This window comes from Magnolia sinica, chromosome 2 (genome assembly GCF_029962835.1).
Source record: "Magnolia sinica isolate HGM2019 chromosome 2, MsV1, whole genome shotgun sequence".
NCBI lineage: Eukaryota > Viridiplantae > Streptophyta > Magnoliopsida > Magnoliales > Magnoliaceae > Magnolia > Magnolia sinica.
Genome location: NC_080574.1, coordinates 116,544,269 through 116,616,357, shown reverse-complemented (window position 1 = coordinate 116,616,357; position 72,089 = coordinate 116,544,269). Strand labels below are relative to the sequence as shown.

At 38.8% G+C, this 72,089-nt stretch overlaps 3 protein-coding genes across 5 annotated transcripts; 1 reads left to right on the top strand and 2 right to left on the bottom strand.

Moving 5' to 3' along the window:
* Positions 1-4,521: 4,521 nt before the first annotated feature.
* On the bottom strand, positions 4,522-8,293 carry LOC131237446 (vacuolar-processing enzyme-like). The gene is made up of 6 exons (XM_058235207.1): positions 8,194-8,293; positions 7,896-8,095; positions 6,483-6,531; positions 6,184-6,396; positions 5,109-5,315; positions 4,522-4,730 (listed from the first exon to the last, which is right to left on the bottom strand). The coding sequence occupies exons 1-6, from the start codon at positions 8,290-8,292 to the stop codon at positions 4,548-4,550; spliced, it is 951 nt and encodes a 316-aa protein (XP_058091190.1). The 5' UTR covers position 8,293; the 3' UTR covers positions 4,522-4,547.
* Positions 8,294-20,137: 11,844 nt separating this feature from the next.
* Positions 20,138-40,707, top strand: LOC131237445 (ubiquitin-like domain-containing CTD phosphatase). Of its 3 annotated transcripts, none has more exons than XR_009167243.1 (7): positions 20,138-20,494; positions 29,288-29,432; positions 30,354-30,468; positions 30,550-30,613; positions 31,124-31,286; positions 32,253-32,573; positions 40,439-40,707. XR_009167243.1 is itself a non-coding variant. In XM_058235205.1 (7 exons), exons 1-6 carry the CDS (start codon positions 20,232-20,234, stop codon positions 32,499-32,501), a joined length of 999 nt encoding a protein of 332 aa, XP_058091188.1. In that variant the 5' UTR covers positions 20,138-20,231; the 3' UTR covers positions 32,502-32,514; positions 40,439-40,707. The 3 variants fall into 3 exon arrangements, 2 of the variants coding, with proteins under 2 accessions (XP_058091188.1, XP_058091187.1); XM_058235205.1 differs by having other exon boundaries at positions 32,253-32,514; XM_058235204.1 differs by lacking the exon at positions 40,439-40,707 and having other exon boundaries at positions 32,253-32,658.
* Positions 40,708-48,831: 8,124 nt separating this feature from the next.
* LOC131230263 (protein DETOXIFICATION 54-like) lies at positions 48,832-51,336 on the bottom strand. Its single transcript, XM_058226097.1, has 2 exons — positions 50,410-51,336; positions 48,832-49,425 (listed from the first exon to the last, which is right to left on the bottom strand). The coding sequence occupies exons 1-2, from the start codon at positions 51,334-51,336 to the stop codon at positions 48,868-48,870; spliced, it is 1,485 nt and encodes a 494-aa protein (XP_058082080.1). The 3' UTR covers positions 48,832-48,867.
* Positions 51,337-72,089: the final 20,753 nt, after the last annotated feature.

Genomic DNA, 72,089 nt, shown 5'->3' with positions numbered 1-72,089 from the left:
TAGACACATCACACTGAGAAAGAGGCTACTTGAGAAACAGAAGCCGCGGTCCGTAAGAACTACCCTCATATTCTCGAGGAGTACGAAAAGGTACTAATTTCGATGATGAAATTTTTCTTTAAGGGGGTAGATTGTAACGTCTCGAAAAAATTCGTACAAAAACCCGAGTTTCACCTCAGGCAGAAACCACTAAGGATCAAATTCTGTGGAAATTAAGCGAAGATTAGTTAAATACTAAACTGAATTAATTGGTGAATTAACTTGAACCACTTTCTATACGAATTGTAAAACCCAAAACCAGTAGAATCGCTAACCCAACGTTACCTAAGAACTTAGGATCAATCTCAAAACCTAGTTGCTCTCGGGAGCACATTGAAACTCCGTATCGGACCTGGACCGCGCGTCGAAAGTTTGATGACTGCGAAACTATAAGGTTATGACCACCTTACTAGGCTTGACAACCATTACGGGAATCAAGTCCAAATAGTATCCAGAAACACACTACTTGAACCTGGAGCGAAGTGTGTGAGAAACGCAAATATCTTTAGAAAATGAACTCAAACTTAAGTGGATTGGGCCATTCGCTTGCAGGCCAAATTTAAGGTTTCAGACCATGAGATTCTGACCCAACTACACCCTTAGATTAGGAAAATTTTCCTACACCCATTGGTATACTTGTGGCCCTAATCGAGTGACAGTGACCGTTGAACTGAAACGGGTCCTCTAAGATTGATCCACAAATTTGATCGGACCAAAACCTTAACCTAGCATAGATCCATTGTCAGGGAACTTTCTACAGACCGTATGTGAGCAATGGACCTCTAGATGAGCTCCATTGGCCCGAAACATATGCCTTTTGGCTATAACCTAAGTATACCATGGCCCTGGGGCCATTTACATCACTTTTGGGCCTATATAAGGGCCTTAACCCACCCCTCTCTCATTCCATACGAATTCTCTAACCCTAGGAGAGAGAACAGAGAAAAGAGGAGAGAAGAGTGAGGAGAAGTGTGAGAGATCTGTGGATTGTTACTGGGATTCACTCCCACTACTCCACGTACCGAATCACCTCTCCTGTGTCGCTACACCGTCGAATCCAACTCCATTTTTGGGTAAGAAATCCTAACCCTAATCTGTTTTAGGAATCCAAATAGAGAAACTGGTGAAATAGCTAACTTATTTCAATATTTAGGTAGTCGTTGTGCTATAGACGGAAGCATAGTGTACGAATCGAGTTCATAACGAGCTCACCGACGAAAGGTGCGGATTGTAAATGTTTAGGTTATGGTTTTCAAGGCTTTCAATGTCAACAATGATTTATGCTTGACTTGATTGCTGCCATATGATATTAGCTACGGCATTTTGTTTGATAAACTATACATGTGTGAATATGTGAGTATAAAATGCATTCTACGTGTTTGTTGAAATGTTTGAATGAAAGTGGAATTATGATTTATGTTGGACATGTCTATTAACCTAGAATACATGTTCGTTGTAAGTGAGACAACTCCTTTATGAAAGGATATGTCATAACATATGCTATAACTAGATTGGTTCATGTATGTGGTATTATGTAGTCTAAGTGTTTGAAAAAAAAGAGTCTAAATGAGATCTTGTTGATGGATTGTACTTAGTAAGTGTATTAAGACATGATTCTTAGTCTCCTTAGTCATATGAATAGTTTCCTTCATGTATTCTAAATTGTCACTATATGATTTATGGGTGAAATACATATGTATGTCAATTTGTCAAATGTGTTTGATAATATACTCAAATGAGATTTATGTTGGTATTATTCGTTAAATGCTGATATGAGTAACATATGTGATTCCTTATGGGATTTAGGTATGTTTGGGACTACCAGCTAGTCCAGGCAATCGGTAATGGCTCCTGATCGAGTGATCGAACTAGTGTCACCACATTAGATACGTTCAGTGAATCCAAATCATATGGTGATTATCGACAGTGGTTAAGCCACGAGGAGTGCATATGCACTCCATGTCGATTAATTTAGCGTGCGCTCGTACCAATCGAACTTGTCATATAACCTGATTGGCCTAATGTGTGTTTACCATGTATAGACACTATTGCTTGAATCTAAGGTACCACTTACCAACGTAAAGTCCGTTTCAACCTTGGTACCACGATCCGCTAAGACTCATAAGCCGGGCATGATGGTATGGGACACCATGGTCGAGCTATCGGCCTATGCTGGGGTGACGAGCCTCCCCGTAGTGACCAATGAGTAACCCAAACTCGTGAGCTGAATATAGTGGTATGGAACACTGTATTTGAGCTGTCAGCTTATAATCAGGTGACGAGCCTCTCGTAGTGACCTCAAATATAAATCAGGCCTACGCTAAGGTGACAAGCCTTCCGTAGTGACCTCGAGTGTAAACTCGCGAACTTGCCTATCCACTGTTTTTCAAATCAGGGATGATGTTGCCCTATAACTTGCTTATCGTATGTGATTAACTAAGAGTGACGACCTTAAATGGATCATTGTTGGGTAAATGATATAAGGGGAGGTACCTTAGCTTCCCGAATCTGATGAATGAATAAGCCTAATCAAGAACTCGGCTAACACGTGCATGCACCGCATTACATGTGTTTTGGCGATGAAGGCACAGTGGGAGTAGCATGTGCGACCGTGAGATGGTGTCGCTGAAGAAATGCAGGTGAGGGCATGCATCATTGCCACATATCATCCTTGCATTAACCAGAGTAGTTAGGAAATGTTTGTTGTATTGCTTTATCATTACTGTTTGATTAAATTAATAACATGTTAACCTTTGCCTTATAGTACCATTGAGTTAATCACTCACTCCCACTCTAGGACGGTGTTTTAAAATACCAATCAGACTTTGTTTTAGCTGTAAATGATGGCGAGGCTTACGAAGTGGAGCCTGACTTCTACGACAATGAGGAGTTCTCCTATATGTAGCTATCATGCGGGTCTATGTAGACCATTTACTGATTGATGGGATTACAGGGATACGAATTAGTTAGACATTACACTTTGTCATTTTGTATATTTTGGAACAAACATATATATATTCAGCCTGGTGACATGATCATACTCTGGGGGTTTATAATCACTTATATACTTTATATATCTATCACAGTCTTCCGCTTACTTAATTTAATCATCTCTGGAGTATGATATGCTGATTTAGTATAATTCCATTTATGTTTAATGTACTAATATGGACAACATTTAATCATCATTATTTATGTTGCATAAGTGATGCGATGGATCTCGGGAGTTGAGCTTTGCTCGACCCTCGAAATTCGAGGCGTTACAAGATGTTATTATCCACATTGTTTTCTATGGTGTGGTCAACTTGAGTTTTAAATATGCTTCAAGTTTAAGTTCATGCCCTAAAATGAGCTGATAAAACAAATGGACAACATGGATAAGATACATCACGGTGGGCCCCACAATTTAGTTAGTATGCTATAGTGTACTGTCCTTGGTACACAATCTACTTCCAAAGTCAAATCACTACAACAACTGGGACTTTTACCGGCGCTCGAAAGCGCCGCTAAAAGCCCCTAAAAGCGCCAGCAATTGTAATCGTGGCGTTAACCAAGCGCCGATAAATGGGTATGTTGGGAAAAGTATTGGTGGTGTTAGACAAGTTTTACCGGCGCTTTTTTGAGCGCCAATAATTGTAGTTTTTCCCGACGCGAATAAGCACCGGTAAAAGTCGCTCCGAGCGCCGGTATAAGTGGTTTCTGAACACTTTTTCTCATGAAAAAGTGCCGTAAAATTTCTACACAAGCGCCACTAAAAGCTTTTGTATAGATTTGAGAGGCCCTAGCATGCCAGTAATTTTTTATTATTATATATAATTCAATCGAAACCTATATTTTTAAAATATTTGAAACATAAAAATGATGCCATACAAATAAAACTGAATATTAAAGAAATTTTATATTACTAGACAATAAAAAAAATATATAGTATTTATTACAATACACATCTTCAATTTGATGAGTTGGCTAAAAAATATTAATGTTAATTGATAACTAATACAGCAAATTTCCTTCACTTGAGGGTTATCTGGGGGCCTTATGCCACATAAATATCCTGCAATATTTTGAGTCCGAAGATCTGTTATGCAAATAAACTTCTTCAAAATGTTCTTGGGCATGATGTATGTGTAGCCTATCTCCTGTAATCAAGAATTACTCACATAAGTTCAGTTTCCAGAACCTTGAAAGTTAAAAAGTGCATACAATGGAAAATAGCCATAATTATTTACCTTAATGTCCTCAGTGTTCACATAAATATGATTAACTCTAAGATATAGATTCGTCACTGAGATTGCTCTCACACGCCAATTAGTTTTAGAACCAAATGCTGCTTGCTCATAGGGGCTTGTTGTGGTGACAATGAGTTCATCGCCGTGCACAATTGTTATCCTTGTTGTGACTGCTATAAGTTGGCTTACTTCTTTCGCCTGCACATGAAGATTTGCTAAAGATTATTAGCCAAGTGAAACCAGCAAAGAGCAAATCAAGGTTTCGGACCAGGGTGGATGTCAAGCACTGAATCCACGGTGAAGTGAACTGTAAGGGCCTGCAGGGATTATGACACATGCCTGCGAAGACACCTCTACCATCATCTCCTTTCCAACGCCTGCATTGCATATGTTCGAGATTGAGCGCATGTGTTTAATGCCATATTGTGATAGAGATCCACAGTGCGTCTCAAAAGTCCGTACCTGCACCAGAGAACATAGCTAAGAGATTAATGCATGCTTGTATAGAGCTGAAACTGAAAGTGGAACGGATGTCTTGCACAAAACAGGCTCTTATCCATTCTGCTCTGCATTTGAGACAGCACAGGAAACAAAACCACATTGGGTGGGATTCCATTTTTCTGCCTTTTCTGCTCCAAAATTAGAACCTGAATGTTTCAGGTTGGAGACTTGTTTTGGATAATGGTTCAGAGGGAGAAGTGAGACGCCTACCGAACGAATTTGGGATGGCCCAAAAGCAGCCGAAAAGCATGGCATATGCATGCAAACAATAAAGGAGAAGCTGGAAAATAAAAGGAAATAATGCAGGGTGGTATGGAATGGCTGAACATTGGCACTTACCATTGTCTTGAGGCAATCCCAATCATCTACTAAAGGTTGCCCAGTGGGCCGGACAGCCTTCAGCACCTCTGGGCCCCTCTTGGATCCAAAAAGAAGCTTCCCAATGAGCTCGATACTGTTGTCTATGTGCAGACGATGAGCCATTGCGTCAATCAACTCCTTATGAGCATTGAGTTTCCTAGGAGAGCCTTCAGGGGATTTACGGAACTGGTAAAAAGAGGATAAACAAATAACATGTGCGTCAGGGAGGGGAAAAAAGTAAACGCTAAAGAAAAATGAAAGTGCGCTATCCTAAAACTCCTGCTAAGGCAGGTGAATGCAAGATACAGGCACTCCTGCTAAGGCAGGTGAATGCAAGATGCAGGCCACTTAGTGGCCTGTAGTGACAAATTACATTCTAAGCGGGGAATTTCTCTAGAGACTTTTAGATTTTAACGTGTTTTTTGCAATATTATCAGGAAAATTTGACTAAAACTAAAATATTAAAAAATAGATTTTATAAATCACTAAATAATATTAAATTTTTGAATATGAAGTATAAACTGAGTTATTTTAACTTCTAAATAACTTTTCCGTTAAAATCACAAAGAATTAAAAACTTTTGAGATTTTGAAAATCTTGCAATATTATTGCAACAATATCATTTAACCAAAATTCCATGATAATATTGTGATATTTTAAGTATCTTAGCAATATTTGTCACAATGGGTGGGCCCACTGTGTACATCTCATGGCATATAAGTAAGTCTGATATGGTCATCATGTGAGACACATGTGTAAGTAGAATGCAACCCACTGGTCATTCCAACTCTGTTATTTCTACAGACTTGTGGCACAACTAACCTGCTTTTCGGGCCATCAAACATACATGGTGGAGCACATCTCATGAATAGAAGGGATGTGGCAGTCACATGCAACATTGGCATACATTTTGCAGGTAGCCTTCATAATTCTTTAGTTTAAAGCATAGGAAAATCTAAGAATTGTCAAAATGTAGGAACACAAACGCACTGTATGCTCTGATGTAGGAAAAGGAACCAGCGATATCACAATTCACACAAGGAAGTTGACCAACCTTATTCCAGAAATAAAGAAGATCTGCATCTCTTTGGTTCACAGACCTCGAAAATGCTGGCAATGTGTTCTCATCAATGTAACTGAAGTTATCATTAGCAGGATTTGTACCAATATACAAGAAGACATACTCCTTGCTAAGCCCAACATCACCATATTGCATAACATGGGAGCTAAAATTGTATGTGTTATGGTTTGTTGTCCTGGTTTTAACCTGTGAAAAATTTCCAAAGAACACTTCCAAATTCATGAAAGCAATTCAAGCAACGAAACAAAGAGAAAGAGGAGTTGAACTTTTACCCGATTATGTTGCTGCTTCAGAGTTACAGTTTGCAAATTATGCATGTCACTGTCCACCACATGAAGCAGTCACCCACCACACCAAAGGCAAAAATGTAACATTAAAGCAACAGAATTTGTAAAACTTCTCCTTTTCAATGAACTACCTAATCAGATGAAATTGATTCCAGCAAATAAATGGTAGACCTTAGGGCCTGTTTGGTAATCCAAATAATAGTTCCGCTTTTCCATTGAACTCTGGAACCAACCCCCCTTGCATTTGGTGCAGAGAAAGGAATGGGAAACTTAATAGGCAGGTTCTCATTTCTCCTCTTTCCCTGATCCAAACAGAAAATCTTCACACATACAATTGGCCAGAGCACATCCAGTCCACCCTCAATCAGGGAACTTCCAAATGGACCCTTACTCATGCAGCCCACAATGTCCACCAGCCACAATACAATTCAATGGTGGGACTAGACTTAAAAAGGGGGGAAACTGAAAGAATTGTTTGGCTAATTTGAAATCTGGTATTTGCACAGAAAAAGAAAAACTAATCTAGAGATGAAGATATGGAGTTACATGCCAAAGATGATGAAACAGCAGGAACATTTAAATTTTGAACATTCCAAAAATTGTAAACTAAAACGGATGAAAACCGATGGTAAAAGTAAAATATTCCCTTGCTGGAAGTGTCACAGAAAGCCAGGAAATGAGGATAGATTGCCATGTTGTAGGAGCAATGGCAGAAGCACTTATTTAACATGGCATACCAAGAAAAAATAAACCAAACTTTTCTTCTTGTGTTTTGTGGGTTCATGATAGAGATCTATATCCTAGATACGAGAGACAAAAGAGCCTACAAGCTCCTATATATGAAGATAAATCTCTTTTCATTACAAATATTTGTTTACTTGTGTTTAAATTACAGTCAACTGAAGTGCTAACATGTATGGATTTCATGAATTATTGTGCTCATAGGGATGGATGCGGAGCCATCTATGATTCAGTATATGTCCAACACTGACACATGTTCAATTCCAAGTCCAATCATAGTTGTCGCAGGCGATGCCTGGGTGCCTAGGCATGCAGTTGGGTTGTAGTGCCTAGGAAAAGGGCAATTGGGCTTCCTAAACCACCATGGCCTCATAGGTTTCATGGCAGCCATTGAGGCAAACACCAAAAAGTAGAGGAATGTAAGCATTGCCCCTGTAATATAGTATTAATTAGTAATAAATAAATAAATTCTATCTGCCAAGGTCATTGGGTGGTCCAATGGCATCTAGGTGACCCCTAGTCAGCCAGTGGATCCACCTGTCTAGATCCACCTATGCAAGTTTACAGCCATGGCTACATAAACGAGCAATTGTATTCTGTCTACATTTTTCATAGTTTAAAATTAACTACTTTCAGCAGTGGAGAGTGAAATCAGACCTGTCTTCCATCCAAGCAACACTGTACAAGTCCCCCAGACAGGCTTCATACTCTGGAGGAGGACTGGGAATCTCTCCAGGACAATAACTTCCCCAACTGCTCTCTATGGCATTCGACGCAGTGGTTGCATAGATATTTAAACCTTCAGGAAGAAGTCCCTCAAATATGCTCCCAGATTCACAAGCTTCAAGATAAAATACCTGTAGCATCATAGGAATACAGGGTCCAAAATCAACATTACACTCCTAGGACAAGGTTATACTACACAATGCAAACAATAGCACCGATATTTGGTTACCAGGCTCTTATAAGACCCAGATGCATGCTTTTTCTTCAACACGTCTACCAGATCATTTGCATAAAGGTAAGGAAATGTGGGCATACCTAACAAGTTCATAAATATGCCTTTAAAGATGCTGCTTGCATGGGTCCACTATCTGCTTCTTCACTGGATCCAAAAAGTAATCCTTGTTCCTTCACATATACAGCTACCAAATCAAAGAAAATGTCATAGACAGCAGTGAATCGTGGGTATTTCTTTAAATATTGATTAATTTAGATTCAATTCGATATTCACTAAATTAAATTAAAAGAATGCATAAATTACTCTTTTTTAATTTCATTTTGTTTGCCCTTATCTTTATTTTTTTTAAGGTAACACTATCAGGGATTGAACCCTGGATCACTCACAGATGCTATACTATCTATTTATTTTAATTTCATTTTGCTTGCCCTTATCTTTATATTCACGTGTTTTATTCATAAATTTTGGAACCACATTCCACCCATACATATCTGAGTCTGATACTCATAGAAACTAGTACAAACTATATTTCCAATTAACACTAATATTATACTTCTCACTAGATTTAGTCTCGTGCAATACAAGGCAAAAGCCACAAGATGCCATCCTTAACAACATATGAACATAGAATCCTGCATCGCATGCTCATGATGTAAATTTGTAACCTTTATTTTGAAGGAATTGATGAATGTCAGTAATCACCTAGTTGAATCCATAAATCTACAAGAAAATAAATCACCTTTTCTAGTCATTATGCTTTGACAAAAACTATTAGCCTTGCCATACAGATTATTCTCCAAGTCCATTTTTTGTTTAGTTTTCATGTAAAATAAAATCGAAGTAATTAATATTTCAAGATTTTTCCAGTGCTAAACGAAGAAAGGCCAATCCTCCAAAATTCTCATCTTTAAAACAAGCCACGCATTCTATAAGAAGAAAAACCCATACTAAAATCAGACCGTAGAATTTTGAGTGGACCTTTATCACCAACTTGAGCAGAGTCAGCTGGTGTCACTGAGCCCATAAAAGTCCAAATTCAAATCAAAGTAAAAACAATGCCTGAAACCAATTTTCATTGGAAGGTGACCTAAATTACCTTCAAACCAACACGAATCTAACCATAACGAAAAAAAGGTCCCATGATATGCCGTCCCAAACACCATTTTGCTTTTTCAAAGAAATGAGGATGTTGAGATGGATGAGTGGCAAGACAAGGAAGGATACAATTAGAAATGAATGAGTGGCAAGGCAAGGAAAGATACAATTAGAAATGAATGCATTCTATGTTAGTGAATCTCAACTTATTGTTTATCATCTGTGAATGGTGATAGGTCTAATACCATCAAGAAAAAGAGGTTTGAGCAAATACTTGATGTTGGTTGGGAATGCATTGAGCAAATACTTCTAGATTAAATATATGACTTTTTAGGCAATATCAAATATTATAAACAAAATGAAGGATGAGCTCCTTGATGTTGGTTGGGAATGCACTGAACTATTCATATGAGAGTCAGGTCCTGAATTGTACAAACAACCGTGGCTTATTTAAAAAGAACGAACATCAAAAGAAAAAATGGACATCAGAAATGGGTGCTTTTATAGAAATAAATTCAAAGTGTGGAACATTTTTTTTTTTTAAAAACACCTGTCTGAAAGTTTTGAGTCCATGGTAACCTTGAAACGAGGCATTTTTTCTAAAACTAGAGATCCCAATCCCCCAGTTAGATGCTTCTGGATGCTCTTCCATATACTCTGTCAAATCAAATGAAACCTATTCAAAAGATAAAACACAACATTTAATCCAAGGGCCAAGATTATAGCTACACATGTACTTACATTCATAGGGAAATAAAACTCCTTGATTTTAATCAAGAAACCTAATAACAACGATTGAGCATAACTCATAGGGAACTTAAGCTGTCATTGGATTCTAGAAATGAGGATCTCATGTCAAATGGACTGAATAGAAAGGCTCCAGAGTAAATATAACCAACCTGCCTACTTGACAACACTGCCTCAAGTCAGAGTCAGTTAATTGCCATCGGCAACATAGGAAAGAAAATCAAGAGGAGAAATTGATCGTTTGGTCCCAACAAATGTAAGAAACAATCACATGAATTCAATTAACAGAATTTAGGGAAATCTCAATCAAATGAATAATTAAAAAAATAATTTTCTGAAATCCAAACCCTAGTTTTAGATCTAGTAAATCCCCACCATAACCAGTCAAAATACGTTACAAAGTGCAGAAAATAGATCCAAAACCCTAGGAAACAAGAGAGTACCTGGGTCCAAATACATCTGCATGCCATGGCTCTAAATACACAGCAAATGCACCTACAAGAAGCATAAAGCAATAAGAGATTACACTGTCAACAGAATTTTGGATCAACCCACTTCTCAACCTATAAAAATACTGAAAATTTCAACATAGTATTGTTGCATTAAAGAAATATGGAAGAAAATGATACAACTCACCTTGACGCTCAAGCCTTTCTCCCTCCTCCTTTACCAGGGCTTGGGACTGGCAATGCAAGTAGTTGCATTGGCAGAGTTAAAAAAGGAAATTTATATGCATGGAAATTTTATTATATTTTGGGCCCAAGTCCCCAGTAATCTTCTTGGTTTCATAGAAAGACCTTGGTAAGGTTTCACCTTCGGGAAGTGCATCCTTTAGCAATTCAAGTAACATCGTGAATGACTTGTCGCTCCATCCACCAAGGCACTTTATGTGATATAGTCGAATAATAAAAGAGAACTTACTAAACTTCTTGCAGCCTAGGTACAATTCCTTATCGGCGTCTTCTACTAATTTGAAAAATTGTTGTGCTTCAGTATTAAGCCCCTGTGTAGGTTTATATGTTGCATCACTCTCTTGATCATCCGGACTTGAAAAATCGAATGCATCATGTAACAATTCGTGCATATCATCGTTTGGATCCAGATTAGGCATAGAAGAAGACGTGGCTTTCCCATGAAAACGCCAATGAGTATAACTCGTATTAAATCCATTACACACGATATGATCGTATGCTTCTTGTCAAGATACCCAAAAGTTGTTATTGCAGTTCTTATATGGACATAGGATCCTCTCTCTATCACTTGTATTTGTAAATGCAAAGTCTAGGAATTCCTTAGCTCCACTTACGTATGCATTGCTTACCCTAAACCATTCAATGCAATTGGAGGATATATCAAACAATGCATCTTAACCATTGAGCCACAACAACTGGAAGGAGAAGTTACTGAGATACCTTGACAAATGAATCCAACTCTTATCCATCACTATGCTCCTCGACTACTTCGACAAGTTAGTTAAAATACAACGTGAGCCCGACAAAGCTTCCTAGAAGAGATAAACTAGAATGGGGATAAGAAAAATTTAAGGAAGAGTACTAAAGAGATAAATTATAATAAAACAAGCACCATTATTGCTCACCCTACAAGCAACGATGATTTAGGCATCTAATAAAATCTCTAATGGTATCTTTAACTAACTAACTAAATCAGTCACCCATCCAAGATTGGATAGATTGTAATACTTTCATGTTCCCATTTAAATGCCCACACTAAAATTCCGGCAGCATCTCCCCATATCTCTCCGAATATGTTGATCTTGCATTTGATTCCCATGTCAAGTATCCACATAATGTGAGGATATTTAACATTAGAAATAAATATAAGAAACATAACCAGAGAGAAAAGGACAGATACAACGCAGAACTAGCATGTGCATTTAAATTAGGTAACCAAAAGCATTCCAATCTATCCAGCCTTGAATTGTCCAAACGTGGGACAATTTGAGAATTTTTATGCCTCTAAAAGCACACTATATTTATGCTTGGCCACATAAAAATTCTCAAATGGACAACTGATTGTCCTATACTTAAACAATTACATAATCAATCACAATTGACATTCATCATCTAGCTAAATAATAACAGAATAAATTTTAAACTAAAGAAACGAATTTTGTTTTGATAAATTAACCTAGTAATATCTACTACATACTAGTAACATACGAGCAATATTGGGGCACCATACCATAGGCTGCAAGAATATTATGTCCCCTTAAAAAATAAATCCTCCAAGGATAACATACATACATACATATATATATGTATGTATACACACACACACACACACACACACACACACACACACACACACACACACACACACATATATAATAAGTTGTTTATTGTCATTCACAATCACAAGTATCATTCATCATCCAATGAACTATTAACAACATTTACAAAAATAAAAGACATCCAACCAACTCTATATAATAACTTGCAACTTAACCTGCTAGGAACCGTCATACACCGTAATATCTTACGGCAGAGCGAGTTCTAAGGAGTTACAAGTTGGGCCACTACTCTCTAGGAAAACACATAAATGAAGCGACAAAAATATAAATTAAGCAAGATCAATTAGTTATGGAAGAGATTGATGAATAATACCTGGAAAACAAATGGAGAGAAACCCGCTGACTTACTTCGTAGAGCTATATAGGAAGAGATTGCTTGTATTGGTTCTAACAATCAAAGATATACAATTTGGAAGATCATGTTGAATTTCATCTAAAAAGAGGAAAAAAATCTACAGCTGAAATTCTAAAAGATACTAACATAGAACTTGAAAATTTGTTTGGAAATTTAATATATGGACAACAACTTTCAGTTTTGCTCTCCATTAAGCATCAAAAATAACAGAGCAACAGATAGAGAATTGTAACAATACCCACTAAAAGGATGTTAATCAATTGACAGTCCTTTTTTTAGTCTTAGGTAAATCAATGTGAAGCTTTAAGGATTCTCTTTACTTGCATAAATTGCAGTTTTCTATTTTAATGTTGATTTTTGGATTGAGACTGACTCTTTGCAAGTAAATAACAGTGCTAACCATCAAGCTATATATAATAATAGTGCTAACTATCAAATATGGATGTCTCACACAATGCATGAATGCTACATGTACAGCAGCAAATACAAATACCAAGCCCACTTGCATGTGTGTGTAAGAAAAAAGAAAAGGTAAAAGTCATAGTACACACTAGATTCATTGAACTTTCTTTCTCGATTTCTCTTAATATTGATTGTCCACGAGCTTGATATTTTCCTAAATCAAAACCTCCTTTTAGAACACCTAAACATTTATTTTCCAGCTGGTTCCTTCTAAACTCCAGTTGTTTGGGTAGTTTATCTTTATCTTTGGACAGTGCTTCCTCAATTTGGACAGAATGATGGTGAACTATCTCTGTAGTCTCGTCCATATGAGCCCAGTGTAGTTTGCAGGACCATCGGTCTCTGATTGTGAGCATGGTTGCTAAAAATAAGATATCCACACATGAAGGTGGGTCCAATCCTATCAGTCAAGGGCAGGGTGATGGCTGCAAGTCTCGAATATCTTGGAATTTATGAAAGCCAATCCTAGGATATTCAAAGTTTATAACTGATACAGGTTCTGTTCACTGATCAAGAACCTTCAACCCACTTCTTTTAATGGGGCAACCTGTGGCATCTCCTCTTCTCCTTGTGTAGCCCACAAGAAGAAAAAATGAGGAATACTTTGTGGGATCCATCATGTAGTGTAATGTAAAATCTACTTTACCTATTAGGTATGATTCATTATTATTTGAACTGTGCATACAAAATATCAGCCCGGTAAAATACTTATATGGACCACACCAATGTGAACAATGTAAAATTGCCCATAAAACCACTAAATTCATTTGATGTGGCTCACTCGAGCTTTTTAGGCTGATTTTTGTATCTTCTCTTCACTCTGTTGAGTTACAATTGATTAATGAGTTTGATGAAAGATACACCACATGATGGCCCATCCACAAACTTATGAATGACAATCCATTTATATGGTTTAATACCACAAAGCATTGATTGGGCTGCATATGGATGTTGAATGGGGAGCATTAATCCTTTTTTAATTTTTATTTTTTAGTTGTCCATTTCTTCTTTCATATGTAAAATGGTCCACCTGATGGCTGGATTAGCCCATGGTATATAATGTTGGGGTGCAGTAGACGAATGACCAGATATCGCATCCATATGTCACATTGGACATAGGATATTTCCTAATCGAGCCAGTGAAGACATACATACACTTGTAAAATTTACCAATATAGTATCTAATGGCATGCATCCTGCAAAAGATTGATATACAACTTAGCTAAAACATTCAAAATAATTGAAAGGGGTCTTGGTTGAAGCATTTCTTCAAATGGTTAACGTGCATATTTCAAACCAGATAAGAGACTTGAAAAACACACTAAAAATTCAGCAAAACTGAAAAGAACAATTCAAACCTCCAATTGGGAATTAGAAGCCCTAAATTTCGTAACCAAATAAGATTTTAAAAAAAAAAAAAAAAAACAGAGAGAACGAAAGAAAACAAAAACTAAAAATTCAGAGAAAAAGAGAATAAATGGTTATTTTAAAAAACCCAACTACATTACCCAAAATCGTTGCAAAATTCAGAGAATAGATCTGCACACATTCAAATCAATCCTTGCATTTGGGTTTTAGGAATCCCAGCCACAGATCGAGGCTTCATCAAAACATAGTGAATGGGGAAGGAGATGAAGAGACATGAAGCCCTAGGGCTTTATGCGAAAATGAAATATCCAATAGCATACCTATATTATAGCAAGGATAAACGAAAATATTGCAACTAGCTGAGAGGGAGGGAAGGATTCTCTATAACCTCTTGCTACATTGGCTCATCTCTATAACCTCTTGTGAATCAGATCAACACCATCAACAACCCTGATTCGAGAATCTGCAGATGTAATAAGCACTTCTAAATTAGGGATTCGACCATGCAAATCCCTAAAAATGGATTCGACAACGCAAATCCCTAATTAGGGATTTGTATTCAACAAAGCATATTCCTAATCAAGTATTCTAAAATAGATCATACCTGAGAATCTGAGATTCACTAGCAGCAGAAGACCGAACTGCAACAGTGTGCAGAAAATAGATCCAAAACCCTAGGAAACAAGAGAGTAGCAGATTTAGATACTACGGTGAGATCCCAAAGCAGGTTGCTGTAGCTGGAGAGATCCCAAAGCAGCCGTGAGAGAGAAAGAGGAGAGAGAGGAGAGAGTCATGGAGTTGCAGAGAGAGAGAGAGAGAGAGAGAGAGAGAGAGAGAGAGACGGGTAGGAAATAGGAGAGAGTCGCGCTAGCCAGTTGGTTTTTTTTTTTAATATGGTATGATATCCGTCGTTGGGTCTTACATAGCGCCGATAAACGTGTAGCGCAAATGCCATTTATACCACTTTTTGTTGTAGTGAATCCTGAGGCCTACCTCAGTTGTTGTGTGCTCAACATAGTTGGCTTTGAGTGTTAGTGGGAACTAGATTCCCACCTCGATACAAAGCTCATTTTTTAAGTGCATTTGTCACACAACGACTTAGGTGTTACATGTCAAGCTCTGATTGATGGATGGTAGCCAATGTGAATTCGATTATCGTTGGCACCGTTACCCTTGATTTTTCATTTGGCTTAAACTTGGAGGTTGTGAAGGGGCTTCTCGGTTGACTGAATTAAGTTTTCAGGTATCTTTCTAAGTCAAATGGGTCTTTTATTTAGAAGCTTGACTTGATTCCTACCGAGTAGTTTATCTCATCTCTAGGGTGTCTATAGACCACTAAAACATATTGGACTCTTATATTTGATGAGGCCACAATTATACATAGAATATCCTACTTAATGAACAACTTGGTATTTATAGGCTCTACTAAGACTATTCAATGTGAAAATTACAAGTCATGGTCTAGTTTTCAATATATTACATATATTTGGCATCTTGCATCTACATGAACTAATCATTAAACTCCAAAAATTTGAGGAGTATCTGGGAAAGTTGAATGCATTTGAAATGAGCATATGTTTAAAATGAAAAATAGTTACTGACAAGAAGATGAAGATAGTAGAAGAAAATCTTCTCATTATGGTTTCCTTTTCTAAGATTCTCCAAGATATTCAAACTCCAAAACAAACAACATAATCACATTTGGAATCCACATTTTCCATTTTCATAGGAATCCTTGTTTTCTTTCATGTCCACATTTTCTCCATTTGGAAACCTCTAACCATGTTTATATAACACAAATCCATGGGAAAAAAATTTAAAATGAATAAGGTTAATCATTACTAAATTATTAACTTCTAAAACACTATAACAAATGGATTCTAACTTTAATGGTCTTATTTGGATGAAAATCTCATATTAATTAAATGATAGTTACCTTGATTCTTATCCCAGAAAATCCTTACTAAGGATAAGTGTAATGATTGCTTTATAAATTTTGCTGAATTCAAACATTATAACCTATCACATGAAAGAAGATTGATTTTCTTTTTCATTAGTTTTCATGAATTTTTGTCATGCAAAGATGGCCAAATGTATTTATTAGTTGGGAAATGGATGTTTGGAACGGATTATACTAAAATTGATCCAATAATACTAGTCTCACACCCACTTTATTTTTCACTCATCTCAGAAATCACTTTGATTTGATGATCATAACAGTTCATTTATTGGCTACTGAAAATGAACATTCATATTCATATTAAGTATTTGATAAATTTTGATTATTTATCTGTGGGTCCCACTTTTGATTACTTATTTTTCTAAAAAAATCTCTTTAATTGGATGACGAATTCATCAAATTGGTGTCTTGGAAATTAATGGTTCATATTATACTAAAAATAGTATGATCATTGAGTGAGATCGTCAACCACACAAGTTTCACCTTTAATTGTCCATCCCTCTTGCACAATGTCTTTGATCAAATAACTTTAACCATCTAATAAATGGCTAGGAGAATGAATTATCTATACTAATTATACTATAAATAATTCGACGATCTAGATCGTTCATCAAAGTCGGCCCTACCTTCGGCTTCCATCACTCTCATAAAATCACATTATTCAAATTATTTCAACCGTCAAGTCAATGGCTAAGGAAAATGATGATCTATATTAATTATATTAGAAATAGTTTAATCATTAATCTTCAGTAACCATAACATGACTCTCAAATAAGTAACACAATATGATGTGTGGTTTTTAACTATGGACCCTTCATGGTAGACACACTCGATGAGTGGTATAGATGTCGTCCTGCTGTTCAATGGATGATGAACTACTTTTATTTTATTTTATTATATATCCTAAGATGCTGATGCCGGTTCAAGAAAAAAGAAGAAGATTGAAATTAATAAATTATAATATTTTTCTTTTTTCTTTCTCTTTTCGAACTTTGGATGCTAATTGCCTAATGAGTAAGTAGGCTATGCATACTAAGTAAATTTTGTGAGGCCGGCTGTCATGTATGTATCTTATCTACACCGTCCATCTCTTTTTAACCACTCATTTGATGGAATGAGTTCAAAATTGAAGGGACGCGATTTGGCTAGTACGCTGCCACTAGCCAGGTGGCTAGTGGTAGGTGCTCTGTAAGCCCCATTGTGATTTATTTGTTTTATCCACACGGTTCATCCATTTTTAAAGATCATTTTAGGGCTTGATTGGAAAAATGAGGCAGTTCTAAATCTCAAGTTGACCACACAATAGGGAAAACAGTAGCAATTGAATATCCACCATTTAAAACCTCCTAAGGCCGTTTGTAGTGTTTATTTGACACCCAACCTGTTGATTAGGTAATACAGACCTGGATGAAGGGAAAAAATAAATATCAACTTCATCTGAAACTTTTATAGCCTCTAATAAGTTTTTAATGGTGGGATTTCAATCAACCATGCGTGGTCCACTTGAGATTTTTATCTACCTCATTTTTAGGTTTATACCATAAAATGATCTGGAAAAATGGGTGGGCCGCATGAATGAAACACATACATCATGGTAGGCCCCACAGAGTACCAACCAGGCCCATTAGCCGATCCGTTTCCAAATTAAAGCATCGCTTGAGCTTTGGATATGCTCCAATTTTGGGCTATGCTTAGAGCTAGGCAAAATCTGATCCGATTCGATGGATCCAACCCGATCTGATCCGAACCGAAGGCCGGGATTGGGTTGGATCGAGTAGGCCTACTCAGATCCAACCATACATTGGATTGAGTTCGGATCAGTGGTCAATTCGGACCGATCCGATTGGATCCGATTCGATTCAATATACGGTGGAAATCAATGCTTCTACCTTTTCATGTGGTATGGTCGACTTGAGCTTTGGATATGTATCAATTTTGGGTTCAACCCTTAAAATGATCTAGAAAAATGAATGGACAGCGTGGATAAACCACATGCATTCACGGTGGGCCCAACAGAGTTTACTCAGTTGATAAGATCGTACTGAGTAACTCAAACACGCAATCCGATTTTGTGTGAAAGTGAAACACACCAACTATACAGCTAGTGCAGATACGTGTCATGCGAAGACGAGCGTAGACGGCAGACACGCCTCGAGCTCTGAGTTGTACGAACGACTCAAATGAGATCAAAGTTACATGGCCTCACAATGATGTATTTATTATATGCATACCATTTATCCATTTTTCGTGATCATTTTAGAGCATTTGAAAAAAAATGAATCATATCTAAAGCTCAAATGGACCACACCGAAAATAGTAGCGAGGATAATGATTTTCACTGTTAAAAAATTCTTAAGGCCCACCATAACGTTTATTTTCCATCTAATATGTTAATAAGGTTAAAAATACATGGATGAAGAGGAAAAATAAATTTCATATTAATCCGAAACTTCCGTAATCTCCAAAAGGGTTTCAATGGTAAACATTCAATCCCCCACTGTTTTTTGCAGTGTGGTCCAACTGATCTTTTGATCTGTCTTATTTTTCGGCTCAAGCCTTAAGACGAACGCTCTAAATAGATGGACGGTTTGGATATAACACATTCCTCATAGTTTGACACACAGACCCAACCCGATCTGAACCGTATCAAACCCAATCCGACTTGGTTTCCTTGACCAAGTCAGACTCAGTTCGGGTAAGGTCAGCCGTGCATCGGATCAGTTCGAATTAGATATCCTAGACTCGGTCCCGGATCAGATCGAGTTCGGATCAACCCATGTAGATTTTGAACCGAATCGAGTTAGACCCAATCTGATCTGACTCGGTCCGATGCCTAACTCTAGTTATGCCCTAAAACGAGTTGATAAAAAGGATGGACAGAGTGTATAAGACGGAAACGGATTGGCTACTCCTGCCACTAGCCCGGTGGCCGGTGGTTGGTGCTCCATGGGCCCACCATGATGTATGTGCTTCATCCATTCCGTTCATCCATTTTTACATATTATTTTAGGGCTTTACCCGAAAAATGAGAGGGGTATAAATCTAAGGTGAACCACACCACAGGAAAACAATAGCGATTGGATATCCACCATTGAAAACCTCCTAAGGCCCGATGTACTATTTATTTGACATCCAATCTGTTGATTAGGTCATACAGGGCTAGATGAAGGGAAAAAACAAAAATCAGCCTGATCCAAAACTTTTATGGCTCCCAAAAGTTTTTCAACGGTCAACGCTCATTCAACACTGTTTCCTATAATGTGGTCCACTTGAGATTGGGATATATCTCATTTTTGATCTCATTCTATAAAATGATCTGGAAAAATAGATGGATGGAATGGATGAAATACATACATCATGGTGGGGCCCAAAGAGCACCGACCACCAGCCTTTGGCTGATGGCAGGGGAGTAGCCAATCCGTTTCCGTATAAGACGCATACATCATGTGGGCTCCACAGAGTTTACTCAGTACGCTATACAAAGTCTGCAATCGGCGTCCTACAATTTCATCTTCTTTTTTTCAATCAATGGTCAGGATGAGAGGAACAAGGTCCCCACTAGCCAAAGTGAAGAACCCGCGGACACTCTGCAAAGACGTGGGTTTTTATCATTTGATTCCACTTTAGTCAGCCTCTTGTAGCATATTCTCTTCCCCCTTCTCTCACCTTCCCTTCGTTTCCTTTCGAAGAGGGGTATTAGGCGGGGGTTTGGAGGTGAAAGAGCGGCTGCGATCATGGCCTCATCTTCAACGGTCTCTGTGGAAGAGGGGTTGGAGGAACTAACCCTGACCGTCCGATGGAGCGGCAAGGAATACACGGTCCGCGTCTGCGCCGACGACAGCGTTGGCGAACTGAAGCGCCGTATCTGCGAGGCTACCAACGTTCTTCCCAAGCGTCAAAAGCTCCTCTACCCCAAACTCGGCCCTAAGCTCGCGGACGACTCGCTCCTTCTTTCCCAACTCAACCTCAAATCCTCTCTCAAGATGACTATGATCGGGTAAGCTACCTTCTTCTTCTCCTCCTTTCGATCCACACCGTCCAAATCATTGGGCCTACTGTGGATGAGGCTTGGCTTGAGAATCACGCCGATCGGACGGTTGTAGTCATTAGTGTAAAGAATCTGTAGCATTGTATCTGTCCTGGGTACTGAATTTTGCTGTTGGTGATCTAACAATGGATGATTGCATCTTGATGGTTTGTTGCATGAGTGAGAGCGGCACAGCCAGTGGGCCCCGCCTTTCAGTGATTGGGACAGTTCATGCGTCGGGCCCCACTGTGGATGGGCATGATGCTGTGTGGCATCCCTTGTTGGAGAGTTCTAGCTGCCCTGTTGTTGACTTGCAAGTTGGTGGTTGGAGCAGGAATATTGCCAATGGTTGGTTGTCTGCTGATTGAATGGATAGGATTGTTCATTTGTGGAGATTTGTGATCTGTTATCTATCAACAGTGAGGGTCCACCAGATGAACGGTCTGGATCACTGAAGCATGTACAAAATGTTGGCCCCGAATTAAATCGCATTAATTCACGCCACCCATTGTACAATTCATCCATTTATATTTCCATGTTCCACATGCAATTTTGGAATGTTTATTTCTTTTTTATTTTGAGATTTTGTTGTTTTCCATTCGAAGAAGATAGGCAGAATATTGTAGATGGTATGGCCTTTATATATCACAAATCAATTACGGGGCCTTTATATATCACAAATCAATTACGGATTTCTTCATTCTACTCTAGATTGTAAATAATTAGTAGGTCTAAAGTGCAAAAGTTCGGTATATTTGTGTTTCGGCATTATTGGGCTGCCAATTCATCAGGTCAGACTCTTGGACTGGCTGGCCCGACCCTCTTCTTACTTGGTATAAGCTTGTAGTTACCAAGTCGAGGGTTGGATTCGGATCTGAAGATGAGGCCAATTAAGTAAGGGCCAGTCTCGAGTGGACCCTGACATGACATGACTTGCTTATAAGAAGCTTATAAATAGTAATAGAAAGGTTTTATCCCCAAATCTCGTAAATGGTCCTAGTGGACCCAAAAGTCATGGCAGCTAAGGAAACCATTCAGCTCGTGTAAGGCTTAAGGCTAATAATTTTTTTACAGGTCACGTCACGGGCGTAAGTTCTAGACAGTAAATGGGTTGGACCCTGGTTGCAAGTCATTGACTGAGCACTGGTATCATGTGTGAATTCTTGGCCAGTTTATAATGGTTTGGACATGGCTGATTCAGGCCTGAATGGAATCTGACCCTTTCTCATCTGTAGTCCCTTGTCCTTTTCCGGGTATCCCAGTACATGATTCCAATTTGGACGTCCAACTTTTGGTAGGATTTGAGATCTTGGGTATCATAGAATACAACTTGTCTGATGATAATTGCATGCATGGGAATGGGAGTGAGAGACAGAGGAGTCGGTTTTTAAACAAGCCAGGGGAATGGCTGTGAAGTGTTTGTATAAAATTATGTTAAAAGTATTGTATATATTTATATCTAAAAATAAGCTGATTTAAATAGAGCTTGGTTGCAGTCTTGAATTGAATTGAGCTAATTAGTTCAATAAAACTTGGAATGACCAAATTGTACCATTGTACTTACACCTTATACAGTATTCATATTTAATGCTCTAAGCTCCAAACTGTAATTATGTCATTTCCAAGATATGAGTATACTATGAAACGTCATTATTAGTTTCATTATATACTCTTGGATGAATTGAATGTTCCTGATTCCATTTAAAAAAATTAAAAATTAAAAAAACAAAAAAGAAAGAGAAAGAAAAGAAAAAGAAAAAGAAAACGAAGAAAGAAGAAGTGTAAAATACAGTAGTTTGTGCATCCACATTCACCATAGTGATTGTGTATGGTAAATTACAATATCTTGATTTGCAAAATGATTAAAAATGGCAATTTGATTGGTTAAATATGTCTTAGTTGAATCCTAGCAGTGATAGTTGGTGTTAGGAGCAAGAGTTGCTTTTGAAGTGGGATTGGGAGTGTGATTCAGAAGTATTAGTGGCACCTTTGTGTGTGCATGTGGGCAGGCAGGCCTGCATGCTTGTGTGTGATTTTGCACACGAGTTCGTGTGTGCATGCTTGTAAGCGCACATGCACGTATGATTTTACTTCCTCCACGTTTCCTTCATACTTTGAGAAAAGCCTATATGTGAATGAAGTTTTTCTTCGTTCCGTGAATGTCCTTGCATGATCAAATGATGAAGCTTGCCACACAAAATATGGCGTGTTTCTCTCTCTCTCTCTCTCTCTCTCTCTCTCTCTCTCTTTTGAAAGATGATGATTTTTTATTAATGCAATAGCTAAGAAGAGAGGAAACAAACAGCCCAAAGCAAACAACAGACAAAAAGAAAAAAAAAAAAAAAACCAGAAAAAAAGAGAGAAAAAACTAAGTACAAGGAGGAGCCTGACCCCACCAAACCTAAAGACTCAGACCCAAGAGACACTTGGACGACAAAGCCACCACTTGGCAAAGGACTAGAAGAAGATTGATTCCGAAAGACCTGATTATTCCTTTTAAGCCATAGAGACCAGATGGTAGCCAACAAAGAGAGTCTCCATTTTCGGATTGAGCATAACTGCCAAAGTCTCCATGCCAAGTCTGGAAGAGAGAGGCCATAGAGCCAGGCATCGTCCAAGCCAAACCGGGAGATCGCAAAATACCAGACCACAATATTGGAAAAGACACATTGGATGAAAAGGTGATCCACTGTCTCTTCTGCCTTCAAACACAATGGACAAACATTGGCGAGCACAATCCCACGTTTCCATAGGTGACTACTATTCTTAATAATGCTCCACATCCATGAAAAAAGAAAAAGGAGCGAGCTAGTCCCCTCAAGGCTTAGAGTGGCTACCAATACAAGTCAATTACCACAACATTACTATTCCATCAGTTGCAACTCCACTTTATCAACTTAGGTGACATAATTACTGGAACTCTAATTATGCAACTGTTGTATTGACACTAATAAGTGATGTAGAGCGTGTTGCGGGCACTTTCATGTCCAAGATGGATCAGAGAAGGCCCAATCGGAGGTAGAAGTCATCAAGACCGTCATAACCTTAAAATGGGCATACCTCGCAAACCAGAATGAGTTACTTGACGTTCCATATATGATTTTGGGGCAGGACGAGCTATTTTATCCAACCAACCCGGCATAGCTGGGTTGCCCACACCGAATTTGCGAGATTCCATCATATCGACGGTCAAATTCAATGTTTATTTCCGTTTTTATTATTTTTAGTAAGTTTTAGTTTGATTATAACTCCTCATCCGTTGGGCTTTAAGAGTTGTGACCAATATGAAAAGTGTTTAGAAAAATTAGGAGAATAATGTGGCTAAGCCACATAGGACACTTCTATAAATAGTAAATTTACTATTTATAGTAAGTTGCGAATTTTAGGGGGTTTTAGTTATAGTTTAATTCCTAAAATTATTCCAAGTCTTGGTATCCCTATTTAAAGGGTTGTAGACTCATTTATTTGAGCTATCAATATTCAACAAATTTATTTCGGCTTTCTAGAATTATTTCTAGTTTCTATTTTTCCTCGTGGATTCGAGAAGTCTCTGTGACGAGTCCAAAGAAGCTTCGTGGATTCGAAGTAGTTGCCCCCCCTAAGGAAGACGGTGATCGACCTCATCACGTTCATCCCCACGTCAATAAGTCAAGCCATAGCGTATCTTTGGTTCAATATTTTTTTCTGAAATTGATCAAGATTTTATTTAAAAAGTAAAAGAAGATCAGCTCACAAAGCTTATCTCAAAGAAGTTAAGAAAGATGGGCTGAGAAAATTGAGGTGAAAGTATTGGATGATGGGGAATCATCGATTCCCTTGCAAGAAGACTTCTTCTCCAACTTCCTTCGATATTCTCTTGGCTACACCTAATAAAGCCTTTTAAACCCAGGCCCAATTGACTATTCGAAATAAAACTTTCTTCCTGTAGAACATCCTATTATTGCATTCCTTCCAAAAAACTTGGCTAGCAAAGTACGGCACGACAAGATTGTCTCCTCTTACCCAACCAACGCCAATATTACGCATGAAAGAAGGCCTTGGTTGTCATTGGCATCACCCCATCTATCTTGAATAGGTTAACGAGCCTCCGTTAAACCACCTTGGAGAAGTTGCATTGCATAAATAAGTGGTCCAGTGATTCCTCGTTCCTAAGACAATACCAACATTATAGTGATCATCTTGCTACTCCTCAAATGGTTGATGGTGAGCAATTTATCCTTCCCAATTAGCTAGGTGGAATCAATCACTTTATCCATCCCACCTTTGATTGCCCTTTTGAAAACTGTTTTGGATGATGATCCCAATCATCTGCCCTATGGGTAGGAAATGGACTATACATGTGTTATACTAGAAGAAGTCATATCAGTTATCTAGACCATCCATGACATGAGGCCCACCTTTTATTATTATTCCTTCCTAAAAAATAACTTTGAGTAGATGATCCTAACCATCTCATCAACGGCTATGTAATGGGTGATCTAGATTTATTATACAAAAAAATGTCTAACATTATCCATCACTGGGGGTATGGCATGTGCAAAGCATGTTGAGTGAAGAGAGGATAGAGAGAGAAAATGGGGAGAGATTTGGAGGGGAGAGAGGCGGAGGGAAACGTGGGGGCTACACTCAGGTGTGTGTTACACACAGATATAGAAAGAGAGAAGAGAATGGTGGGTGACTAATCCTCACTCTTTCCCTTAATATGGCCCATTTGAATCCATCATCCGCCTAATTTTTGAGCTAACGTCCTAGCATGAGCGGACATAACATAACAAATGTATGGAGTGGATGTCAGATAGTCCTTTGTAACACAGTGTCCCTAATTAGGCGCTTCATATAGGCTACACGCAACGAAGAGTAAAGTCGTTGTGGGGCTACACGCATTGAAAGAAGTGAAAAGAAGCGGGTTCGATCTATACCGCTCGTGTTGCCTTGTGCGGTAAAATCTGAATTCTCCCTTTCCAAGCACACACACACGCACCAAAGTTCCTAAGAAGAATTGTGTGGGTATCCAAAACTACTGACGTTATATGTAGGAGAGATGTGGGGCTACCTTTGATTGCCCATCATTCTTATATGTTACTTTGACTAGATGATGTAACTATCTGGGCAAGAGCTTGGAAGCTTGACAATTCATATTGATTATATTAGAAAAGGTCATTGATTTGGACCTTTATCATGCGGGCCCCGCTTTGTTTTTTTTGGGAGAAATGAGAAATATTAGTAGAAACCGAAGGGCAGAAAAACAAAGATAAAAAGGCAACAAACAAAAAGAATTCAAAAGGCCGCAGCCCCGGCCCCAAGGACTTGGAAGCCCATTCCCTGATTAATGAGAAAATTCTCCTAAAAATGGATGCAGCCGGGGCTCTGCTATATTGGAAAATTTCAGATTAGTGATCGTCCATCATGTATGACCCACCTTTGAATGCCGAATCCTCCCAAAAATCCCTTGGGTCTGATGATCCTAACCATTCAATCAATGGCTGGAAAAATAGATAATCCATATTCATTATAATAGAGAGGTTTTAATCGTATAATGGATTGTCCATCTTTTGTGGTCCATTGAGTTCTCATCCCTCTAAAGAGTAACTTTGATTGGATGATTGTGATCATTCATTGACAATTGGGAAATGGGTGGTCCATATTGATTGTAATAGAGAAATTTTGATCATTGATCTGGATTGTCCATCATGTTGTTAGGCCCACCTTCTATTGCTTATCCTCTTAAAAGTCATTTTGATTGGATGATCCTAACCATCTGATGAATGTCTAGGAAAATGGAAGATCCATACTGATTATAGTAAATAATGTCCAGTCATTGATCTAGACAATCCATGACATGGGACCCACCATTTTTTCCCATCCCTTTGGGAAAACACTTTGGTATGATGATCCTAGCCATTTGATTAATTGATAGGAAATGGACTGTCGATATGTTATACTAGAAAATATTCTGTTAGTGATGTGGACCTTCCATGTGGAGCCCACCTTTTCCCTTCCAAGAAATCACTTGGTTGGATGATCCTAAACATTTGATCTACAACTAGCAATCCAGATTTATTATACCAAAAAGGTTTGGTCATTATCCATCATGTGGAGCTACCTTTGGTTGCCCATCCTTCACAAAAATTACTTTGATCATGGATGATTCTAAAAATCTGCCTTTGATTACTCAACTTTCTCAAAAATAACTTTGATCTGAAGATCATAGCCATTGAATCAATTGGCAAGTGGGAACCATTCTTCAATTTGACTGTAGGAAACCCTTGATTTCCCAACTTCATGTATTGTTTTTTTTTTTTCCCAACTTTTTTGGCTGCCAACTGCATGATTTATGCCCATTTTGTCAATTGGTAATTAGGAATTTAACAATTAAGACTAACTGAACACATAGGTTACATAATTCATTAATTTTACAATTAAAAATTTGCCAAATTCATACATTGGATACCTATCTCAACACCCGCATAGGATTGCCACTTTGTGAGGCTCACTTTAGTGAATCGAAGTTACCTTGAAGGCTCCATGTCATACCTCAGGTTAGGGGAGTAGTAAATTGGTAGAGTAAGTATAGGTTCACAGAGTGAGGCAAGGGAGCATTGGTTCACTATGGTCCCTATTCGATGTGCCATAGGCCATAGCTACCAATGTGCAACCTCATGTACTGATGTTGAGAACCCACCCATGCCAATCAGAACTTAGCCGTACTGCTTTTGCAATTACTTGGTGCTACCATGACAACCTTCCTGATGTCTTGCTCGGCCCATCACTAGTTGCAAACCTATTTCAGATGGATAAGGAACTGCTCACCCTTCTCTGTGTCGTCATATGAGAACCGATGCACCTGACTAGCTACAATGTCATTCTGTGGACTCATTGGATAAACCAATCCATGGACAAAAAAACTGCCATATGATGTAGTATTAACTGGAATAAGAATCTTTACCATTATGCCATTCCTAAGGAGTATAAGTTGTGTAGGTCAAGTACGTGTTTGATATGCCTTCAAGGGCACACAAGCCAACACTGACTTCATCAGCTACTACTTTTACTCCTCGACCAGATATTTATTTTTCCCTGTTCCTGCATCAGAATCCCATTGTATTAGGTCCACCATTTTTAGACTCCCAACAGAATTTTCTTTATATTTTTATCTTAAAAATAAAGTATTATTGTAAAAAAGTCTTTTTATGAAGAACATTTAAGGGTTAGTTGTTTTGTTAAACTTTGTATGTTGGAAAAGTTAAAGCTAAAAAAACGATTGTTTAAAAAGTTAAAAGCAGCATGGATAAAATGTTTCAAGTAGATATCATATAACTAAATATGAATAGCATGTCATGAACAGGATACTGGTATCCATATCTGTGTCTTGGATTTTAGAAAATTGTTATTGCATTCCTGTTCCTTTTATCCATGTCAATATTAGCATTTGGGGAAAATCTTTGATACTCGGTCAGAATGGGGACGATTCATACATGAGAACAAAACCACGTACTACTTGTGCCTCAATCCAAGCCATCCAAAGATTAGGCCCCATTGTGTATGGTAAAATTACACAGTAATCACACCAAGGATCTGTTTGGTTTTCCAATTTCCTATGAATTGTAAAGTAAATGAGCTATCATTATCATTTCCAGGTGTTTGTTTGATTAAATGAGCTATCATTATCATTTCCATGTGTTTGTTTGATTAGGAATTATGGCTAGTAGATCAAGAGTCAAATATAGTTGTAGAGGAAGTGGGTAAAGTAAATTGTAATCATTACATTTTCATATCATGAAACTACCAATTTTACTTTGATCTATGGGTGAAACAAACAATGCAGCAAAATCATCATTGCAGTAAAATGTAAGTGATATCACCACACAATTACAAGAGTAAATAATCATTACCCATTTACAGCCATTTACCGTTGTTACTGGAAACCCAAACAGGCCCAAAACGAATTATCCTTATTCCTAACAGGTCAATTGACGGACTAATAGGTGATCAAAATGCACAAGTCCAATACCCCAAATTCAGTAAATAAGTGTCAATGAATCAAAGGTTAGAACCATCTAATAAGTCTGACTTGGGGTTAGCCCCATCTCCAGTGAGGCTTTGGTGGTTTCGTTTTAGCTACATGCCGCCTGCAGGATGCCTGGCTTCATGGATAATATGGCTCTCATGCTTTGCCAGCATGTTAAATAACTCTTAGTATTAGCATATGAGCTCCATAGATCATGGTATTAAACAATGGTTATGTAACAGCCGTAACAGCCATTACAGCCCTGTATCATGGTTATGTGATACAGGGCTGTAATGCCTTTTCTGGTATTTAAAAAAAAAAAAAAATGGCCTGTAACAGCCATAACTGCTATAATGGGCCCGTAACAGAGCTGGTACAGTTTCTTCCTTTAATTTAATTTAATTAATTTATTTTTATTTTTTTGAAATATTTTTAACCTTTATAAGGCCATGATGGCCGTACGGCCATAAGGCTGGCCATTATGGCTGCCACTGTTACTGTTATTGAATACCTTGCTATAGATGCTGATAGATGTGTGATTTTATGATAAATTATTTAAATTTCGAACTCTTTCTTTGTAGAGTACATATATTTTTGGGTGGATGTCATAAACTATATCCAATCTAGAAGTCATCAGAAACTGTGTACAAAATTTGTTTATATTTAGTATTTTTCTTTCATGCCATCCATGTTGCCAATTGTGGACATTCAGTTTCTGAAAGTGCTCTAGTGAATTTGGATAAATATCTCTACAGTACTGTGGAAGATGATATTATCGTGGACCAAGTGGATGCTCCGGAGATAGTTGATGATTTTGAACTTGGGCAAGATGAAGTTGTTGACATTAAAGATAAAGAGGTCAACAAGCAGAAATTAAGGCGCCGAGTTAATCAATACAAGGTCAGTTATCTACGTGTTTTGCATAAAGTACTATTCTCTTTTAATGTAATTGGCATTGCATCTCTTTTTCATCATGTTTTTGGACATTAATACTACTATTTCTCCATCTGCGATAACAATGCCTTGTAAAGTTCTACTCATGTTACTGTATCCTGCTTGTTGTCTATGGTTCATGTCTTAGTTCTATGCCCATTTTCCAAGTTGTCTGTGGAGTCAAGATTTAGGTGGTTGTGTTTCTGATGGAAAACCCTCCATCTCCAGTTATGGAGAATGGGAGGCCCTTTTATAGAATCAGTACTTTTGGTCGTGTCAACAGTGTGGAAATGTAAACAAAAGGCACATGCATGGGCACAGGAGCAAGAGTGAGGGAGTGTCTCCCGCATTTGTCCTTAACATGTAGCTCGTCTTTATTATTATTATTGTTATTGTTATTGTTCTTGTTCCCTTGTATTTATGAACTCTGTTTTTCGATATCACTATATGTTTATTGTTATTGTTATTGTTATTGTTCTTGTTCTTGTTCTTGTTCCCTTGTATTTATGAACTCTGTTTTTCAATATCACTATATGGATGTGTCAGATCGTTGGGTTTCCCCAGCTCCCCTGTGTTTGTCATGTGTCCTTTTTTTTCGAGAGTGACATACCTCCATGTCCAAATTACATTAGACCATCAGTCGTTGTTCCCTTGTATTTATGAACTGTGTTTTTCAATATCACTATATGTTCATACGGATGTGTCAGCTTGTTGGGTTTCCCCAGCTCCCCTGTGTTTGTCATGTGTCCTTTTTTGTTTTATTGAGAGTGACACACCTGTGTCCAAATTACATTAGACCATCAGTAAATTGTGGGCAACAGAGCTGCATTGCTGTATGTTTGGACTGAATGCTATATCTGATGTTGGGTGCTGGATATCATCCATTAGATCGAACTTCTTCATCCATGTCGCAGCGGAAAGAAGCTTCTTGTTCTGGACATCGACTACACTCTATTCGATCACCGGTCCACAGCTGAGAACCCACTTGAGCTTATGCGGCCATGTAAGTTTACAAGGTAGCTTTTGTTGGCTTTCCTTTGTTCTCCCCAAACTATCATCATGACCTCCAGCTGTGTGTGTGCAGATCTTCATGAGTTTTTGTCTGCTGTTTATGCTGAGTATGATATCATTATATGGTCCGCAACCAGGTCAGATTCATGCCATCTTTCTATTCATATAATCAGTTTGCGGTAGAAGATTATACGGGATTCTTTAGTCAGTAATTATATGATCCTCAATCTAATGATATACACAGTACCCTTAAGAGTTTGAGTTTATGAAAGCGGGGCCCATGGTTTAGTGATCCAGACCATTCACCTGATGGGCCTCACTGTGGATGGACCATGTCCCAATATCTCTCAGATTGGAAGATCCAGCTGTTCAATTATTGGCTAGTTTTTTTCCCAGTTGACTTGAATGTGGACTGAGGCTGTATCTTTTCTAAACCGTTTATTTCAAGCCCGCTTTCCAAGGGATCAGGATTGTCCCATGTAGGTAGGAGATCCTTGAGACAAGGACCATCCACTGTTGAGGCTCCACTTGTAGGAATTGAGGAACTGAAGATACTGTAGATATCCTTGGGTCGATGGTCTTATAGTTTCTCTTGTAGTTTGTTCCATGAAGCCTAGATGCTAAAATTCTGAATTTCCTTTTCACAGTATGAAATGGGTTGAATTGAAGATGGGTCAGCTGGGGGTTCTCAATAATCCCGACTACAAGATAACAGCTCTTCTTGATCACTTAGCCATGATTACGGTGCAAACTGATTCTCGGATATTCGATTGCAAACCACTTGGCTTGATATGGGCTCAATTTCCAGAGGTTGGTAGTTATAAGATAGATCCAATCAGCTCTTTGTTTCCTTGTCAAAAGCATTTGATTTACAGAGTTTTTCCTTTGAGGATTATGGTGTCCTGATGCATGAGTTCATAAACATGAGGCCCCATGTTTAGGTGATTTAAAGTCCAGACCATTGATCTGATGGATCCAAAATTCGTAATGATCAAAAGATCCTAACCACGATTGCTTAATTTTTCAGGGCTTGTTTGGATTTGTGGAATCCTGTTTTTCTACCATGGAAATTTGTTTTCCACAGATGTGATGTTCTCCGCCATTTGCGACAACAAAGCTGTGGAAACGGAATTACTTTCCATGGTTTTCCCAAAAAAAAAAGTGCATTCTTCCTTTCCTTAAAAAAAAACTTGATAATCCTCATTTCCACACTTTTTGAGAGAGAACTTTCACTTTCCGGCCATTGACCGTGCCACATTTCCCTGGGAATCACATATTCTAAAACAAACAACCTTTTTATGATGATATTCTTATCAACAGTTTTCCTTAGATGTGATTTTTTTCCTTTCAAAATCCACTTTTTGGATTCCACTAATCAAAACAGGCCTAACTATCTATGTTTAGGCTGCTTATCCGATGGTTAGGAGTTCAAGCTTGGGAAATCTTTTAGGAGTCATTATCCATGGTAGGGCCCATCAGATCAACATGATTGATCATTGAACCATTGGGGCCACTTGTACTTACTGGTGCATCAGGTCACTTTCACATACTCCTGCATCAGGATCTTAGCTGCGGGATCCTTCTTACCAGCTGCCGCTCCCACTTCGAATCGCACTTCAGACTCTTGCTTATGCTCCCGCTTGTGACTGATTTATATTTTACATTTTGAAACATATGCTTTCCCGCTCCCACACTTGAATCTATTGCCACTTCTGCTTCATACAACTATAGTCAGGACTTAATTCCTCTTCTTTTGTCTCTCTTTTTTGTTTGCAGTACTACGATTCAAGAAATACCATAATGTTTGATGACCTCCGGAGGAATTTTGTGATGAACCCACAGAACGGTCTGACAATCAGGCCTTTCAGGAAAGCCCATTTGAACCGTGGCAGTGATCGTGAGCTGGTGAAGCTCACACAGTATTTGCTTGCTATAGCCGAACTCTCCGACCTAAGTCAACTTGATCATAGTAATTGGGAGTCGTTTTCAGAGGACAACGATGCTAAGCGGCGCAGACACAGTTGAATAGACGTGAGAGGTTAGAAGGCCAAAATACAATTTCACCAAATTTATTGGCTAGGGTGCATCCTATTTATGGTAAATATGATATTTCCCAACTGGCCTCTTGAAAATGCATCGATTTTGATCTTTTTAAAATATATCTACTGTCACTTGAAAGCAATTGCTTGCTCACTTCACCTTTTGATGCGGACACAAGCACATTCAAGGTGTACCGACGAAGAAAGCGCCAACCACAAATGCCATCCTTGTGGATAGGCGACTATTGAGGAGCTGAAAACCTTTCACATGTGATTGGACATATAGAAGACCCCACTCAGGGAAGACACATGTGAAGGAAGATTGGAGAAAGAAGACTGAGTGCCCAAACTTTCCCGTACTTATGTTATTTGCGCGTTTTTGACTTAGTTAGGGGTCTTTTAGTAATTTTATGTCTTTATTTGCTTATCCTTGGGATATTTTAGTAATTTTATGTCTTTATTTGCTTATTTAAGTGGGCTAAAGCCCTAAACTCGAATTTTAACTATTGATTAATGAAAAGCAAACCTTTGGTTGCCTCATTCCTCTCTTCTCTCTAATGATACTTCTTCTCTTCCCTTGATCTTCTTCTCCTAATTTCTTCTTGTGCCCCTCCAACTTCTTCAAGGTAATAATTTTCTTCCTTCTATTTTTCAGTTTTGGCTAATTCTTCTTCGATCAAAATTTTGAGAACCGATCTAAACCCTAAACCCCTAAATTCTCAAATCCCTAATCCGAGAAACTTCTTGGTTCTTTGGACTAGTGATCTTCGTTGATCGATTGCGTGTGACCATGCAAGATCGGGAGGTCTCATCCCTCGCCGGATCCAATCCAAGTAGTAATTGAATTTCATAATCCATGGTTGTGGTGATGGCCCGCTCCATTGCATGTTTCCTTTATGATTTTCTCAGTTATGATGATTACTGTTAGAATTTTAGATCATTTATTCATTTTATTTTCGCTGTTTAATTGTCTATGAGCATGCATCATAATTAGGGCTGTCCTGCGTCAAATTTGGTATCAAAGCCAAGTTTTGCATGGTTTTTGTCTAGATCGAGTTATCAAATTACGGTTTTGATTTTTAGGTTTAACTTGGGAAAGTTCCAGGTTTAGAAAGTTTTCAATTTTAGAAACTTTCCAATTTTAGAAAGTTCTTAATCTGAAAAAATTTCCAGATTTGAGTTGTTTCCTGTTTCAACTTAATTGTGTCAGTTCATAGTAGTTTTGCATTCATCGCATTCATCTTGAAAGTCATAACACCTAGTAGTCTAGTTAGGTAGAGTTTGGTTCAAGTCTTCATTGTATGCCCACGAGAAGAGGTAGAGGTTTCGGACTTCAACTTACCATGAATAACGAGCAGTTATTTGAGCAACTTGCTCAATTGATACAAAAGATAACCGCCCTAGAAGCGGGTCAAAGGCGTGAGTTTGCCCGCCTTGAGAATCAAATTACTACTACCATGACTAAGGTGGAGCAACTACAGGCGTCCCAAAAGGAAAACCCCGCTATAGGGAAAGATGCGCACTCCCAAGTGGAAGGAATCATTGAAGAACGCGCTGCCACACGTGGGGTAGTAAGGATAGAGATCGTAGTAACGGTCGTGGTGTGGTGCGAGAGGCACGAGCCACATGTGGTCATCAAGACCGCTATGATCTAGATGAGCGTGCGATGAAGAGTGTGAGAGTTGAGGCCCCGAGTTTTGATAGGCGCTTGGATCCCAAGGCGTTCCTTGACTGGGTTGCTGACATAGACCACTACTTTGAGTGGTATGGCATATCAAAAAACTGTCAAATGTGGTTTGCTAAGATGAAGCTTGTGGGTCAAGCCAAGCTCTTCTGGACTAACACCGAGCGTAGGATAGAGAGAGTTGGTAGAACCCCTATCACACATTGGTATGAGATAAAAGAGAAGTTGAAGAAGAAGTACATTCCTCTCTCATACTGTCAAAAGCTCCTTAACCAATGGCAATCCTTACGCCAAGTGTCAATGTCTGCCGCTGACTACATCGCTAAATTTGAAGAGTATGTGATGCGATGTGATATCCGAGAAGACCCTCTAGTAACGCTCTCGCATTTTAAGACGGGCCTTTGTGCGGATCTTCAGCGCAAGCTTATTACTCGGCCCTTAACGGACTTAGATGAAGCATATCAAGTCGTGCAAGAGTTAGAACAATATCTGAAGGCTCCTGTCGTTCGTCATTTTAAGTCCCGAGACTCCAGTGCTAGATCTAGTTCCCAAGAAACTAGACCTAATATTGGTAGTCAACCTAAGGCATAGGCGACCATTCCGTCTAGGCCTAGGGAGGACAAGGGCAAAGGAGTTCTTGGTGCTGGTCCTAGTAACATGAGCCAAGTGAGGTGCTATGAGTGTGGCAACCTTGGCCACATGTCTAATCAGTGTCCTACGAAGAGCCGTGGGAGAGCCTTAGTTATAGGCGAGCCCCACGAGGGTGGAGATGACTAGGGTGATTATGAAGTTGAAGAGTATCACCCTGAAGGAGGACTTACTGATGAAGAAGAAGTTGATGGAGAAGCAACGCTTGCAGTAGTCAGGCGTGTGTTAGCTCAGTCTAGAAGTAGTGCTGACTGGCGTCGAAGCACTATCTTCTACACTATTGCCAACTGTGGTGAAAAGAATTGTAAGGCAATAGTGGACAGTGGAAGTTGTCAGAATGTGATTTCCACTAGCACCTTAGATCGCTTAAAACTGAAATCCACACCTCATCCAGACCCATATAAAGTTTCTTGGGTTGACAAGACATCCCTACCTATCACCCAGCAATGTCTAGTCCCCATCGAGTTTGGGTCATACAAAGAGTCCCTGTGGTGTGATGTTTTACCTATGAATGTGGGACATGTTATCCTAGGTAGACTGTGGCTATTCGATAATGATGTCACGATCTTTGGCCGTTCGAATGCGTGTACTTTTATATATAATGGTAAAAAGATCAAACTTAATCCCATGCCACCTGAGAATACACTAGGGAAGAAGAAGGATGAGAAGGCAAGTGAGCCTAGAGAAATGGAAAAATCCAAACCTAAGTCCTTACATATAATCAGCGCAAGAGGGTTTGAAAAAGAGGCTAAGGAGGATTCTATGGTGCATGCCCTTGTGGCTAGAGAAATTACACCTGAGGTTCCATCAGAGTTGCCCCGTGAGGTGACCTCGGTCCTGAAGGAATACAGTGATGTATTTCCTGAAGACTTACCGAATGAGTTGCCACCTATGAGGGACATACAGCATGCCATTGATCTTGTCCCAGGGTCTACTCTACCGAACCTTCCTCACTACAGGATGAACCCTGCAGCGCATGCAAAGTTGAAGAAGCAAGTTGATGAGCTTCTGCAAAAGGGTTTCATCCAAGAAAGTATGAGCCCGTATGCCGTGCCTGCATTGTTGACGCCAAAGAGAGATGGCACGTGGCGCATGTGTGTGGACAGCCGTGCCATAAACAAAATTACTGTCAAGTATAGGGTCCCTATACCTAGACTTGATGATATACTTGACGTGATGGCCAGGTCCACTATATTCTCTAAGATAGACCTCAAGAGTGGATATTACCAAATTCGTATATGCCTAGGAGATGAGTGGAAGACGACGTTTAAGACGAAAGATGGGCTGTATGAGTGGTTGGTCATGCCCTTCGGCTTGACTAACGCACCCAGTACTTTCATGTGGGTGATGACACAAACTTTGAGGCTGTTCATGGAAAAATTTCTAGTGGTGTACTTTGACGATATTCTTATTTATAGTACCACTAAGGAATCACACCTTGAACATTTAAAGAAGGTCTGTAGTGTCCTTAGGAAGGAAAAGTTGTACGCTAATCTTAAGAAATGTGCATTCATGTCTAACCAAGTTGTGTTATTAGGATTTATAGTGTCATCTGAAGGGATGCACGCAGACCCTGAAAAAGTCAGGGCCATAGTTGAGTGGCCAGAATCAAGGAACATTCATGAGGTACGAAGTTTTCATGACCTAGCAATTTTTTATCGTCAGTTCATTAGGGGTTTTAGCACGATCATGACTCCCATTACCGAGTGCATGAAAAAGGAAGAGTTCGTGTGGTCTAAAGCCGCCGTCAAGGCTTTTAAAGAAATTAAGGGCAAGATGGTGGAAGCTCATGTCATGCGTCTACCTGACTTTTCTAAAGTCTTTGTAGTAGCGTGCGATGCGTCTAGTGTCGGTATATGTGAAGTGTTGAGTCAAAAAGGACACCCAGTGGCCTATTTCAGTGAGAAACTGAATGAGGCAAAACAAAAATACTCTACTTATGACAAAGAATTTTATGCGGTAGTGCAATCCCTGAGACATTGGCGACACTACCTCCTACCGCAAGAATTTGTTTTGTTTTCTGATCATGAGGCTTTGAGATATTTGCATTCTCAGAAGAAACTCAAACCAAGGCATGTCAAATGGGTAGCATTTCTTCAGGAATATTCGTTTGTTTTGAAACACAATGCCGGGGTTAAAAACAAACCAGCGGATGCCCTTAGTAGGAGAGTGGCGTTGCTCAACTTCTTGAGTGTAGAGGTAGTCGGATTTGAGCAATTGAAAGATGAATACCCCATATGTCTAATTTTGGGGGTACTTACGAGTCGCTCTCTAGTGACCAGCATATTATGGGTGAATATGTTCTTAAAGATGGCTTTCTTTTCAAGGGAGACAGACTTTGTATTCCCCATATGTCCCTTCGTGAATTCCTCATCTGGGAGCTTCATTCAGGAGGGATAGCTGGCCATTTTGGTCGTGATAAGATCATTGCCCTCGTGGAAGATCGTTTCTATTGGCCAAGCCTCAAGCGAGACGTAGCCAAAGTTTTAAGGCAGTGTCGAACATGTCAGCTGGCAAAGCAAAGAAAGCAAAATACCGGGCTGTACACGCCATTGCCAGTGCCACATGCTCCGTGGCAGGACATTAGTATGGACTTCCTGCTCGGGCTTCCCAAGACCATAAAAAAGCACAATTCCGTTTTTGTCGTTGTGGACCGTTTTTCTAAAATGGCGCATTTCCTCTCATGTTCGAAGACGTCAGATGCGTCTCATGTTGCTCGTCTTTTTTTGATGGTGTGGTGCGTCTCTATAGGTTACCTAAAACCATAGTGTCTGATCGTGATGTTCGATTTACTAGCTATTTTTGGAAGACACTTTGGCACATTATGGGAACTCGTTTACAATTTTCTACTGCTTACCACCCACAAACAGATGGTCAAACTGAAGTGGTAAACCGTAGCTTTGAAAATCTTCTACGTTGTCTAGTGGGTGAACATTTTAAGACTTGGGACCTAATTTTACCAATTGTTGAACTTGCTTATAATAGGTCAGTTAATAGATCTACAGGGTTGAGTCCTTTTGAAATTTTAAGTGGTTATAAACCTATAATGCTCATAGATCTCTTACCTATGTCTGTTACCCAAAGGTCTTCTGAGTCAGCCAATGCATTCGCACGCCATATTCATGATTTGCATACACATATTAGACAGCGGTTAAATAAGAGCAATGATGATTATAAAGTTTCAGTTGATTTTCATCGTAGAGTAAGAATTTCAAGAAGGAGACTATGTAATGGTGCGAATAAGGCCAGAGCGATTCTCTCAAGGATCTGCAAAGAAATTACAAGCGCGTAGTGCTGGACCATTCAAGATATTATAAAAGGTTGGGTCCAACGCGTATCAGGTTGACCTTCCACCTGAAATGAGCATTAATCCAACTTTTAATGTAGAAGATCTAGTCCGTGCCCATACTCTCATTGTTGATACATCGTCCCTTTCATGGCCTTTTTCTGAGTTTGCTACCCAACCCCTTCCACCCCTTCCTCCACCCATTACCCATAAAGAAGCAATTGAGAAAATCTTGGATGACGAGATAGTATCCACGAGAGATAGGGATTTCCAAAGATATCTTGTCAAGTGGAAGAACAAACCATCGTCTGAATCTACGTGGCTGTCGGGCGACGCATTGCAGGATATTGATCCAGATCTACTCGAGCGGTACAAAAGTTTCAACTCGTCGGAGTCGAGTTTTTCTCACCCGAGGGGAATTGATGCGGACACAAGCACATTCAAGGTGTACCAACGAAGAAAGCGCAAACCACAAGTGCCGTCCTTGTGAATAGGCGACCATTGAGGAGCTGAAGACCTTTCACATGTGATTGAACATATAGAAGACCCCACTCAGGGAAGACACATGTGAAGGAATATTGGAGAAAGAAGACTGAGCGCCCAAACTTTCCCGTACTTATGTTATTTGCGCGTTTTTGACTTAGTTAGGGGTCTTTTAGTAATTTTATGTCTTTATTTGCTTATCCTAGGTGTATTTTAGTAATTTTATGTCTTTATTTGCTTATTTAAGTGGGCTAAAGCCCTAAACTCGAATTTTAACTATTGATTAATGAAAAGCAAACCTTTGGTTGCCTCATTCCTCTCTTCTCTCTAATGGTGCTTCTTTTCTTCCCTTGATCTTCTTCTCCTAATTTCTTCTTGTGTCCCTTCAACTTCTTCAAGGTAATAATTTTCTTCCTTTTATTTTCCAGTTTTGGCAAATCCTTCTTCGATCAAAATCTTGAGAACCGATCTAAACCCTAAACCCCTAAATTCTCAAATCTCTAATCCGAGAAACTTCTTGGTTCTTCGGACTAGTGATCTTCGTTGATCGATTGGGTGTGACCATGCAAGATCGGGAGGTCTCATCCTTCGCCGGATCCAACCCAAGTAGTAATTGAATTCCATAATCCATGGTTGTGGTGATGGCCCGCTCCATTGCATGTTTCCTTTATGATTTTCTCAGTTATGATGATTACTGTTAGAATTTTAGATCATTTATTTCTTTTATTTCCGCTATTTAATTGTGTCCATGAGCATGCATCATAATTAGGACCGTCCTGCATCACCTTTACTAATGATCCATGTGCCAACTTGCCTTGTGTGGAGCGTCTGGCCCTTGAATAATAAGGTGGGTCCTATCGTGAAGATGACCCGCTGCACAAATACGATGGTCCACTGGTTAGTCGATGGTAGGCCTTTGGCAAGTTTGTTATTTTTAATTTTTTTATTCTACTAACTAAAAGCGCTTTTTTTTTTTTTTTTGAGTATTTCAATATCCTATAAAATATTAGAATGTAATTTTATAATTACTAGTACATTGGGGAAGGTTCCTGATGCATGAATGATGTCCTGATTTGCTGTTTCTGTGCAAATGGATTGACAGTTCATTGGATGTTGAAGTGATGGGACCCATCACAGGAGAGGGATGCCTCTCAAGTATCTGCCAGATTGGAAAATCCAATATTTGGTCTTTTCATCAGGCTACTTGTATTTTTCTTCCATCTTTATGTAGACTACTAATCCAAGGGTTTCTGCTATCTCAACATGGGAGTTTCGAGATGCCTCCGTGCATAATGGAGCCCATCGATCAATGGTCAGATTGACTGAACCATGGGCCCCACTTATTTGGATTGGTGCAAGACATTCTAATGCATTGGAACACTACAGTTTCTATTTGGTTATTGATCATTAAAATAAATCTTGTCCCAACATTCATTTTTAAAGGAATCAATAATATACATGAAACCTGAAACCAAGGCTTTTAATCATCATCAAAGATCCACAACTACTAATTTCTACACATAATCATTTGTGAGTTGAACGTAAGTGTGAAGCTAGCTAGCAGAGTACATACTATTCTAAGAAAGTGTCACATGGGATTTGAGCAGAGAAGAAGGATTTCTTAATGGTGTGTTTGGTTGCATCATATTTCATGAAATATCATGAAATTCTGCACCACACTAGACTGATTAATCATGAAATTTCTTGGAAGGCACCCTAATTAAAGAGGACCAACATCTAATATTATCAGATGACAACTATTTCTCCTTCCATTTTTATCATAAACTAATAAACAGTCCGTACTGTTTGTGTGTCAATCCAGACCATCAAAACCATGGACCCTCTTGTGGATGAAACGTAGCTGGAAGATATCAATGATAAGATGATCTCAGCCTTAGAAATCACCTGTCACTTTCGGACCTGTGATCATTTTCTATTTTAACGTCCATTTGAGTATGACAACTTAGTTTGTAAGAAACACAGTTGTGTAGATCTATGTGGGCTGTATGGATGGATAGTAAATGCTTTGCTAGTGGACATCTTTCTACTGTAAATATGAGACAACTGTCAGTGATTTGTGGCTTTTTATTATATTGGGTAGAAGTCTCATGGCCGGCTGAGTTAACCAGTTAACAAATAAAGGGTGTGGCATTTTGGAAGTACTATCAAACTGAATTGCAATTACTAGTTCATTAAATGGAAGTGGACAAACTGTAACATCCTTTCTTGGCAGGCTCCAAATTGGAATTCCACTACTCTCAAATTGAAAGAATGTAACTGCAAATTGAAGGCTACGTCCACTTCACAAACAACTACTCCAAATTTCAATTCCACTACTCTCAAATTGAAAGAATGTAACTGCAATTTGAAGGCTAGTTCCACCTTACAAACAACTACCCGTTTGGATGTTCAGTTGCACCAAATTGCAATAATGCAATTAGATATAAAGGAAATGGCCAAAATGAGGGTGTGATCAAATGATCGGTAGGGGTACGAACGGGATTGATTGACCCAATGTGTCGAATGGCCAATTAAACCCTTCCTGAGTTGGAATTTGAAACATGTGGATTCTGGAGGAAATTGCACTGGAGCATTAATTTGTATGAAAACCAACTTATATTTTTTATACCCACGTGGATGGGGGTTTGGTTTTTATGGTGGACCCGATCTATTAGATAAATGGGTTGGCTTTTTAATCTTTTCATTGAATCCGATGTAGACCCACTTGAAATTTAATGGGTTAGGTTTGCTGGTAAAATCCCCAAGTTGAAAGGAATTAGTGTGGTTTGAGATGTCATTTATTAATGTTTACTAATATTCAAAATCTGGTTCTTGGCACTTTTTTTTTTTAATTTTGGGGGGGTGGATGCCTAGAAATGAGCTCTTGAAAATTTTGTTGGTCTTGTCAACAAAATTATTTAAATCAATCATGTTTGTAGACTGACTTTAAAATAAAAAAAAATAAAAAAAATAAAAAATAAAACATTTTTAAACTTTAAAAACAAATAATTTTTAATTAAGTCAAGAAAAAGCACCAAGAGTAGAGCTGTACACGAGTCGAGCTTGGCACAGCTCGACTCGGTTGGGTCGCTAGCTAACCCTAGCTTGAACTCGACTGTCCTAGAGCTTGACTGGCCTGCTCGGCTCAACTCGCTCAGGCCAGTTCGAGCATTTGTGGCATTTTCTCAAACAATTGAAATGCACTTTCAATTTCTCATAGTATGTGAAACGGTAGCAGCAGTTTACAAGTACTTCGTCAAACACTTAGTAGGCAGCATCAAATTCAAGATATAGTAATAGTTTTATCATGTAATATATATATATATATATATATATATATATATATATATATATATATATATATATATATATATATATATATATATAGTTATTTGTTTCATATACATACATTCCTTGCCACCAGCCGATCCTGCTGAGAATATATGCACTCGAAACAACACTTCCTTAAGTCATTTCATCAAATACTTGGTGAGCAACATCAATATCAAAATAACCAAGTCACCAAACTTGTTCGATTTGAGCTCGAACTTGGCTCGAACTTTTTTTCAGCTCCAAAAATCAGCTCGACTTGGCTCCAACTCAGTTTCAAACCGGGTCAAATCAAGCCTTTTCGAGTCGAGTCGAGCAAGTTAACCAAGCTAACTTGGTTCATGTACAGCTCTTACCAAGAGTTATGGATGGCAGACATCAAAGGTGGGCATGGCATGATGGATGGCCCAGGTCAAAGGATGGCACTCACATCAAACGGGGGCCCTACGTTATGGGATGCACATCAAGGGAGGGCAGGGCACCAAATGTTGGATGATCCACATGAAAGGTGGACAGGCATGATCGACAATCAACATCAAGGTGGGGCTCTGCAAGATCGACAATCAACATTGATGTGGGCCCCCATGATTGCGGTGGACATTAAAGGTGGGTCCCCCATGATAGAGAACCCACATCAGAGGTAGTTGTTGCATGATGGACGGTCCACATTCAAGTGGGCCTCACATGGAAGACCCACCTCTAAGGTGGGCTCCACACAATAGACATGGGCCACCTCGACGTGAGGCTGACATGATGGATGGACCACAACAATGGTGGGCCCCACAGGATGTACGGACAACAAAGATGGTGGATCCAAATGATGGACAACCTACACTGAAGGTGGGCCTTGCACGGCGGATATGTATCTACAGCTATATCTGCTATATATAGGCACATAACTACAGCTATATCTGCTATATATAGGCACATACTACAGCCATTCCACGTTGTTCCCTGTGGTTTGGGCCACCTGAGTTATGGTGGGCCCACACACAAACCTATAGTAACTACTGCTGTACATATGGTGGGCCCTAACATGGCAAGGCCACTGTCCAAAGTTATTGCTTATTAGATGTCTTGAACTTCAAATGGACGGCTAGATACATATGTGATAAATGTTCCACATTCAGTGAAGATATATATCTTTTTGTTGGATCGTCCGTTCAAGGCCATTTTTGTACCGGGTGTCATCTGCGGTAGCAAAAACCTAACAGATGGTCTAGATAATCGGATCATCAATGTGGGGGGCCGTCCACAGATAGGCAATGTAATTGAAAATGACAGGGCTTTATTACATCTAACTTTTAAAAAATAATAATAAAAATAAATTAAAGGTAATCACAATTATGTATTATTTGAAGTGTACATCTCCATTCTAAACCATCATATCCAATAAATCACATTAATCCAAAGATCTCAACCATCTATTTTACTAGTTGAATTTAGATCAATTACCATTTTATTCTTAACCATCCATTTTAATACAACTAAACATGATTAAGATTTCTGATGGGACTCATGATTTTAATGGCTCATATGATTATGCATTTATATCTATCTTTTCTCTATATAAAAATAGTCATAAATGTTGGGTAATTTGAGAACCTTATAGTGGACAATCCACATACTATATATGCAAAAGCATTAGATGGCCTATAAAAACTTACACAGGGATCACATTTAAATTTCCCACACATGTTGGAGATCCAAGCCGTTCATTAGTTGGCTACTATTCCCAACACACTTCCAAAATTTGGACGATCCACTCATTATGTGGGCAATATGTAGATGTTGAATGTGGACCAGTACTTATATTTTGTGAACCATCCAATAAATATACGGCATATTTATTGCCATATATGATGAAAGGACTGGATTTTGTACGCGTGATATTTTTGATAGGATTCATGATTTTAAAAAGAAAGCTAATATATGCAAGGAAGAAAAGTCCACGGAATTAAGATGGGTTTTGGGCAAGGGAATCAAGCTCATAAAATGCATGGGGTTACTTATCTCAAAGCACACACTTAAAAGAGAAAATCGAGGTGAAGATAAGCCAAAGGGTGCCTACCATGTAGAGATGTGGAACGATGATTATATTTGTTTATCATTGTGTTTGATTGCCTAGAGAAGTGACATGCATTGTTGGATTGGCATGGTTTAAGGTAACTAATCTCTTTTATACAAAAGTATTACAATGGGCTTGGTAACCCAAACTAGTCATGGAGGCCGAATCTTGCAAGGCCAAGGCTAGGTTCCCTAAACTTGGCTTGAGGCCTGGGGCTTGGGCTGAAAATTTTGGCCTAGTGTCTAGGTTGGGTAGGGTTTGGGGAAATGATGAATGGCCCATCCAATAATTGAATGGGTCACTATTATACAAAAGGATGGACGACGTAAAGGTACTTGTGAAGGTCCCATTCAATTTTCATTAGTAGTTTAATGGCATTTTTTGAATCTTTGGTTATGTTTATGTTATAAAAACAAGTTATATCATGCGACTCATCATGGATGGAAGGGATATCACCATAATAATAATAATAATAATCTTGGATTTAGACAATTCGAACTTTTGATCATGTCACTCGTTTTCATATATATTGCACTCATTGTAAATAGATGTTGGAAAAAAATAAAAAATAAATTTAGACTATTTTAAAACTCTTAACCATGTAACTTGTTTCCTTAGAGGGTGAGGCTTTTAAGTCTTTTCTAGCCGTATTAATGCTAGAGTAGAGCTATGATAGTATGCCAAAATAGTAATGTGATTAGTTGTACGAGATTACACCATCCTCCCACCACCTTCGTCACCTCATAGGGGCATCATATGTAAGGCGATTGATCATATGAGCTGAAACATCGACATCAACGATTGGGCTGGGGCAATTAAGAAACGGATTCAAGCATGAGATAGCATTAAAGAAGCATATTAAGATGACTCATCATCGTGGCTTAATCCGACAAGTAAGTTGTCAATTGTATAATTAATTCATGCTCTTTCCTTATATAGAATTGAGTGTAAAGTTTGTGACTCAAACTCAAATAGGTTTTTGTATAGGACCTAGGCTCTCATGTATAATTAAAATCACCGGACACGATTGTGTATGTATTAGTCTTCATGGGGAACCTCTGGCGGATGCATATATAGGACCTTACATTAGGACTGCAAGCACTGGATGCAGGTGCATACGTGTTAGTCTTCATGGGAGTGCATACATATTAGTCTTCATGGGAGCCTCAGGCATGAGAAAAACATAAAGCCTTAGATTATGACTGCTAGTGGTTATTGCTTTGTCGATAGAAAACCAACTAAAGTTTCTTACAAGAGCCACCAACACGGATAAAAATATTTTCCTTTAACACGGGAGCGTTCGTACATTTAGGTCATTATGTAGGGCTATAAAGGTTAGGGGCGAACGTATTAAAAACTCCTAAGATAGTAAATACCGGTATACTCGAGAAGAGTGTGTCCACTAGGAGTGGAGTAGGGACATAGAACCAGTATATATGCTTATGTTTGTGATTGTCATTTGAGCACAATTCTATTCATGCCTATGTGTTTGATTAGTTAAATTATATGAATACTTGAATTGGATTGTATGTTATACACTTAATTTGTAAGCACACACAACCTCACTATTTCTATAGACTAGTTACTTCATTTGTACATTATTTGTAGTATATGTGAGTGAACTTACTTGGCTTGGAAACTTTAGTGTTAGTTTGCCTTATTAGTTTTAATTGGTAAATTAGATAATTAGGCAAAAAATTTTAAAGTGGTCCTAATCACCCCCTCTCTGGGACTTAGCCATAATTCTAAGTTTCGTCAAGCTTATGCACATAGCTTAGTAGACAATTCACAAAATTTCAACAGTAACATATTCATGACAGATGCACCAACAAATCTATACAAGAACCATAGCAAATACAATGATAGATTCATGACAGACAACAGATCTATACCAAACAAACAATAAATCTATAACACCTCTGTACCAAATAAGCAATAGATCCATAACAGATCTGCCATTTAACCTGATTATCATTGTGTACACATTGTCGCCTTCCCCTTTTCTAGAAAGAGATGGTGAGTTGGAGCAAAATCAATCGATTGCAAGAAAAGACCTGTTGGGGTAGCCTCCGAGCTAAGGAGATGCTCCTGTTCAGGTTGCCTCCAAGTTAAGGAGATGCTCTCAGAGTCCAGAGAGAGAGAGAGAGAGAGAGAGAGAGAGAGTACTCTCAGGGAGCGGATTAGCTATTACCAATGTAACTCCCATGTAGGGCCACGTTGATGTATTTTTAGCATATCCACACCGTCCATATATTTTTCCATCGTATTTTAGGACTTGATCCCAAATCATAAGAAGATCCAAATCTCAGGTGGGCCATGCCAATCAAAATAATGAGAATAACCATTAAAAACCCTTTTGCATGCAACAAAAGTTTTATATCATTCTAATCTTTTTAATTTCCTTTCATCTAGATCTTTTTAACATTATCAACAGGTTGGATTGCAAATAAACATTGCTCAAACCTTACGTAAGCCCTTTTTATTTTTTAATGGGGGGGCACTAAATTACCACTGTTTCTTATGGTGTGGTCCACCTGAGATTTGGATCCGCATAATTTTTGGTAATCCGTACTAAATTGGGATGTAGAAATAGATGGCCAGCGTGGATATAACACACATCATCAAGGTGGTCCCCACGGTAACGCATATGCTCTCGTGGGACTCTACAGGATTTGTGACAATTAATTTGTTACTAATCCATTCCTAGTTGGCAACGGATTTGGTCCGTTGCTATACTCAATCCACGGGAACATTTCCATCTATTTGTGACCCATTTTGACATTCCTGACGGTTGAAATCCGTCGGTGTTTGCGTTCTCACCATTTACTATGGTTGCATGATCTTTAGAATCCTATGGTCTTAAAAAACTGATGGACGGAGTGGATTTGTGAATATCATATTAATGAGGTACTATTTTATAAAATTCCCTTTTTAAGATCACCATATATTCATGTCAATGTGTTGGCTCGTTGGGTTTACCAGCTACCCTGTGTTTGACATGTGTACTTCTTTTTTTTTTCAGAATGACACACCTCCATGTACAAATTACTTAATATCATCACTAAGTTGTGGGCAACAAAGCTACATTGCTGTGTTTTAAGACTAAATGCTATTTCTGATGTTGGGTGCTGTGGATATGCACCCAGTAGATAAGTACTTCATCCATGTCGCAGCGGAAAGAAGCTGCTTGTTCTGTGCATTGCCTACACTATTCAATTACCAGTCCACAGCTGAGAACCCACGTAAGCTTATTCGGCCATGTAAGTTTACAAGGTAGATTTTGTTGTTTTTCCTTTGTTTTCTCCCCAGAATACATCATGACCTCCAGCTGTGTGTGCAGATCTTCATGAGTTCTTGTTTGCTGTTTATGCTGAGTATGATATCATTATATGGTCTGCAAACAGTTTAGATTTATGCCATCTTACTATGGAATGTGAATTAGAACTTAACCTAGGTGTAATTGATTGATAGTAATTTGGACTTAAATGCAGGGAATTTGAGCTTTTTTCTAAATTCCACACTTAAGAGAGTCACATTCTAATAGTTTTAAAATCTGATTTGCCATGTTAGTTGAATTAGTAAAATCATATCGTAAATCTTGTAATTCTTATTATCTACATGTGTTGACTATTTGGTATGCTTGGATTATATATGTAGATCACTTTATTTAGAAAGCCTTTCGAACCCTGGAAATAGGGCGGGTTTGAGTCACGTGCCACATTGGGTTGACTCAAACGAGTGAGTTTTCTCTTTGCAATAGAAGATTATACATAGAGCTGTACACGAGTTGAACCAAGTCGAGCTTGGCACAACTTGGCTTGACTCAGCCAGCAGCTAACCCCAGCTAAAACTTGGCTTGGATCGGTCTTCGAGCATGATTGGCCAGCTCGGCTTGGTTCGGTCAGCAGCTTGGGCCAGTTAAAGCTGAATTCGAGCCTGTGCAACATTTTCTCAAACACATATACTGCATCTTCAATCTCTCACAGAATGCAAAACAGAAACAACACTTTACGAGTAATATTTTATCAAATACTCAGCGAGCAACATAAAAAACAAGATATGAGGGGTAGTCCTATAGTATAAATTTTTTTTAGTGATTTGTTTCGTATCCATTCCTTCCTCGCCACCAGCCGATTCTATGAAGAACTGAAACAACGCTCCGTTGAGTCATTTCATCAAACACTTGGTGAGCAGCATTAAGATAAAAATAACCAAGTCATCGAGCTGATTCGATCCGAGTTGATTCAAGTTGAGGTTCGGGCGAGTCAAGTCAGGCTCGGGCAAGCTCAAACTTGGCTTGAAATTTTTTCGAGTTCCAAAAACCATCTCAACTCAGTCCGAATTCAATTTCGAGCTGAGGTGAGTCGAGCTTTTCCAAGTCAAGTCGAGCAAGCTAACTGAGCTAACTAGACTCATGTACAGCTCTAATTTTATGCAGGACTTTTTAGTCAGTAATTGTATGATCCTCAATCTAACTATATACAGTATCTTAAATAGTTTTAGTTTGTGGAAGCGGGCACCATGATCCAGATTATTCATCTGATGGGCCTCACTGTGGATGGTCCATGTCCCCAAATCTCCCACATTGGAAGATCCAGCCGTTCAATCATTGGCTAGTTTTTTCCCAGTTGAATGTGGACTGAGGGTGTTTCTTTTCTAAACCATTTATTTCAAGGCCCCCTTTCCAACGATTAGGATTGTCCCATCTAAGTAGGAGATCCTTGAAGCAAGGACCATCCATTATAAAAGGCTACACTTCTATGAATTGAGTAACTGAAGATAGTGTAGAATTGAAATGGGTGGTGAGCCTATAGAATTCAAATCCAAAGGAAAACATACATAAATACATAGATTTAAAAATCATCATCACTAACCAAAAGACTATTTCTTTCTATTTCATCAAGCTCCCTAACAGTACTACTAGAATGATCACCCATCTCAACGTTAGCAAGCTTCTTAGCTCGGTGGGCCTCAACCTCCCAATCTGTCTTCATCATCACCACAAACATAATCGAAAGTGCACACATGATCTCAGCTGTCAATAGCCCAAACCAAATTCCTATGTATCCCACCTTGATCCAAAATGTGAGCACAATGGCTAGTGGTATGCCAAGAACATAGAAGCAAGCGAGATTAATGCGCACGCCAATTGCAGGGCGGGCCGTCCCTCGCAGGACCCCACAGCCAGTTGTTTGTGGGCCATTCCCAAGCTCACATAACCCCACAATCGGCATCACAGATGCTGCCAATGCCAGCACTGGAGCATCATTTGTGAATATAATCGCCCATCGTCGTCTAAAGACAGTCGTCCATACCACGTTGAAGATTCCGATCAAGAATGCGCATCCGAATGCAACCATCGTTGCGAGCCTGGCCTTGTCTGGATTTCCTGCTCCTAGTTCGTTCCCCACCTGATCACAACTTTCACATGAAAAATGAGAATAGCTAAACTGAAGATGTCAAATTGGAAGAAATTACATTTGGAGTTTTTTCATATTTTCCCTCCCATGTGGTTGTATGGTCCAATGATTCGGACCATCCATCAAGTGGGTCCCACTGTTGATTGGTTTGTGTACAAAGATCATTCCTGTTGGACTATCTGAATCCTCAATTTTCCTAGTTGAATGTGGAGCATTTGTGACGCAGGGAAGAAGGTGATGATGATGATGTCGATCACCCGTCTTCCTCAAGGATAACTACTCTGAATCCATGGAGTTTTTCTGTACTCAATAGAAATTCCTTGAATCCATGCGGGCAGAAAATAGAAAATAATTTCTAATAATTTGAAATAAATTGATTAATGATGAAAAACAAATTTACAATCCTAGTGATATCAAACCTAAAAAGAAGTTTCATACTCAAAACTCCAACTCAAACTCCCTAAAAATGTGACTTACAATAGATAAAATTTACTATTTATAGACAATCATGAGTAAAATGTATGTGTTGCCCAACCAAGGGATATGTTGAACCATAACACATCTGCACATGAAGTTGGGCCTGATTAAAAAGACCTAAGCTAAGTCTGGCCAAAAATTCAATCTAAAGCCGAGCCACCCGCCCCAGCTGCCCATCCAGGGCCCCACATCTGGATGGTCCAGATTATCTATATGCACTGCTGCATGGGGCCATGATGGATGGACAAGCAACAGAGCTGAACAGTCTTGCCTCTTGTTTTGAGTTTTTCTGGGTTATGGACAGCCCGAGTTGTGGGCCCAGCCTCCATTTCTTAGGGTGGGGCAACCTTTAGGCAATCCAAACCATTCATAAAGTGTGACCCAAAAAATAAATTAATAAAATAAACTCAAAATTGTAGCCATCCAACTTAGTGGGGTCCACCAGATGGACGATATCTTAATAACTGAAAGATGAACCCAAACCTCTTGAATTCTTACCCTTGTAGAAGCACATGACCCCAAGGCCATGGACACTGTATACATGAGATTGGTTGTCTGCATCAAGATGGCCGTAGTAGCCACAGCTACTCTAGGATTAGGCAAGTAACCTGAAAGAACGGTCAAGATTTCATAACACCACCACTCCAAGCATATCCCAAAACAACTGGGAACCGCCAGTTCCAACAGTGGCCACAACTGATGAACGGCCACGATTGACCAACCCCTCCACGTAGGCTCACAGACCTTTGAAAACTGTAGATATCCAACCAAAAACAATACCATGTTGAGATTACTCAACATAGCAGCAATAGCCACACCTGGCACACCCCATTTCAAAACAAACACCAGCAGTACATTGAGTGGGACATCAAAGATCAGAGCAATCACAGCACAATACATCATCGGCTTCGTCACACCTTGTGATCGTAGATACACTCTAACTGGTTGTAAAAATGCATTAATCACCAGATCAGGTAGAGAGTACATACAGTAAGTGGCTGCGATTGCCATGATTTCATGATCCTGGCCCACCAAAACCATGATCTTCTTGATATTTAACCATAAGAGGCTGATGGGTAGGCTTGTAATGAGTAAGATCACGACCATTCGATGTAAGGAGAGGGTAATCAGGTCCCAGTTCTTGGACCCGTATGCTTGGCTGCAAACGGGTTCGAGTCCGGATGCGAGTCCAAAGAGGACTGAGTACCCGGTGATGTTTGTGAAACCGATTGCGAAGGCTCCACCAGCGAGTTCTAAGCTTCCAAGCCGTCCTAAACAGAAGACTGAGAGCATGGCTCGGATATATATGACTAAGTTCATGGCTGTGATTGGCAGCGCCATGGACCACAGCTCTTTTAGCTCGTTGATGACCCGATTCACTGATTCGGATATCTTCATCGGGTCGGATTCTTCATCTTCCGCCATTGGAGAAAAGCTTTGGTGAGAAAAATGAGTTTTACAGGCGTGTAAGGATGTACATTGTCGCTTTGAAGTCGGACCCGAATCATTTGTGGCACCTGTTTTACATAGCCAAGCTCTGTGGGGTCCACCGTATTTTATATGTAAATCTACTCTGTACATCAGGTGAGAGAGATTAACTGAACCGTATATACAAAAGATAAGTTCCATAAAATTCTGTGATGGGCCACACCAATGGGAACAATGTAAAACTGCTCCTAAACCTCTTAGTTCACACGGTGTGGTCCACCTCATATTTTTATCAGGTTGATTTTTGTATTTTCTCTTCATAATAGGTTGGTTACATCTTATTAACGGTTTGATGAAGGATGTACAGCATGGTGGCCCCACACACAAACCTATGGTTGTCAACCCATTCCCATTGTTCCCTATGGTTTGGCCCACCTGAATTGTGGATATTTCTTATTTTTTGGTCCACAGAATAGAATCGAGGACAGAACCTGATGGACGGATTAGATTTTACATATACGTTATGGTGGGGCCCACAAGATTAGGTGTTTTACGCTGTGCGTGAAACGTGTTGCAGTGGATTCGGGCCCTATGTGACCATCTATAGCATGTATAGCTGTAATGTACAGCTGTAGGTACATATCCTTTCACAGTCAGATTTATTAATAGGATCAGGGCTGTCCATTGGGTGGGCCCTTACATGGTTTGGCCACCGTCCAAAGTAATTGTATATTACTTGTCTTGAACAGTGGACTTCAAATGGACGGTTAAATACGGATATGATAAGTGATCCCCATTCAGTGAAGAAATGTCCTTTTGTTGGATGGCTAAGATCGTCTGTTTGAAGCGATTTTCGTACTGAATGTCATCCACGGTAGCCAAAAACCGACAGATGGTCCAGATCATCGTATCATCCATGTGGGGTCCATCCGTGGATGGGCAATATGATTGAAAATCACAGGTATTTATTACATCCAACTTTCTTTCTTTCTTTTTTTTTCTTTCTTTAAAGGCCTGTTTGATTTTCCAAATCGCATGTAAATGCAGTGGAAAATAGTAATTACTACTTAGTTTGAAAATGCACTTGCATTTCTATCTTGAAAACGGAGTCAAAAGGACTGGTTTAAATTTCTGGGCCCCACCATGATATATTTGATATGTCTGAGCCATCCATCAGTTTTAGCGTAACATTTTAAGCATGAGCCAAAAAAAGAGCCTGATCCATGTTGGCCACACTAAAGGAAACCGTAGCACCGATTTCGATTCTCTAAATCTTGTGGTGTGGCACACTTGAGCTTTGTATCAGCCTCATTTTTTTTGTCAAGACCTAAATTCAGCTGGCATAACAGATGGACGGTGTGGATAAGACACAGACATCATGGTGGGCCCCACATATATTTCAGTCTCCTAGGATTTAGAGCTCAAAAAAGTATGTGTCAAACCAAGCATTGATAACAATGCTGTAATTACCGAGTGAAGTAATTATTACTCACTTACAGTGTATTTACCAGATGCTTGGAAAATCAAACAGGCCCTTAGGTAATCACGATTCCATATTATCTTGAAAGTGCACATCTCCATTTTGGATGGTCATAAATCGCATTGATTGGAGGATCTCAACCACTGATTTTATCCGTTGAATTTTGATTAATTACTATTTTAATATTAACTATCCATTTTGATATACCCAAACATGCATAATTAGGATTGTTTGATGGGACTCGTGATTTTAATGGCTCAGATGACTAGATACACTTATATCTATCTTTTCTCTATATAAAAGATATAATAAATGTTGGACAATTTGAAAACATCATAGTGGACAATCCACATACTATATTTTATCTTCTGGTCTTATGCAAAAGTATTGGATGGCTTATAAAAACTTATACAGGGTCTACATTTAAGTTTCAACACGCGTGTTGATCCAAGCCTTTCATCCCAAGATCTGGACAATCTGATCCACTCGTTATGAGGGCCACATGTAGATGTTGAACATGAACCGTTGCTTTGTAAAGTATCCAATCTTTCGCATGACAATGTGGCTCACCTAATGAATGGGTCAATATAACTTTAGCACTAAGGCGTATTTATTACCATACATGATGAACGGACTGGATCTTGAACACATGAGGTTGAGTCCAGTCATTGGATTGTGATTGTAAAGGCATGTACCACGTGATGGGGGTGTTATCGTGTCTTCCATACGGTCTCCTATATGCACGTACACACGGATATGCACGACCACTTTTGCCCTTTTATTCATGTGAAACATAGCATTTAAATTTAAAGGCTCAATCAAAAGAAGAAACTTCATGTTAAAGGGAAAGCTAGCATGCACAAGGAAGAAAGGTTCATGCAGGACATGAATATCTAGCTATGATGGAAAAGTGGGCCTCTCCATCCAAGCTTTAAAAAAATGTATTGGGCTAGTGATTTTGAATTACACGAAAGTGAACCAAGGCATGGATGTGTGGAGCGACCATCAAATTTGTTCGTTATCTTGTCCAATTGCTTAAAGGAGTGCTATGCATTGTTGGATCGGCATGGTTCAAGGCATGTAACTAGAGTGGTAATTAGGTGAGCTATATATACATGGATAAAGCTCGACTCAACTCGGCTTGATAAAGTTCGACTCGACTTGACTCGAAATTAGGTTTGGGCTAAGTCGAGCTCATTTTTGGGAGCTCAAAAAAATTCAAGCCGAGTCTAAGTTGGACCGATCTCGACTCAACTCAGGTCGGTCCTTAGCTCAAGCCTTCCTAGGCTGCTTGATCGATGTTCTCTCATACTTAGGGGTGTACATTTACCAAGTTAGCTCAGTTAGCTCGCTCGACTCGACTCAAAAAGGCTTGATTCGACTCAGTTCAAAGCTGAGTTCGAGCCGAGTCGAGCTAATTTTTTTTAGCTCGAAAAAATTTCGAACCGAGTTCGAGTTCGACTTGAGCCGTAACTCGAATTGAACTCGGATCGAACTAGTTCGATGACTCGATTACTTTGATATTGATGTTTCTCACCAAATGTTTGATGAAATGACTCAACGAAGTGTCGGCTAGTGGCAAGGAAGGTATGTATATGAAATAAATACCATTTTCCTTGATTTCGATGTTACCTATAAGGTGTTTGATGAAATAGTTGTAAACAACTGGTGTTGTTTTACATACAGTGAGAAATTAAAAGTGCACTGCATATGTTTGTGAAAATGCCATAGAGGCTCGATTTTGGCTCGAACTCAGCTCAAACTGGCCCGAGCTGCTGACCAAACCAAGCCGAGCTGGCCAGTCAGGCTCGAGGACCGAGTCGAGTCGAGTTCGAGCTGGGGTCAGCTACTGGCCGAGCTGAGTCATACACCCCTACCCGTACTTCAATCAGCTCCCCTTATCCTCTGATTATGATACTGATGCATCGCAAATGCTTTAGCTCTAGGATTAAACACCTTGCATACGATGCTCCGTTGCGGTGACCAAGGTAATGGGAGGTTTGTGAATTCTCTTACAACAAGTGGGAATGTTATAATTTTAAGGGAGTCACTTAGATGAGTCTACTAGAGGATTTAGATAAGGATATACCTATAGAGGTTTGGTCTAACTCTAAAAAATGGTAGAGTTCAAATATATCTTCAAAGTAAATGTTAGAATTCTCATTAGAGTGTTAATCTCAAAGAAAATAACTTAAAACTCATTAGTTTAGTGGCTTGGGATGAGGGATATGATCATGGAATCACTTAACTTATATTGCACCAAAACCCATCGAAATGCACAAAGACCGGATCTTCTATATAAATGAATCAAGTTTTAGCAGTAAAAAAATGGACAGAAATTGCTTGTCTTCGGTCGCACCGAATTAGACAGGAAAGTCGAAAGACAAACTTGGGCACTTTCGTTCGTACTAAACATGGTCTTCGGTGAGACCAAATGTGTCACTCAATTGCAATCGAATTACCTGAAATTCTGCCACAGCATGCTGTCCTGTTCTAGCCGATTTCTGTCAAACTGAAAGTAGTTTCAATGGGACCGAAGGTTGTAGACATTGTGTAGATTTTCTAACAACTCAGGACCTCTAAAGCCAATCTATGGATGATCAATAAAAAGTTTGCTTATTAGGGTTAAGATCATCTAGAGGTTTATGTTGTTTTGGGTCAACGGTTCGGGTCACCATAACACCTCATATACATGTTCTTTGCTCCTTGATACTCCACCTCCACTTATGTTTTCGGTCTTCAACTTCTAAGGGCTCAACCGACTACATGACACATGGACTCACATGATTGATAAATAAGGTGCACAAATCAATGTACTAACAATCTCCTCCATTGTCAATTGTGTGACAAAAACCTAACCTAGAATATATCACGGTCCATACCAATGACATACCAAAACAACTCAAAATATTATATGTCAAATATAAATGATTTATAATTCAATACAACAAGACATGTAACAATTGCATTGCTCCCCCTATCTTATCAATTCCTACAACAACAAACAAACCATGTAAAACAGAATTCATTATTTTGATGGGAGTTAATCTTTCTCCTCCTTTTTGTTAGTATTTAACAAAGAGTTAGTTCCAATAAATATACCTATAAAAAAATAGCATGGGATAACTCTATAAGTTATAGATTTATCAATTACAAGGCACATACTAACAGGGGATTAAATGGTACATATAAACATTAAAACATTGAGCATGCTTATTATGGTCGTTCACAAGATATATCAATCGAATTAAGAATGACCAATAATAGTCTAAGCTAAAAACATTCTATAGCAAAATTCATCAACTTTAAAGCTTAAACTATCAATACAAATGAGGCTATAATATTTGAATTTACCAATTAAGCATAAGATAAGGCTAGGTCCTCAGATTTTCCTATGGTGCTCACTAATGAGGTTGAAATCCTCTGATTTAAATATAGAGCACATTAATGAGGTTGAAATCCTCTTATTTTCAATTCAGTACATAGGGACCTTCCAAGGTCACCTATCCAAGGTGTTATGGTCTCTCAGATCTCTATAAAGGGACATCGTGGTGAAGGCCATTAAAATACGTAAGTGGCTAATGTCACGTCCTGAAATTCGATACCCGAGTTGACCTGACCCGACTCCAAATTCTAGGTCATGATTTAATATTTAAACATTCACAACCACATTTAAATAATAAAAAAATCATTACAATACACAAAATTCATCCAATACAATGTATACACTATCAATCTAGACTCACCTCTGAATTTTTGCTATACATTTTTTTTCGAAATATAATAGAGATATAACTACAACTAAGTCGATGGTTAGATCTTCGCTCTACTTTGCTCCGATTAAACTCTGAGCCCTGAAACATTATTATTGTGGGTGTGAGCATAACGGCTCATGGGATCTTATCAAACAAATAAATAATAAAAGTACTTTCTTGAATTTCAAAACACGAATCAAAATATTGAATATTAAATATGACATGAATGCAATGATAGAATCGTAAAGACGTACTGAATGCCACACTTTCATGAATTCAATAATAAAATTAAATAAACATCACATCTTACAACACCGTACCCAAGTGTATGACCACGTTGCATTAACGTCCACACACCGGTACCTTTAGTGAGGTACCCATTTATACGTTAGCTAGTCAAACTACTGCTCCAGTTGTACCTCCGACGAATGTCCACGCACACAATTGTACTCATACATCATACATAAAGGAGACTCCAAAGGATCCAACAGGTTCTAAGGTCTTTCGCCCAAGGGACACAATTGCCCTAGTTGCTAGCTTTAGGGTCTCTCACCGAAGGGATGCGATTGCCTTACTTGCTTGCTTTAGGGTCTTTCACCCAAGGGACACAATTGCCCTACTTGTTGATACCACTATCATTTCTTTCTTTTCTTTTCTTTTTCCACAATTCCATAATCAGAAGAGATGAATGTATGTCATGAATTATTCCAAAATCAGTAGCAAAACGATTTAATTGTTCAAATCTCCATACAACAATGCAAGTTCTATACAAAACGTGTAGAAATCCGATGCCATTAAAATTCAATTCTTGAAATTTACTGAAACATCAAACTATTTTTTATAATAGTGCTGGAAATTTTTTTATAGATACCCCTGGAGAATGTTGAAATATCGTGGATATCCTAAAATCATATTTTTATTTATCTAACTAATTATGTACGGATATAAACTAATTATTTCATTCTAAATTCTAATTTCTATAATTTATAAAAAAAAATATTTATGTGGACCTCATATTTAGATTTTTTTAAAATCAGAGTTTAAATTAGTACGAATTAAAAGTTTGATTTAATATCGGGTTAAGATTTTCATTTAAATAATTTAACTAATCATCTAAATTATATCATATTAATCCCTAAATGTTTAAAATTTAGACTTATAACGATTTAATTTAATCTTGACAAGAGGCATTCTAAAACTTCTAAATTAGAATACAAACTTAGTAAAATTATTATTTTTTTAACCTAACTTTTGAAATAAATTTAGTTAGTATTTATTCTAAACCAACTAATTTAGATTAGTTACTCTAACTCAGATTTATGGTCTAAATCTTAACACCTGACAGAAATAAAAGATATTATGATCTAATCTACAAGTTAATCAGATTCAGTAATTACTAAAATTCGGAAAAGTAAATATCAAGTATAAATGAATTTGGAAATATTAATCAAAGTCATTATCTCAAAATAAATTTCAGAAAATACATAAAATCAGAAAGTTCACAAGTGGAGGAGAATCACCCACCTATTAGAGCATCGGTCTGAACTCGCACCTGACGCATTTGCCACGAACTCAACCCACAATCGGACCTGACTCCTGCTTAGTATGCACTACCCTTCTCTATTTTCCTTTTTTTTTTCTCTCTCACTCTCAGAGCCATTCACGTCTCAACCCCAAGCCTCCTCTCTACACTCACGGTAGAATTCCACTTCCCATTCCCTGACGTCACATGCGATGCCATACAAAACATTCTTCTCACACCACAACTCTCTGGACTCCATCTATTCACACCTTCCAGTCTCCAACGTGATTACCACATACAGTATTTGTATTCTTAGCACACATGTGAAATGACTTAGTGTAGGTAGACGTACATGACACATTTGGTATATGTCTAAGAGGTCTTGTCCATGGATAGTCCAGATTAATGAGGGGTTGGGTGGATGGTTGTGATGGTCAAAGGATCTCGAGTATGTTTGTGTTAGATGGTTATCATGAGGGTTGGCAAAATTAACGGTAGTGGTTTAATGGATGGATGAAATAGATTCTGATGATGGACGATTTTGGATTGTCTTGGACTGTCATGATTTCCTGATTTCACCACTCCAGCGTCTGAATGGGACTTGAGGATGGATGGCTCAAATTTGTTAAGTTGGGTTTGTGAGATGAACGGTAGGAATTGCTTTGTCATCGTATGGTTTAGGTGAATGTTAAAAAGTAAACGGTTTAGATCGATTGGTTGTGAACGGTATGGTTTCCACAATTCAAGAAAATGATTACCATACGTAGGCGGATCTCCTGCATCCAAAACTGTCAAGGATAAGAGGTGGAGTTGGAGAGTGAGATTTGGCATCATGCATTGTACATGTCGTTGGGTACCTGGGTTGTTATTTATTTATTTATTTAGTAGGGTCCACCATGATGTTTGTGAAGAATCTACTCCATTCATCTGCTTTGTCGGGTAGTAATATTACATGATTCTAAAGGTAAGGCAGATTTGGAATTTAGGTGGCCACAAGACTGGAAATAGTGGGGTTAAACGTTTACCATTAAAATCTTTATGAGCTTATGGTAAGCGGCTTGGATTGCTTGGCGGGTCCTGCCAATGAAGAACGATGGAAAAGGAAGGAGGGGAGTTTGAATGAGAGAGGAAATTGGGGACTCTCCTAGTTTTACGGTAACGTGTGTCGCATGCAGCGCACGTTGCACTAAAATTTTATTTTATTTTATTCTGAGATATGTTGGTAAGTGGCCCCACACTTAGATATCTGTGATAAATCCACACCATCCATCTAAACTATAAGATTATGTTAGTATATGGGTTAAAAAATCAGGTAGATCCAAAACTTAGATTGGCTTCATGGTGCAAAAAGGTGGATAGAGATTTGCCCACTGTTGAAACTTAGGGTTCATTGGATGGATGGTTTACATCAAGGTAAGACAGCTGGACTTTTGATGACATTTAGAGGGCCATGTATGTTGAAGGATGATCCAGATGGGTTTATTGTTGATCATAGAGTGATGGTTGTAGGTGTGCGAACTTGTACAATTGAGATTCCGTGAAGGAACGTATACTAATAGTTTGGATTGACTTGGATAATGAGGGTTTCCCAGTTACGCAACAATACTTTTTCTTGGATAAGTTTCACTAATAATTCGGTTGAGGGTGATTCAAGACTTTAGGTATTTACTTATCTATTTGTTTAAAAGGAAGGGTAGTTGTTGAGAGAACGTAAATGTACAAAGTCATGTCGATTTTCTCCCTACTCCTTTGCACACGAGATTTTCATCACACGTATCTCAAAATTGGACAGTCCGATTGGGACAAGGCTTAGTGTCCTACCTAAGCTTGGCGTGCTCTATCCACCGAGTTCAAAGGTGACACATGATCCTAGATGGTGATCCCAGTGAGTTTTAATGGATTGCGCTATCCATAGTAAAAAAAAAAAAAAATGTTTGTCGATATCTTATGTGAAAATTGACCACTAGGTTCTATGTGCACCTCATGAGCCATGATATGGACGGTTTACTTTGAGGTTTAGATTACGTTTTTTGAGGATATGAGTGGGACGTACGGCTATATAATAAAATAAAAGTAGATTAATCAGATGGTTGAGGCCTAATAACAACTATAATTGAATCTATGGTTATTTTCATGAATAGAAAGGTAAAAGTGGTATATAAAGAGATCAATCGTATGGCCCGTCAAATGAACAGTGGATGGTTGAGCGAGTTTAATGCATGTTTAATAGTTAGGATTGGGTGAAATTACAAATGAACGGTCAATTTTGCGTGCAGTAGAGGCAAAAGTGAACATATACATACATATATTTATTTATATATACATAAAGTCATATATTCATTAATTATAAAATCGATGGCTAAAAGTAACTAGATCTATCACACATATTAATGGTCACTCCTTGCAAAAATTTGTTGATGCGCATACATATGAATGCATGGATGAATGGACAGATTTATGCATGTATGATTAGATAAATGCAATGTGCACGCATGCACGTGTATGCACGCACACCAAAATCTTGGGTCATTACATCCAAGGTCTTCATCACTAGAGGAATCTCCTAAATTGGATTTGAACTCCTCTGTATCATCCCATATTACCACCATAGCATTGCCTTTTGATCTTATTTTGCTAACGCAATCGGTGGCAAGATGTCCATAATGTTGTAATAGATGTCTTAAATCAAGTTTATTACAAGGCCTGTCGATGCAATTGATAGATTGTTTGATGTCACCTTCGATGGCATTGAATAGTTCTTGATCCCATCGATATTTTTCAAATTTTTTTCAGCTGGTCACTGGACGAACTGGGCACCTTTTCGATGCAATTGATGAGTGTTTGATGTCATCGAGAATTTCTAGAAAATCATGTTTTGTCTCTGGACAATTAAGGTGTTATTTCGATGCCATCGACATGGTTTCAATGTCATTGATGAGTGTTTAATGCCATCGACAAATTCCGCATAGATTTTCGTAGAACTATGAATTTGCAGGATTTGTATCCTATTTTGATTGTGCTTCCTCTAAAGCCTATATATTAGAGTACAATCGGAATTGGGAGTGTATCAAGTAGATTATAGGGTTTCTAAATTGTCCAAGGGTTTCAAAGGGTGTAGCAAGGGTGATATTCGAGGTTGTTCAAATTGGGTTAGCTCTTTACTTTGTAATTTCTACTTTCATAATGATCATTTGTTGTTTTGTATCATGGTATTTTTTCCGAAAAGATTTTTCTATGTTAAATCGTTATGTTTTCTTTGTGTTTGCTCGGTACTATTGGATTGCTATCATAAATTCATCTTTGTGTGCTTCCGCAATCCCCCAACACATAACCCTCACAGTTGTAACATTAGACTTATTTAGGTAGTTTAACAGATTTTCCTTTTCGATTCTCAACCGTTTTGACCCTCTTGTCATAACTCTTTCCTCTACTCAATTATTTCTTGAATTTTCTTTCGAAATCCTCATCATCATCCTCAACATTACTATCACTTTCATTTTTTATAGCTTCAAGTTTATGTGAATGCCTATGTGATGTTTTAAGGATGATTAGTTTTTTTGCTCTAGAAGGGATCTTAAAGTGTAGTTCATATGTTTGTAGGAAACCTAAGAGTTCTTCTACTTTCTTCCTATCTATGTTTTTACACTCTTCTATCGAGGTTTATTTTATAAAGAATTTTAACAAAGTAAAAGCAAGACAAATGATTTTAGATTTACTATGATATATTAGAATGCAAAAATCTATGTGAAAAAATGTACTAAATTTCATGGCAAGTGAAAATCTATTTGAATTAAAATAGAATAAGACAAAAGAAACATATTTTAATTAAAATAATAAAAAATAAGGAGAACCTAAAAATAGTTGAGTCGCTGTGGATGCATTCCATAAATTACAAGATCATGGCTAAAGTCATTGTACTTCCTATTAATATAGAACCTAAAAGTAGTTAAGCTTTTGCGTATGTATGTCATAAATAACAAAATCATGGCTAAAGTAATTGTACTTCCTATTGGCATAGAATCTAAAATTAGTTGACCTTTTTTGTATGCATTTAATAAATTACAAGATCATGGCTAAAGTCATTGTACTTCCTACTACTATAGGATACATATTTGATTTCTCACTTCCATGTGTCAGATCATGGTTTCTATGAATAATATGAATTATGAAGCTCGTATTCTGATCGCTTCGTCGGCCACTCCAAGGACGTTGAATCCGTTGCACGTGTCAAATCAGTAATTGTGCTTCCACGTATCAGAGCGGGTTCGATTCTAAAGCTCGTATTCCGATCGCTTCATCGGCCACTCCAAGGACGTTGTATCCATTGCTTTCTCCATCGACAAGACGATCAAGCTCTCCTTATGGATTTCTCACTTTCACGTGTCAGATCAGTAATTGTACTTTCACGTATCAGAGTGGGTTTGATTCTAAGGAGCGCATATTCCGATCGCTTCGTCGGCCACTCCAAGGATGTTGTATCCATTACTTTCTCCATCGACAAGACGATCAAGCTCTCCTTACTCTTTACGTCGGTCATCTTCTTCATCCGACGGTCCTAAACGAAGGCCGTAACCTTGGGAGTGTACGACACCAGAGTCACCACCGTAAATCTGCTGTGAGTGCGATGGCAATCATCACAAGCGCAGCAACCGAACCAACTCCAGCACCAGCACCACAGATTATTGTCCACCAAGACAATTCTGTGTTTACTACCAGCATCACACTGGATGAGACCAATTACTCATTATGGTCTCAACTCATGGAAATGCGTATTGGCGCTCGTAACAAAACAGGATATCTCACCGGAGAAGCGAAAAAACCTGCACCCGGAGATCCCAATCTTGGAACATGGATTATCGAAAATCACAAAGTGAAGAGTTGGCTTATTGACTCAATGAGTCCGTCGCTGATGCAGCGATTTATTCGTCTCCCCACAGCCAAGGAGATATGGGAGGCCGTATCGAAAACTTTCTATGATGGATTGGACAAAACCTGTATCTTTGAATTAAATTAAAGATCATTTTCTACCACGCAACATGGTCGGCCATTATCAACGTACTATAATGAACTTGTTGCTATTTTCTAGGAAATCGATCACAGGTCTATTTCTCAAGAAGGAACAGTTGAAGGGGTGGTCCAGTTGCATTCCACGATGGCTAGGCTTCAAGTTCATATTTTTCTAAGTGGACTTGACTCCGAATTTGATAAGGTCCGTGGAGAAATCTTACGAAAAAATCCAAAACTCGATTTGGAGAGCTCGTATGCATATTTCAGGAGAGAATATCAATAGAGACAGACAATGGGAGGCTCTCGTTCAATCTCTGAGAGTTCGGCTATGCTGGCTAACCAAACTCAACAAGGATCGTTGTCTGCCTCATCGAAAAACTGGAAAGTCTGGTGGCCTGGTATGTACTCATTGTGGTAAAATAGGTCATTCGAAACAACAATGTTATGAAGTCATTGGCTATCCTGAGTGGTGGGACTTCATAAAGAAACCTGGAAAGAAGATTGTAGGGAAAGTTATGGTGACATCTACGGAAGAAGACCAATCGCAACCTACAGCAAACGTTGTCCATCCAGGTATTGTTGGTAAGGCATTTGTATTCTCTGCAACTTCTAAGAACAGTACTTGGATTATTGATATAGGTGCATCGGATCATATGACAAGGGACTTCGGTCAGTTGCATTCCATTCTCCCCTCTTCTCAATTTGTTATCTCCACAGCTAATGGTAGTACCTCTCCTATTACTGGAGAGGGATCTGTCATCTTATCTAATACTCTCACATTAGATATTGTCCTTGTTGTTCCATCCCTTGAGTATAATCTTTTGTCTGTTAGCCAAATTACCTCCACTCTTGCTTGCACTATGACTTTTTGGCCCTCATTTTGTATTTTTTAGGACATTCTAACTCGAAAGATTCTTGGTTATGGTGTTAGACAGAACAAACTCTACTACTTGGAGTTGACAGAAAATATGAGACCAAAATTCATTCCGGCAAATCAAACTAGTAGCGAAGACAAATCTCGAGCAAATATATGGTTATGGCACCGGAGACTAGGACATCTGTCCTTTGGTTATCTTAGAAAATTACAACCACATCTTTTTTCAGCTCTGATACCATGTCAGATCATGGTTTCTATGAATAATATGAATTATGAATTGAATTATCTTCTCCCAATCAGGTGCTATATATAGATACAATTACATCTTATATAAAAGAAAAAAAATCCTATTATAAAGGAAACTAAATATTCTTATATTTACAAGGACTAATTATAGAATCAATCACACCCCATAGAATCAATCAAACCTCATATACAACTCATGCAGACACCACGATAAAGAATAAATTGTTTTGGACAAAGAAGTACAATAATTAGGTGGGCCGCACTACAAAAAACAATAGACAGCCACACCTAGAATCTCTAGAAGTGAATTCTCCATCTTTATGTCCTTAACACTTTCAACTTTTGTCCTCCTACCATCGTTTTCTACATCATAAAAGTGGTGAAAACATTGAATTTATTTTTTAAAAAATAAACTCACTCTTTTTTAGAGAAACTGTTAATGAATGTGACAAAGAATGATGATCCTCCATTAGAAACCATGAACAACGGCTTCTATACATCCGAATGCACATAGTTAAATATCCATTTACTTACATATTTTCCAGACTTAAAAGACAATAGTGATTGTTTACCATATATGTAATGCTCACATACATTAAAATCAATACTTTTAAATGCAAGAATCAAATAACAACAAAAAAGTACCTTCCTTCATATCGTGCTCGCTCATGTGATCTAGGCGCGTATGTCACACACGTATTGATGTGGATTCTGCTACAAATACTGTAAATCCACTCGATACGTTATTCCCAATCAACTTGTAAAGGTTATCGCTCTGTTGTCCTTTCATAAAAAAAAATGAGTGTCCTCTTTGAAACTTTTAGGACACGATCAAATCCGGTGAACTTGAACCCAAATGGCTTGAGAGATCCTAGAGATATCAAATTCTTCATTAGATCAGGAAGTTGTCTCACATCCGTCAGGATACGCTTTGTTCCATTAAATATCTTAATGCACACCGATCTGATAGCAACCACCTTACATGTAATGTCATTGCCTATAAACACCTGACCACCATCATACTCACCGTAACTGGTAAACCAACTCCGATGAGAGGTCATATGGTATGAAGCCCCCGAATTCAAAATTCACTTATTGCTGAGATACCCAAATTTTGATGCGGTCAATACGTCACAACCACCTGCCTCCTCACTAGATTCTGCAACATTGGCCTCCCTTAGTGAATCCACTGACTCCTCTGCTTTTTGGGTTTTAAGATTCCGACAATCCTTCTTCATGTACCCTAACCTCCAACAATTCCAGCATTTCATCTTCCCTTTGCCCTTAGACTTAGACTTATATTGCAAATTTTCTTCTCCTGCTCATAAACTCTTCCCCTAGCAACCAACGCATCCGCAAAAGAACCCTCACCATCGTCCTTCTTTCCCAACCGCTTCGAATGAAGGGTTAAGATAACAATTTTGACGTCAATAGTCTCCTTACCATGGCACATGATGTTTATGAGACTCTCGTACAACTCTAGAAGAAAATTCAACAGGATTAGGGCATGATCTTTTTCATCGATCTTCACTTCCATACTCATCAACTTACAAAGTAAATGATTGAACGTGTTAACATGTTTATTAAGATCCAACTTTTTCATCATCTTTATATTATAGAATTGTTTCTTCAAATACATATGATTACTAAGAAATTTTGTCATATACAAACTTTCTAACTTCATCCAAAATCCTGCGGTGGTTTTCTGATCAAGTACATTATAAAGGACATCATCCGTCAAACATAATTAGATCGAGGTAATCACTCTCTGATCAAGTTCTTCCCACTCTTCATTGTTCATAGTCGCAGGACACTTCACTATACCAAGGAGTGCCTATTGCAATCATTGTTGAACTACAAGGCCTCTCATCTTCACCTTCCATAATTCAAAGTTATTTTCTTTACGCACTTCTTTGTCTCATACTTCATATTAGATTCTTTCATCGTAATGTTTCATATTCAAACTCAAACCCTAACATATAACTTAGATATTATGTAAGACCCGTGTCCTAATCCTGACTGTTCCGTTGGTAGCGGTCCTTCCGGTCAAATTCGGCAACCTTCGCCTTGTGTTCGGTGTTTGCGCCCGATCTAAGCCAGTCCCGCACAGCGTCGGCTGTGCGAAAGTTATATCATAGCGACCGCGTCGCCGCGGTTCCAATGCCGTGACTTGCGCACCGAACCGATACCCAGGCAAGAAGATGCCGATCAGCGTTTATTCCGAAGAAACACCGCGCATTGCGGATTTCGAGGGAATCTCTACAATTAGTCCCATCAATCAACCATTAAAGCATCCCATACCTCAAGTACATCAACCCATCTCCACCTTTTACAAAAGTCCACCATTCTTTCCACCTCACCACTCCTCTTTTCCAAATTTCAACAACAACCATACACCTTTTCACAAATTTCAACCCAAACCATCCCCCATCACTCCATCACCCATCTCTTTCTCTCTCTCTCCCTCCCTTTACAACTATCTCTCTTATTCTTTTTTTCAAAAAAAGAAATCCAAATCCAAGAGAGAGCACCATGAGTCCCCCATGGTGAGAAAACTTCATATGTGAGGTCCACCTTTCCTACCCCTTCATCTCTCATCTCAACCATCAATTTCCCATCTTCCTCCATCATAGAGTAGCACAAGGAGCTAAGGAAGCCAAGGGAGCAAGAAGATCAAGTGGTGGGTGTTTGGATAGGATAGTTTTTGATATTTTTAAGATGGGCCAAGTGAGGCCAACCGATCAATGGTTTGGATCTCGCTTTGGACCCTAAGGTGTGGCCGATGGCCCACTTGGATCATCATGATCATTCCATGATGGGGCCATTCTCCATGGACCCCATCATGATGTTTATTTTCTTGTATGTTTAGGGTCATCTAGACCGTTTAATTTGGTGGAGAAGGGATCTCCACCGTTGGATTTAATTTTTAATGGGCCACATAAAATGGGACCCACTTGATGTATGATTTGGTGCAAGGGAGGGCCCATAGTGCCGGGGTCCCTCCATCACACGGTCTCACTCTCTATCTCTCTCCCTTTTTATTTTTAATTGTTTTATTTTTATTTTTATTTTTATTTTTTTATGTTAATGAGGTTATGTGGCCCACTTGAATGGACCCCACCATAGGGCATGTATTCCATCCAACTCACCTACGAGTGGGGCCCACCTTGTGTGTAGCATACACACCATCCTCCATGAGGTGGCCCACCTAAGCAAGGCCCACCTCTATAATAGTTGCAGAGTCCAGCGTCCAGGGACGCTGGACGTTCCATGAAAAAAAAAAAAAAAAGGGAATTTGCTTGGTTTGGGGATGGCCCACTTGTGTAGGCTCCACCTTGATGCATGTATTAAATCCACACCATCCATTCCCTTCCCAAGCTCTTTTTAGCCGTTGACCTGAAAGATGGGATCCATCAGACTTTCAGGCGGGCCATACCGTAGCAAATGATGGTCTTTACCATTAAAACTTTCCCTATTGGTTTTATGCATCGAAACAGGTCCAATATTGGGCTCGTTTAACTTGTCTAGGGCCGTGGAAGGCCATTGGATGGAGTGGATGGCTTGGATATGGACCCCACCTGCAAAACCCATCAAAAAACAAAAATAAAAAAAAAATAAATAAAGAAACAGCAGCAGCTGCTGCTGCTGCTGCGTCACCTTGATGGTTATATGTCATCTAACCCGTTCATCGGGTGGGCCACTACCTGACGTGGGCCCACCCCAAAAATCAGGTTGATCCAAGACTCAGGTGGCCCACACTGTAGGAAACAGTTGGGTGGGACTCCTACCCTTGAAATTCTTTTGGGGTCCACAGAAGTTTTGGATCAGGGTGAAATTTGTTTTCACCCTTCATCTTGGCCCACGTGGCCTTATCAACGGGTTGGATGGAAAGCAAACATTATGGTGGGCCCCACATGGAGCCCACAGTGATGTAAGTGCTTTAGTCTCACCGTCCGCCTGGACGGTGGACGTGGAGCCACTGTGATGAATGTGTGGGCCCACTGTGATGAGTGTGTGGGCCCACTGTGATGTGTGCGTGTGTGTGTGTGTGTATATATATATATGTATATAATATCATATTTCATATAATATTATATATATGCATTATGTATATATATTATATACTACATAGATATTATATACTATATTATATGTATATATTCTTTTTTACTAATGTTGAGGCCCGTGATTGAGGCCCACCTCAGAACTTGTGACCCATGGTTGAAGCCCACTTTGATGTATATAAAAGGCCCATGGGTCGAGGCCCATTTAATGTATTAGGGGCCCATGGGTCGAGGCCCATTTAAGGTAATGGGGCCAATGAGTTGAGGCCCATTTGATGTGCACATGGGGCCCAATTGGCGAGGCCCATTTGATACATATAAGGCCCAGGTGAGTAGGCCCATTTGATGTACATATGGAGCCCAACTGTCGAGGCCCATTTGACACGTATAAGGCCCATAAACGTAGGCCTATGTGACACGTTCTAAAGCCCACGGGTTATAGCCATTGCAATGTACATAAGGCCCATTGGTGTGGCCCACTTAGTGAATGTAAGGCCCATATGACTTGGCTAATTTGATGTATTTAAGGGCCCAATGGATGTACCTAAGGTCCATTGCAATGGGTGATCCCAAAATAACTTATGAAATGATATTTGTGGCAGTCGTGCCTTGGGAGCAATGTTGGTTTGACGTCCACATTGTAAGTGTAGTGTGGTTAAATGTCCGCATTATGACTTTCCCTTGGGCCCACTGATAGGCCCATATGTGTAATATGTAGGCCGTCTAGGCCCGTCTTCATTATGAGCATCATCCACCCCATATGACATGTTTAATTTCATGATTTATGATCATATGCATCATACGTATGCTTGATATGAGAAATGACTGATCATAGCATATGCCTTTGGGCAGATTGTTTAGGGGCTCCCGTACAGGGGGTGTTGCCCTACAGAGTCTACCATTAGAGCAAGAGATGGGCATACACGGGGGTTGCTTGATTGATGTCGATCAACAGATGATACATGAGAGTAAACATCACAACAAAAGACTCGCAACCCCGAGTAGTCTACATCATGGTCATTCCCCACTTCTTTTCAAATTTTACAATCTATGGGCGTACACGGGGACCAATTCACTAAGTAACAAGACGTATTGATGACCTCAATTCATAATTCATTGCCCAATGCAGCATTGCTCGACATACTTCGGACTCTCTTCAAGACACTCTGATTCATTCATTCCGCAACACCATTCTATTTTGATGTTTGCCTTGTTGTATTGTGCCTCACTATTTCATTATCTTTGCAAAACCGATTGAATTCTCTAGAAGTGAATTCTCCATCTTTATGTCCTTAACACTTTCAACTTCTGTCCTAAGTGTTTTCTATCATCGTTTTCTACATCTTAAAAGTAGTGAAAACATTGAATTTATTTTTCAAAAAATAAACTCACTTTTTTTCAATGAATGTGACAAAGAATGACGATCCTGCCTTAGAAACCACGAACGATGCCTTCTATACATCCGAATGCACATAATTAAACATCCATTTGCTTACATATTTTCCAGACTTAAAAGACAATAGTGATTGTTTACCATATATGTAATGCTCACATATATTAAAATCAATACTTTTAAATGCAAGAATTAAACAACAATATAAAAAAAAAAAGTACCTTTCTTCATATCGCGCTTGCTCACGTGGTCTAAGCGCGCATACCACACATGTGTTGATGTGGATTCTGCTACAAACGCTGTAAATCCACTCGATACGGTATTCCCAATCAGCTTGTAAAGGTTATCGCTCTGTTGTGCTTTCATTAAAAAAATGAGTGTCCTCTTTAAAACTTTTAGGACACGATCAAATTCGATGAACTTAAACCCAAATGGCTTGAGAGATCCTAAAGATATCAAATTCTTCATTAGATCAAGAACGTGTCTCACATTCGTCAGAATACGCTCCATCCCATCAAACATCTTAATGGACACCAATCTGATAGCAACTACCTTACATGTAATGTCATTGCCTATAAACACCTGACTACCATCATACTCACTATAACTGGTGAACCAACTCCGATGAGAGGTCATATGGTATAAAGCCCCCGAATTCAAAATTCACTTATTGCTTAGATACCCAAATTTGGATGCAGTCAATACGTCACAACCACCCATCTCCTCACTAGATTCTGCAACGTTGGCCTCCCTTAGTGAATCCATTGACCCCTCTGCTTTTTGGGTTTTAGGATTCCAACAATCCTTCTTCATGTGCCCTAACCTCCATCAATTCTAGCATTTTATCTTCCCTTTGCCCTTAGACTTGGACCTATATTACAAATTTTCTTCTCACGCTCATAAACTCTTCCCCTAACAACCAACGCATCCGCAGAAGAACCCTCACCATCGTCCTTCTCTCCCAACCACTTCGAATGAAGGGTTAAGATAACAATTTTGACGTCAATCATCTCCTTACCATGGCACATGGTGTCTACGAGACTCTCGTACAACTCTAGAAGACAATTCAACGGGATTAGGGCATGGTCTTTTTCATCGACCTTCACTTCTACACTCATCGACTTGCAAAGTAATTGATTGAACATGCTAACGTATTTATTAAGATCCAACTTTTTCGTCGTCTTCATATTATAGAATTGTTTCTTCAAATACATATGATTACTGAGAAATTTTGTCATGTATAAACTTTCTAACTTCATCTAAAACCCTGCGGTGGTTTTTTGATCAAGTACATTATAAAGGACATCATCCATCAAACATAATTAGATCAAGGTAATCACTCTCTAATCAAGTTCTTCCCACTCTTCATTGTTTCACTATAGCAAGGAGTGCTTATTGCAATCATTGCTGAACTAGAAGGCCTCTCATCTTCACCTTCCATAATTCAAAGTTATTTTCCTTATGCACTTCTTTGTCTCATACTTCATATTAGATTCTTTCATTGTAATGTTTCATATTTAAACTCGAATCCTAACATATTAATCTGATATTACTTGTTGAGAGCCGTGGAAGCAAACCATTGGTAGAATTATATAAGCAAAAGATAAACGTAAATAAAGTAAAACAAAGAACACATGATTTTACGTGAAAAAATTATTGCGGGAAAAAATCACGGCAAAAAGCAACAATCCATCCACTATGAAAACAAGGTACAAGAGATTAGATGAACTTACAAGTGCGAAAATTCAACTTTCCTCTCTCCTAAACTCTAGAAATGTTTAGATTTCCTTATTGTTTCATAATCTCATAATACACTCATATCCATATCTACACACACACACACCCAGAATAGGAAACAAATTGTGCAAGTACGCAATAGCATGCGCATCGTCGATCTAATCTTTGATCGATCGGTCAAGCTTCCATGTTCAATTAATCGAACATGCTCAAAAGTGTACAATGAATAAAGTAGAAAATTTAGAGAATTTCAATCAATTGATCTATCTGATGATTAATTGACCTGTCTGATTGATCGATCAGTGACCCCTATTTTAACATAAATTAAAGGCACCTAATTTCAACACTACTTGCATACAACAAGGACTTGAGAGAGAAAAAGCTATGATAAGTGTAAAAAATCCACTAGTATTGGGCCAAAATACGGCCCACTGATCAGTTCATGACATCCATTTCATCCATCATGTGCACCCTCCAAAGTTGGCCCAGGAGCCCAAAACTCAAGCCTATTTGAAACTCCAAGTACGGCCACACACGGGGAACGGACGGTAATGTGGACGTCCACCATTAAAAAAAATAAAATTTGAACCGTTCATGAGGTTCAACTTGTTTTGTATATGCAATCCAACTACTGATCTGGTGCAGCCCTTAAGGAAACCAGGTACGCCA

Coding starts and splice junctions, on each gene's coding strand:
- LOC131237446 (XM_058235207.1), bottom strand. CDS start 8,292: ATGAACTTGTTAGGTATGCCCACATTTCCTTACCTTTATGCAAATGAT. Junction 6,532..7,895: donor GTTGCTTGGATGGAAGACAG/GTCTGATTTCAC, acceptor TGTGGTGGACAG/TGACATGCATAATTTGCAAA. Junction 5,316..6,183: donor TTCTTTATTTCTGGAATAAG/GTTGGTCAACTT, acceptor TCTTTTTACCAG/TTCCGTAAATCCCCTGAAGG.
- LOC131237445 (XM_058235205.1), top strand. CDS start 20,232: ATGGCCTCATCTTCAACGGTCTCTGTGGAAGAGGGGTTGGAGGAACTA. Junction 20,495..29,287: donor CTCAAGATGACTATGATCGG/GTAAGCTACCTT, acceptor ATATCTCTACAG/TACTGTGGAAGATGATATTA. Junction 30,469..30,549: donor ACTTGAGCTTATGCGGCCAT/GTAAGTTTACAA, acceptor GTGTGTGTGCAG/ATCTTCATGAGTTTTTGTCT.
- LOC131230263 (XM_058226097.1), bottom strand. CDS start 51,336: ATGGCGGAAGATGAAGAATCCGACCCGATGAAGATATCCGAATCAGTG. Junction 49,426..50,409: donor GGTCATGTGCTTCTACAAGG/GTAAGAATTCAA, acceptor AGTTGTGATCAG/GTGGGGAACGAACTAGGAGC.